The sequence below is a fragment of the Rousettus aegyptiacus genome, unplaced genomic scaffold (assembly GCF_014176215.1).
Source record: "Rousettus aegyptiacus isolate mRouAeg1 unplaced genomic scaffold, mRouAeg1.p scaffold_m13_p_6, whole genome shotgun sequence".
In the NCBI taxonomy this organism is placed as follows: Eukaryota; Metazoa; Chordata; class Mammalia; order Chiroptera; family Pteropodidae; genus Rousettus; species Rousettus aegyptiacus.
The window spans coordinates 26,584,263-26,656,351 of record NW_023416309.1 but is presented as its reverse complement, the minus strand read 5'-3'; positions in this window follow the sequence as shown (position 1 = coordinate 26,656,351).

The window sequence follows — 72,089 nt, the reverse complement described above, 5'->3', positions numbered from 1 at the left end:
AGCTATCTCTGAGAAAGGGGTTATGAATTAAAATTCATTCTTAATATGTGCATAACAGTTTGCAGTGTTGTTATGTTAAAGGTATTGCACCTTTCCCAACTTGAATATGGTGAATATGGTGCCTCTTCCCAACAAGCAGTGATGAAATAACTCTCCTGTTATTATATTCTTATAGATGGAAACATCTCCTCTAGTGCCTTCTCAAAAAAGCAATTTGAGATCAAATGACAGATGCATTTTAAATACTAATAAATTTCCCAGAGTTTTTTTTTTTTTTTTCTACTGGGCTGTTTGATTCTTTCCTATAAATTTGTAGGAGTGCTTTGCTTATTATGGTTATTTTATGTTTTGAAATTCTCAGTATAAGCAATACAAGCTGGTTCAGGCTGAGTTAAGGGGAAAAAAAAATTATTAGAGGATACTAAATAACTCAGCCAGTCATTGGGAGGGTAAGCAGTGAGGAAAAAATGCCCTAAATCATTTCACAGAATTTCAACTGGTAAGAATGCTACTGGGGGAAAAACAAAACAAAACAAAAAAAACATAGCTACCCATCCCTTGTACACTATATGACTGACTGCCTTCATAGTTAAAGCTTGAAAATTAAGTTTGAGTGTATCTGGCTGGAGACCTTAGACCATATGTTTGTGTCATAGTTGCAAGAAATGTCGAAAAACAGGTATAGAGCATTTCCAATTCCTATAACTCCTAAAATAGGAATATATCATATCGATAATTGGGAAATAACTTTGCGGGCAGAGGAAATTACCAACGCAATGACCCCAAAGAAAGAACAAGCCTGGTATATTTATCACATGACACAGCAAGCTGGGATGGGCAATGGGGAGGGTAAGCAAAGGAATGGAGTTGAGGTCAGGTCAAATAGGGCTCAGTAGGCCATAACTGGTACTTTGTATTTTCTCTGAACTACAGGTAGAGAAATGGAGGCCTCTGAGCAAAGAAGTGGCACTAACTGGCTTACATTTTAAAATGTTCATTCTGATCCTTATGATGAAAATAGACTGAAGGTGATAAGACAGAAGGTAGAAAAGGAGGAAGATGAAGCAGAATATTGGTAAAATAACTCAAATGAGAGACGTAGCTTAAACTAGAGTAGGACAAGTGGACCTGGTGAGAGTGGTGGGATTGTGGCTATAACTGGACGGTGGAGCCAGTATTACTCCCAAACGGGTTAAATATGCACATAAAGAAAGAAACACAGGTCAACAAGTTCACATTTTTGGTCTGAGCAATGGCAGGTTGACTTGTCATCAACTGGGATAGGCAAAACTATAAAAGATTTAGACGCATGTAGGTAGAGTGAAGCTGGTAATTCAGGTTTTAAAACTTTTGATTTTGAACTATATATTGAACATTCAAATGAAAATGCAAATAAGAGTCAGAATTCAAGAAAGTGGTCTGAAATAGAGATGTGAATGTGTGAGTTACTGGCCTTTAAAAGGTGCTTAAAACCACAATAATTAATGAGATTATTAAAAGAAGTAGCATAGTTACATAAGAGATGTCCAAGAAGTAAAACAAGGAGTATTCCAACATAAACAACTTGGGGGGAAGCAGATGAACTACCAAAGGATACTGAGAGGGAGTGACCAGTAAAGCAGGATTAAAATCAAAGGCATTTGATATTCAGCTCAGGAAGCACAAATGACAATTTTGTGCAAATCAAAGTGTGCCCTTTCTGTATGGCACAGTTCTGTCATTTGCTGCAAAAGATCTGTAAAAACTACATTAATATACTATGGCCCTAAGGTAAATGACCCTTAGTGTTTTGGTGTAAGCAGTAGAGGAAAATGAGTCAAGGTAGAGGAAGTATGTTAAATGTGCACAAGCGGTTAGGGCTTCTAAGTATTGAGAACTGATTCATGTGTTTAGCAACCTGAAAGATATGGTAACTTTAACAAAAATAATTTGGAGTCCTTGAAATGAAGGTCTAATTACTGTAAGCTTAAAAGATAATGAGAGGTAAGAATTAAAGATAGTGACACTTGACAATTAAGTCAAGGAATTTGGCTGGTAGGGAAGGCGTAGACATTGGTCAGTAGCTGACTGGAAAAGTTGTTTCAAGGAAGTGGGGTGAAGAATAAGTGGCCATGAAATAGAGAGAAGAAAAAAACTAAGAGAGCAATATTCTGTAGTAGATGAAAGAGAATGAGATCTAAGGCACTAATGAAGGAGCTAGCTCTAGAGAGGGGAAAATATCATTTATTTATAGGATCAGGTGAGCAGAATGTATGGAAATGGAAGAAGGAGGGTAGAGGTAGTGATTGTAGACTGTGGATATTTTATTCTTTCCATAGATGATAGGTCAGCAGAAGAAAATCAGAATGAGTAAGGAGAGCTCTCTGGCTAACATCCTTCTCAGATGCTTATTGTTTTTACTATTGCTACAAGAACTAACAGAATCTCAAAGTATTCTCATACATCTTAGAGAATACATTTTTTTTTTCCCTAGTGAATGTTTAATATTACTAGCCTAGGCAATAGAAAATGTTCATTTTTAGTGAACTATCATCACAGCGCTACCTTTTAAGGTTTTCATCCCTCTCTGAGCTTGGGTAGTGGTGCATGCTCCTACTTTGGTTCTTTCTCCCTATTAAAGGGAACCATTACGATGAATTTTCCACACTTTGTCAATCAAATGGGTATTAATATATCCTTGTGATAAAATAGTCACTGCTAATTTGGAGTATTAATGTCTCCTATCATTATTGTATTGCTGCATTTCTTCAGATGTGTTAATATTTATCACTTGTGCTTTATTGGTGTTAAACTTCAGTGCAAATATCCATCTTAGTCCATCTTTACATCATCTCTTCCCTCATTTGCTGAACAAGGTGTTTGGACTACAAAGTAACCTTTCAGTTCTATGCCTTTTATATCTTCTCCTGCCTTAATATTACCCAAGAGGGATAGTTTTCATAGTTTCAACTAATGTTAACAGTCTCATTTGCCTTTGCTTTATATTATAAGATAAATATGGTGAATCTGATGAAATAATTAATAAAATAATATATAGTAAACTACTGGATGCTCGTCAGCACAAAACTTCCCCCCATGTTGATAGTCACTGAAATATCAGTTGAGATTCTATCCATTTTGTTTTTATTCTTGAATGATGAGCTTTCCTGTCCTGAAGTATCACATTCAAGAAGCCACTCCTAAGAAATAATTAAGGGTAACAGTGGTTATTCTCTTGCCTCAAGTGGAGAGTTTTTATCTCCAAGTTTTAAAACTAATTCCCACCAACTCGTTGCCTATAACCAGGTTTCCTCTCCCCTTCAGTTACAAACTGCAACTAGTATGACTGAAATTGAAACATTATGATTGACGTTTGTCACTTTGGGGCACACGATCACCACTGAGCTCTATAAGTATATTTGCATGTAGTTATTTAAGCAAATATTTCTCCTTTCACCATCCACATTCTTGTCAACATTTGTATTACTTAATGTTAAAATTTCTGCCAATCTAGTGGATATTTATATCTTGTTATTGTTTTATTTGGATTTTTCAGACTATTAATTAGTTTTAGCCCTCATTTTATCCTTATTTTCCCCACATAATCTACTGGATTAGATCTTTTCCATAATAATATTTCAGTTCAGTGTATACTTCACTCTGTATACAGTTCTTCTAGGTTATCCAATCTGTTGGTAAATAATTGTTCATAGTTTGCTAGATCCTTATTATTTCTGTGTTATTAGTTGTAATATCTTCTCTTTTATTTCTAATTTTATTCATTTGAGTCTTCTTTTAATTTTTTAGCATAGTTAAAGTTTGTTATATTTTTCTGTTCAAAAATCCACCTCTGGACTTCATTGATCTTTTCTATTGCCTTTATAATATCTATTTCTGCTCTGATCTTTATAATTTTCTTCCTTCTACTAATTTTGGGATTAGTTCTTCTTTTTCTACTTCCTTGAGATGTATAGTTAGATTGCTTATTTGAGACCTTTCTTTTTTATTAATGCAAGCATAAATCTCTATAAACTTTCTCCTTAGAACTGCTTTATGTTGTAACTCACAAGTTTTGGTATGTTGTATTTCCCTTTTAATTTGTCTCAAAATATTTTATAATAATATTTTAATTTCTTTTTTGACTTATTGGCATTCCAGGAGCCTGTTGTTTATACATATTTATGAATTTTCCAGTTTTCCTCATATAATTAATTTCTACTTTCATGCCATGTGGTGGTCTAACATAATTAATCTGAAGAATGTTCCATGTGCACTTGAGAATAATGTGTATTATGCTGATGTTGGTTGAAATGTTCTGTGTATATTCATTTAATCTAACGCATAGTTTAAGTCCAATGTTTCCTTATTGATATTCTGTCTGGGTGATCTATTCATTGTTGGAAATGAAGTATTAATGTCTCCTACCATTATTGTATTGCTGCTATTTCTTTCTTCAGATCTGCTAATATTTGCTTTAAATATTTAGGTGTTCCAATGTTGGGGTGCATAAATATTTACAATTGTTTTGTCCTTTTGATAAATTAATCTCTTTCTTATTACACAGTTATATAAATCGAAAACATCTTCTCACAATTTTTCATTTACTTAACTTTTAGTTTTTTCAATTGGTATCCTTTATTGATAAGAAATCTTTTATTTTTATGTAGCCAAATTCACATGCTGTTTTCTTTTTGCCTTTTACCTAAAGAAACTTATTTAAGAAAATCTATATTAAATGTTATAAAATAACATGCTATCAACATCTTATAACATTTATGTAAACATTAATGTAAAAATCAATTCCACTTTTTCATTTAGGTTGTAAATCCAAAAAAGATTTAGTTTTCAATAGTGTCAAATAGATGATCTTATTTAATTTTAATTAATACATGTAATCATTTTTTCTAAAATAATTTAAATAAAATAAACATTTTCCTATGAAGTGTGATATCATCTGTATTATATATCATAATTATGGTTATGTATGGGTCTATTTTCTTAGCACACATTTTTATGTGTGTGCTAGTGCCAAAGATTTTAACCACTGAATCTTTCAAATATGTCCTAGTATCTGCTAAAGCATATCATATTCTCCATTTCCTTTTCAGAATTACTTTGCTCTATGTGAATACTCATTTTTCCATGTACATTATAAAATTATCTTTTTCCCAAAAAGTCCTACTGATAATAAATCATGATTGATTATAGATTTATTTGAGAAGAATTGATGTTTTAATAATACTAAGGCTCTCAAACCATGAATAGATCATATCTTTTTATTTAATGAGATAATTTTACACAATTTAATATTTGTAAAAGTTTTTATAAATATATTTCCATGTACAGTTAAGTTGAATTATACATAGTTTATCTTTTGTTGTCTTAAAGAATGCTAATTTTTAAAATTTTATTATTATTATTTCTTAATTATAGAAAAGAAATATGATTTTAATATATTGATTTTGTATTTAGCTACCTTGCTGAGTTTCATTATGAGTTCCAATAGCCCTTTATTTACCTTGAATTTTTATGTAAATTAAAATAATGTATGCATAAAACACCACCATTGTGTCTATTCTTTTAAACAATAAACGAGAGAAACAACAGTTTATTTTTACTGGCTGTGGTTGCAAAACTGAGACTAAGCTGCAGCCCTCAACCCCAATGCAGAGGGCTCATTCTCCCATACCTTCTGAAACTAAACACCATGGAGTCCCAGGTGAATGTGAGCAAAAGCTACCGAAACTGTTGATAACACTGACAAGGACTGAAACTGGGGGTAGCAAGCAAGATTAAATATCTATAAGAAAGTTAAAAGGCATTATTAAGGCTTTATATAAAGCAGAGACCTAAGAGTCTTAGATGCAATTTACTGGAACACACAAAAAAATTAACCTTCTTTGAAACAGGTTGAAGAGAGATCTTTATATAATAATTCTTCTTTCTGGAAAAAAAGCAGACTACATTTCCATTAAAGCCCAGGCAGAGAAACAGTCTATTAAACACCATGAACAACCAAAGCGACAAGGCATCTCAGAAAGAAAGAGAAAAATCTCCAGAAAATAAGCTTACAGACATAGAAATATGTGAATTAAATGACAGAGAATTCAGATGGTATATCTGAAAAAGCTCAGAGAATTCCAAAATGAGTCATATCAACAATTTCAGGAATTGAAACAACACCTAGATGAGCAGAGTAAGCTGATTGAAACCCTCGAAAAGAACAGAATAGATCTTCTGCAGATAAAACACACACGCGCGTGCGCACACACACACACACTACGAGAGTTGAAAAATGAAATAGCAAGCTTGGGAAATAGAGTTGGCCAAATGAAGGAAGGGATCAGTGATATCAAAGACAGAAATCAAGAAATAAATCAGAAGGAAGAAGAGAGTAACTGAAGAATAAAATATAATGAAAGAAATTCAAGAACTAGCTGATACCATCAGGGGAGGAAATATAAGATTAATGGGCATTATCAAAGGTGAGGAAAAAGAGCAGGGACTAGAAAGCATTTTTAGATAAACAGTTGATGAGAATTTTCCAAATCAAAGGAATGAGCTAGAGTTTGTTTTCAAGAAATCAATAGAACATCCAATTATCCCAACCCCAAAAGGCCTTCACCAAGACACACTGTATGATAGTTATAAAAAATCAATGACAAAGAGAATTTTCAAGGCAGCCAGGGAGAAGCAAACAGTAACTTATAAAGGAAAACTCATTAGATTATTCTCTGACTTATCAGCACAAACCTTACGAGCCAGAAAGGAATGGAATCAAATATTTAAATTATTAAGTGAAAGGAACTACCAGCCCAAAATAATGTATCCCACTAAGCTCTCCTTTATATATAAAAGAGAAATTAAGACCTTTCCAGACATACAAAAATTGTGGGAATTCTCCGCTATGAAGCCTGCACTACAGGAAATACTGAAAGGGGTCAGCTCGTCTAAAACAAAATGACCAAAAAAATACATAATTAGGAGTAAAATGATTATAAATCACATAGAAACAGAGGAGTGCAACCCTTACTAAGAACAGGGCATTATAAACTTAAATAATAAGAAGAGAATTGCTATAGCAAGATAGTAATGAACATTCAGCATACATAGGGACAAATTGAGATAATGACTGAAAAGCGGAAGATTCAAAGATCCAATTTCACAAAGAGGATTGGATATAAAGCCCGACAGAAGAGGGACGACTGTATATATATAACTATACATTACATATTTGTAATAGTAACCACACACAGAGGATTCAGAACTGAAATATATAACATAAAACAAGCAGAACCAGAGGCAAAACTCACAAAAGCCAACCAAAATAAAAAAAATAGAAACACAATGACAAGGAAGCAATGAAAACACCTAGCTACCAGAAAGCAAAAGATAAAATGGCTATAAGAAGACCTCATATTTCAATAATCACCCTAAATGTAAATGGACTGAACTCACCAATAAAAATGCACAGAGTTGCAGAATGGATTGAAAAACAAAACCCAAACATATGACACATCTCAGCTCCAAAGACAAACATAGACTCAAAGTGAAAGGGTGGAAAATGATATTTCAAGCAAATGGCATTCAGAGAAAAGTGGGAGTAGTGGTACTAATATCAGACAAATTAGACTTCAAAATAAAAAACGTAAAAAACATAAAATAAAAAGATACTGAGGGACACTTCATCATGATCAAGGAAATCATGCACCAAGAAGACATAACACTTATTAACATCTATGCTCCCAACTAAGGAGTCCTGACATATGTAAAGCAATTACTAACAGAACTAAAGGGAGAAACGGACCAAAACACTATTGTAGTAGGGGACCTAAATACCCTACTGTTGGAGATAGACAGATCATCCAAACGGAAAATAAATAAGGATATAACATTCTTAAATGACATATTAGACCAACTGGACATAATTGACATTTACAGAGCCATCCATCCCCAAACAGCTGCTTATACACTCTTTTCTAGTGCACATAGAACATTCTCAAGGATTGACGTCATACTGGGACACACAAATAGCCTCAACAAATATAAGAGGGTTGAAACCATACCAACCATATTCTCTGATCATAATGCTTTGAAACTAGAGATTAACTGCAAAAATAAATCAGGAAGAACCACAAATACATGGAGATTAAACAACATGCTACTTACTGAAGAATAACTGAGTCAGAAAAGAAATAAAAAAAGAGATCAAGAGATACACAGAAACGAATGATAATGACAGTACAACATATCAAAACTTTTGAGACATGGCAAAAGTGGTCATACAAGGAAAGTTCATATCATTACAGGCCTATCTCCAAAAACAAGAACAAGTCCAAATAAACAACATAACACTTCATCTTAAAAAACTAGAAAGAGAAGAACAAATGAAGCCTAAAGTCAGCAGAAGGAAAGAAATAATCAAATTCAGAGCAGAAATAAATGAAATTGAAAACAAAACAAAACAAAAAAACAAAAACAAAAACAATAGAAAAAATAAATACAACAAAGAGCTGGTTCTTTGAGATAACAACTGAAAAGGGGAGGATTCAAAGATTCTACCCTTTTATTACCCTTCTTTTGCTATTCTTTGAGAAGGGTAATAAAATTGACAAACCTCTGGCTAGACTAACTAAAGAAAAATTGAAAGGACACAAATGAACAAAATTAGGGATAAAAGAGGGAAAATTACAACTGACATTGAAGAAATAGAAAGGATCATACAAGAATACTATGAAAAAGTATATAACAACAAATTTGATAACCTAAAAGAAATGGACTAGTAATTAGAAAAATACAACCTTCTTAGACTGAATCAAGAAGAACTGGAAAATCTAAATAGACCCATCAGCAGTATGGAAATTGAAACAATCGTCAAAAACCAACCAAAAAAGTAAAAGTCCAGGACCAGATGGCTTCACCAGTGAATTCTACCAAACATTCAAAGATTTAATATCTATTCTCTTCAAACTCTTCCAAAAAACGGAAGAGGAGGCTATACTTCCCAACTCATTTTATGAGGCCAATATTACTCCGATACCAAAACCTGGGAAAGATAACACAAAAAAAGAAAACTGCAGACCAATATCTCTCATGAACACGGATGCCAAAATCCTAAATAAGATACTAATGAGCTGAATACAGTAACATATTAAAAATATTATGCACAATGATCAAGTGAGCTTCATCCCAAAGGCACAGGAATGGTTTAACATATGCAAATCAATCAATGTGATACACTACATGAACAAATTAAAATCTATGTCTTATATATAGTATATAAAATTAAAAGCAACAAATGAACAGGACAAACAGAGACTCATGGACATGGACTATAGATAGTGGTTACCAGAGGGTAGGGGGTAGGGGAGGACGGGAAAGGTAGACGGTGTAAAGAGGGTCAAAAATAGGGGGGTTGGGGGAGGGTGAAGTTGGTAAAGAGGATCATATATATGGTAGCTGAAGGAAACTGGACTTTGGGTGGTTAACACACAATAGAATACACAGATGTCAAGTTATAATATACCCCTGAAAATGATATAATTGTATTAACCATTGTTACCCCAATAAATTTAATTTAAAAAAAAATAGAGATTTTGACCATTCATTTGCCATTTAAATATATGGAGACTCATCCTCTTTTCTCTTTTGATGTATTTAATTCTGGGTTCATAGATACAATCATTCCTGAGGCTCAAGATCAATGTATTAAATCCACATTAGAAACTCGAAAAGAAAGAGAAAAAGTATAACTGAAAGTTTTTAGCTTGAGCTGTCTTATTAACCACTAAGCCATTTAACCATTTATTAAAATAATCTCAAAAATATTGATTTCTATACTCTTAGAATGGTTTCAAACTATATCTGATGATCTTCTAGAAAACAAAGATCTTAAAGGACTCCATACATTTACAAAATGTCAACATAATAAAAGTTTAAATGAGATGACCCAGTGGTTTTTGATCAAATTACACAATAAAGACTACAAGATGCAAACTTCTATCACACAATTATATGAATTACAGAATACGAACGTTGATAAAATAATACATTGGAGCATAAGACAAATCTCATCATTCTTTCTTTAGTAGAAACAGGCAGTATATGGTTGTTATAAAATTTAATGACTAATATTCAGCTGCCATAATCCAAGCTTCTATCTTTTCATAAAACTATTTATCATATTAAAAACCTAGATTTAAGTTGATTGACTGATGGATGGTCTCGGAGTGAGAATCAGTGTTTGTATATTAATTGAAGCTTATGGTGAGAGATTTATCTTGCGAATTGACCAATAATATAAGAAAAATCTAACTACAATTAAAATAGACTGACACTTTTGTACAGCATATTAACACATTTTTGGTATGGGCACATTTTGCAGGCAATGCTATTTTAGAACTTGAGTTCAATTATTTTAATATACATGATTGAAGTTTAAGAAATGTTTCTCACAAAGAAAAACTAATCATATCTGAAACTTGGCATAAGGAAAGATTTTAAGTTTAAAGAAGTCAGATTTCTATCTTCTCTCTCTCGACCTATTTCTTTTACTTATTAAAAATTATTGAGCATCCACTGTGTGCGATATACACTATAATAAGAATTGGTAGTACTCTTTAGTAGCCAAGGGGCTGTAAAAGTATTACAAAACATCTTAAGCCTCAAAACTCATATTTTAATTGTGCTAATAAGTCTAGTTTGGCACAATTAAACTTCTAGAGGAAGTAAAAAGTAAGGTGGATGTCAAAGAAAGATACTAAATAAAGTCACTAAAGTCTATGTTTACTATTTTGTCTTTATAATTTTTTCATTTTGCTATTTTAAATCTATATCCACATCAGATAAAATGTATGCATTAATATGAAGTAGGAATAGTATAATTGTTTTATCAGTTTAAATATTGAGTAAAAGACTATATTATGCTGATATATAAGTGAGTCTTCAAACAAACAAAAAAATGAACCTCCATGATTTTCCCTCTAGCGACTTTGTTTAATGTGCTCTCTTCATAGTCAAACTTCACTTAGTATTTACTTGGAGGATAATACATGGCTTCATTTAAAGCTGAGTGCTAAGTGTACTAGCTTCTACCCAGACATTTAATAATGGACTCATCCATTATTAAGCAATTAAAATATTAGTTATTATACAACTGTTAAATCGGTATATTCCTCCTGTTTATTACTTTTAGAATGCAACAGTAGATGTCTCTGCTATTCAATAGCTCTGGTTCCATTGGTCTCCAGCATCTTGCTGCCAAATCTCAGTAAACTGGTTATGCATGACATGTGAAAGTATGTCAATGGTGAATTTGTCTCTTTGCCACAGAATTTATTGACTATAAGGGTAAAATGTTTCAGTTCAAAGGCAAGATTATACTGATGAATATTTTAAACATGTAATGTTAATGTGTGACTATTATAAAATTGAGAAAATTGTAAAGGAGACTCTGTGATGCAAAGGTGCTTGCAAGCCATCATATAGTAGAGAAATTAGACAAAATTACACCATGTATATTTTGCAAACCATTTAGATTCTCAGCAGACATGGTTGAAAATAGTAATAACTTGGAAAAAAACAGAGCTTTTTATTATATTAATTGCTTAACTGCTTATAGGGCAAAAATAGCTACTTCTACATGTGTACATGCTCAGTGAGACATTAGGACATTAGGACTTCAACAATTCCTCAGTATTACCGAGCCATGTAAATACATGTAACTTCTACCGCTATTGTTCTGTGGGGATTTTCCAGAAATCATTCAACCAACCGACAGCAAAAATCTAACAATGGAATGGATTTTCACGTGCCACCTGCACACTCACTCCCCAGCTGCTTCATTTTAACGTCCAGAAGATACCCTCTTTACTCAGGCACTGATAAATATATTAATGAAGGTAGATTCTACATCAATGGAAAGTTCAGCGGTTGCTCCCCCCTGTAAGCCAGTTATGACTTAAAGAGGATGCTACCATTGAGATGTGTTCACAAATTTCAACAGGGGTGATGTGATCTCAGAGCATCTATCAGATGCCAAGCTGCAGTACTTAACCAGCAAAAAAAAAAAGAGGTGTATACATCTACTGTCAAGGGTAGCGAGTATGTACAGCCAATCAATATGACTTGGTTATATGTCAATTACACTTTGATTTTAAAATATATAATAAAAAAGAATGCCTTGGCTCACAAAGATCTTTGGCAGTGACTAACTGATCATGCCATCCCTAAGAATGAACTAGATTGAAAGACTGTAAGAATTTTTAATTTATGTAATAAATTAATATAAAAATAAATTATATAAATTGTATAAAAATTTTATATAACAAATTAATATAAAAATAATAAGTTAATAAATGGAGAGCCTGTAAGAATGTTTAATTTATATAATAAGGAAATTTCCAAATCTGGGAGCCAAAAATCTGATTCAAGTTACCACAGTGGAGAAACATGGCTTTTTACCCAGGTTCCAAATCTATGTTAATTCACAGACTTGGAGCTCCTTGAGTTAAGGGAGGACAGGGAGGACTCTACACCATTGTCACAACTATTCACGGTAAATCTTTCTCCAAGCTTTCGCCAAATGACACTGCCCTGTGAATAGCTTTTTTCCAGGAACCCATGAGGTGCCAAACTTATACCTGTATTCTCGAATTTCATGGGCTAGCATCACCAGCCCAACCCTTCTCAGAATGCTTTTTTTTCACTTGGAATCAATCATGGCATGTTCTCTCTTGATTCCACCTCTGTTTTTAGCTACTTTTTCTCTTTTTTTATCCTCTTCCTCTTTTCATGTAACACACTTTATTATTGGAGCAAAATAGACTGAGAAAGGGTCATGAATCATGAATAGCTCCATGAATTTCCCAAACAGAATATCCTCATATAATTAGTACACAGATCAATAAACAGCATTATCAGCACCTCAGATTTTCTCCTCCAAGTTATTGCCTCTGGATAGTGGCTACTGTGACTTCGAACACCATCAGTTAACTTTGCCTGTTTTTGAACTTATATGTATCATACAGTATTCTTTTGTATATGGCTTATTTTGCTCAGCATGATAAAATAAATGTTTTAGGAATTTCTTCAATATTGTTGCATGTAGCTATAGTCTATTCATTCGTTTACCTTCTGGGTATGAATAAATAAAAGTAATTTATCCATTCTACTACTGATGGACAGTTGGGTTGTTTCCCAGATGTTTCTTTATAGTAATAAGAAGTATTATCAACATTATTGTACTAGTTTTTGGAGAACAAAGTATACATATATGTATACATATATACCTATATATAGTTTGATTCACTCATCAAATATCATTGACACCTGTGTTCTGACTTTGGTCCTACTCTTATCTCACTCTCATTGATTTTCTATAGTTCTTAATATTACTTTTCTCATTACTTATTTCCTTAAGATTTTTATAGTTCTGTTTACTGAGAATTTCTACTCATAATGAACTTTCAAAAAGCACTGCAAATATTTAATTTTCCCCCCTTAAACTAACTTTTCTTCTTTATTTGGTTGTGAAATTCATCAATCCTACTTAATAAGAACTTTTATGCTAGTGACACTTTTTTACATTTTTTGTTACTCTCTTAGTTTCATCTTCAATAAGCCTGTTTATCTGTAAAACTGATTTTATGATAGCAATGCTAATACCCTGGTTTAGAATAGATGGGCTATTAAAAATCAGTTATTATATTTCAAAATAACAGTTCCTATTCTTGTATAAAACTTTCTGAATAATTTCTATTATACCGGTAAAACCCAACTGCAAGAATAGATGAAATAAATATTAATTAGAAAACTGGAAAAGAATCAACAGCAAAAAAGTTTGCAAAAACTACCTGAAAAAGCCAATTTTTGTGTATATGTAGTGGATGAGAAGTCCCTGAAAAATTAATTTCTTGGTAATTGTGCCCTAATATAGATCTAATTGAGCTCAAAAAGAAGAAACTGATCACACTAGATGATGGATGATAAAACACATCTTTGCCCCAGGTTCACTAATATCTTGTCCTATTAAGACACCAAATTAGAAAATAATCAAGTCAGTAGAGAGAACTGAAGGAATTTGTGGACTTTATATAAAAGTCCTAGAAATATATATATATAAAGACTAGAAATAAAATCAAACATCAAAATATTAAAAGCTCCATGATCATTATAAAGTTAAATTGTTGAATATTGTATATATCTGATGATAAAGTCTCATCATTAAAATACATTTAAAAAAACAAAATTTTATGTTCATTGGTAATTTATTCTAAGCCTCATTTCCAATGAGTATAATATATATATTCTGGTTTTGGCTTTATCTCTAAATGCCTCAGATAAGCACCTAGATTCCAGGTATATAAAATTTGTATGTCTTCTAAATACTTTAAAATATGATTTCAATATCATCAATATTTCATTAATATTAATAAACAATACAATATTAAAGGCTTTTAAATGCTATTTTAGTTTCTGAGCCTTGGCTCACATGATTTAAGGTTTCTATAATAGACTTTCATTGCTTGACCACCAGGACAACTCCTATTCATTTTTGAGACTTAGCTCCAGAATCTTCATATTTTTAAAACTTCTGTAACATTCTCAAACAATCTTGTGTTTTTTGTTGCTTTTTTCATATCATAAAGCCTTGGTTCTTTAACGTTAGTGTTTTTTTAAAAAAATATATTGTTTTCATTTTTAAAATATGAACATTCTCTAGCCCTGGTGCCAAACTTGTTCAGAACAATATTCATTTTCTTCCTCGCCTATGTTGAGATATAGTTGCAATATAAGATTGTAGAAGTTGATAATACACAACTTGATGATTTGATACACATATATATTAAGAAATGATTACCACAGTAAGATTAGTTAGTACATCCCTCACCTCACATAATTATAATTTTTTTGTGTGGTGAGGAAATTTAAGATCTACTGCCTTAGCAACTTTCGTGTATTTAATACAGTATTTTTAACTATAGTCGCCATGCTGTACATTAGACCCCCAGAACTTATTTACTTTATAACTGGAAGTTTGTACCCTTTGATGCGCAAAACCCATTTCCCCACTCTCCATCCCTGGCAATAATCATTATACTTTCTTCTGCAAAGCAAACGAAATACTCAACAAATTAAAAGTAAACCTAAAGAATGGGAAAAAAATATTTTCAAAACAACATATCTGAGAAGGGGTGAATATTCAAAATACATAAGGACTCATACAAATCAGTCACACACAAAAATGAACAATCTGATTTAAAAATGGGCAGAAGAGCTCAAAAGACATTTTTTCAAAGAAGAAATTCAGATGGCCAACTGGTACATGAAAAGATGCCCAACATCCATAATCACCAAGGAAATGCAAATCAAAACTATGAGATATCACCTTACACCTGTAGAATGATTATTATCAAAAATACAAGAGATAATAATTGTTGGCAAGGAGATGGAGAAAAGGGAACCCTTGTGTACTGTTGGTGAAAATGTAAATTGGTGCAGTCACTGTGGAAAACGGTATGGAGATTCCTCAAAAAATTAAAAATAGAACTACCACATGATGTAGCAATTCCTCTTCTGGGTATATATCTAAAATAAATGAAATCACCATGTCTAAGATATTTCTGCACTCTTACATTCACTGAAACATTATGCACAATAGCTAAGATATGGAAACAATATAAATGTCTGTCTACAGATTAATGGATAAAAAAAGATGTGGTATACATGCATATAATGGAATATTATTCAGCCAGGAGAAGGAAGGAAATTCTGCCATTTGTGACAACAGGGATGAAACTTTAGGGTATTATACTAAGTGAAATAGGTCAGACAGAAGAGAAATAATGCATGATGTCACATACATGCAGCATTTAAAAAACTAGAACTTATAGAAAATGTATTCATTTTCAACAAATATACTCAGAACATTCTGATACAGGTAGTTTAGGAACATGTTATTAGTTTTCATCTTTTTCCTACTTGAGTTTTCCTTAAGATCAAGGAATGAACTTTTTTTACCTTTATTGTTCCAGCACCTGTCTCAGGAATTAATAAGTAGTAGTATGCATTTAATAATTGATGATTATTTGTTAAACTAATATGTAGAAATGAATGTAGGCCTTGTACCATTGTAAGCCTCTTATAAATGTTAAACTGATTATTGTCTCATTATATACCTAGGAAGGTGATAACATTATTATTTCCTTTATTCAGAGGAGTACCACTCAAGAACAGAGAAGTAGGTGACTTTCCTAATTTTGGACAGCCACAAAATGGCACAAATATAACTCAAATACAAGAAGCATGGTTGCAGAAGAAAGAATTTTAACCACTTTATAACCATTCTTGAATGTAAATTTTCCTAAACATATATTTTAGTATAATGTAACACAGATGTTTGTGCTAATGTCTGATATATAGTGTGATATATTATCCAAAAGTGTGCAAGATAAGGTTTAATATTCATTTTTCAATATGGATCTGATAAAAAGTAGTACAATTTATTGAAAAGATAATCTTTCTCTCATTGCACTGAAGCATTACTTTTAATAAAACAAGCAAATATATACAATTGTAGGTCTGTTTATGGACTCTGTTCTGTTTCATACTTGGGGCCTGTCTATACTTATTCTTTTACTGCAATGTCATAATTATGTAGGTTTACAAAAATCTTGATGTCAGACAGAATATAACTTTATCTTGCATTTTATTTCTTCAAATTTTTCTATATAATTTGCATTTATATAAAATTTGTATTCACCTTTTTAATTACCACCAAAAATTAAACAAATTAAACATGAAACCAATATTGTTTCTTACAATATATGCTGCTATAGATAATGTAGGTGAAAGCTGTATTTCTTTCTTCTAGTTCATGAGCATGACATGAATATGACATATCTTTCAACTTCTATTGAATGTCTAATTTCTCTCAATAATGTGTTGTAATCTTCAGAAAAAAATGATTGCATTATATTGGTTAGATTTTATCTTAGTATTTAGATGTTTCTTAATGCTACTAATAAAAATATTTATAAGTTTTTATATTTTATTTGATTTGGGCTCACTTCATTAAGTAGGTTTATAATCATATAATTATCTTCTTTAATTTACATAAGACTATTCATATTTACTATTTTTTCTGTGTCAGTTTTAATATTTTCTTTTCTGGAGATATTTTCATTAAAATAGTCAAAGTTTTTGATATAAAGTTGTTCATAACTTCCTCTCTCACTCTCTCTCTCTCTCATATCTGCAGGATCTTGACCATTTCCCTTTTACAATCCATGATATTTAGAATTTGTGGTTTTCTTGTTTTTCTTTTTTTTTAATTCATGAAAAGTCTTGATGTAGTTTTGTTACTTTTATTACTGTTTTCAAAGTAACTTTACCTTTTGTTGATTGTCTCTATCTTAGTTTCTTTCCTGCTTTTCCTGAATCATTTCCTTCTTTATAACAATTTGGATTTAAAATTCCATTCTTTTAAAAATTTCTTTAACTTTTTAAGGTAAATACTTAGATCATTACCTTTCAGAGTTTGATCTTTCTTAATAAGTGTTTAAGCCTATAAATTTCCCTCCGAAAACAGATTTGAAAGAGACTCAGTTTTTGTCTTTTTCTTTTCTTTTTTTATTAAATTAATTTATTTTTTATTTGAAGAAATGATTAATTTTTCTGCCCATCAACAACCCCCTCCCCACTACCCTCTGGTAACCACTAGTCCATTGTCCATGTCCATGAGTCTCTGTTTGTTTGTCCTGTCCATTTATTGCTTTTAGGTTTATATCCCACATATAAGTGATATCATGTGATTTTCAACTTTTTCTGTCTGGCTTATTTCACTTAGTATGATTATATCAAGGTCCTTCCATGCTGTCACAAATGGTAGTATTTCATCTCTTATTATGGCTGAGTAATATTCCATTGTATATTTATTCCACAGCTTCTTTAGACAATCATCTATTGTAACACACTTTGCTTGCTTCCATGTCCTGGCCACTGTGAATAATGCTGCTATGAACACTGGTGTGCAAATATCTTGTTGGACATGAGTTTTCAAGTCTTTGGGGCAAATATCCAGTAGAGGGATTATTGGATCATATGTCAGATCAAGTGTTAGTTTTTTGAAGAACCTCCATACTATTTCCCATAACGGCTGTACCAATTCTGTCTTTGTCATTGATTTTTGATAATGTTAATACAATGTGTCTTGGTGAAGGCCTTTTTTGGGTTGAGGATATTGGGTGTTCTGTTGACTTCTTAAATTTCAAGCTCCAGCCCATTCCTTAGATTTGGGAAATTCTCATATACTATTTGTCTGAAAATGCTTTCTAGTCCCTGCTCCTTTTCCTCGTCTTCAATGATGCCCATTATCCTTATGTTTCTTCTCCTGATGGTATCAGGTAGTTCTTGCACTTCTCTTTATTTTTCATTCTTCGGTTTCTCTCTTCCTTCTGATTTATTTCTTGATTTCTGTCTTCGATATCATTGATCCTTTCCTCCATTCGGTTGACTCTATTTTCCAAGTTTGTTATTTCATTTTTCAACTCTCGCTGTGTGTTCTTTATCCAGTAGGTCTATTCCATTCTTTTTGAGGCTTTCAATCTCCTTGCTAAAGAAGTCATTCTGCTCATCTAGTTTTTTTTTTCAGTTCCTGAAATTGTTGATATGATTCATTTCACGTCTCACTGAGTTTTTTCAGAAGTACCATCTTGAATTCTCTGTTATTTAAGTAGCATATATCTATGTCTGCAAGTTTATTTTCTGGAGATTTTTCTCTTTCTTTCTGAGATGCCTTGTCACCTTGGTTGTTTATGGTGATTAATGGACTATTTCTCCGCCTGGGCATTAACGGAAATGTATTGATTTTTTTTTCCAGAAAAATAATTTATTATATAATGGTTTCTAGCCTGTTGCAAAGAAGATGTTTTTCTTTTGGTTTCCAGTAGATGATGTCTAAGCCTCTTGGATCTCTGCTTTATATAAGTCTTAATAACGTCTTTTTTCTTTTCTTATAGATGTTTAATCATACTCACTGCCCTCAGTTTCAGTTCCTGTCCATGTTAATGATAGTTTTGGTAGTGTTTCCTCAGATTTTCCTGGGGCTCCACAGTGTTCACACTCAGAAGACATGTGAGGAAGGGCTCTTTGGTTGGGGGATGGGGGCCGCAGCTCAGCCTTGGTTTTGCAGCCGCAACTGGTAAAAATTAACTGTCGTTTCTCTGCCATCCCTGCTTTTCTATGGCCCAGGTTTCTCTGCCTTCTGCCCTGTTGACTTGGCCCTGTGGCCGGCCACGTTGAGCTCACAGCACTCTCAGGCAGGGCTATTCAGGGAAGCCACTGCACCTCCCCCTCTTCCTACAGGGAGCTCCAGGTGCTGCAAGAGGCAGCTTTTTTGCTTCTCCCAGTCCACTGCTGACACCCAGGATTCTCACCTATGGTAGTTCTCACGTGCAGACCCCACACTCAGACATGCTGGTGTGTAGTTTGGGTGTTTTTTGTTGACTTTTAGATGTTCGGCTTATTGTTGTTTCAAGGGAAGAGATCTGGGGATGTCTCTTACTCCACCATGTTTCTGACATCTGTATTTTTATTTTCATTTTCACTGAATTCAAAATATATTCTAATTGTAATTTTTCTTCGATCCATGAGTCATTAAAAGTGTGATGCTTATTTTCCAAACATTCGATCATCTTTAATCATTTTAAAAGTCGTTTGCTACTAATTTCTAGCTTAATACCAATGCTATACAAAAATTTATAACAAAAGATTTCAATCCTTTGATATTTGTTGATGCTAATTTTTAACCATGTGCACTATCTTATGTATTTTGCCATTGTGCAGTATACTTCATTTACATCAAGTTAATTAACGCTCTGAATTCCCATATTATTACTGATATTTTATATCTTTGTTATCAGTTATCAAGTATATTCTGATCTTACAATTTGATTTTTATTTCTCCCACATATTCTATTTCCTTTCTCAAATAAAATTTTATAGATAATCGGACTTATAGAAAGTAAATATATAACTCAATCTTCAAATAAATGTGCTCAAAATCATCTGTAGTGAGCATGTTATCCTTCTCTCTAAACGTCTTAAAATATGAACATTTCATGTGAAAATCTGGTGTTAGACAACCATGATCCCCAAGGCATGGAAGGAATGTCTCCCTGGTTATGGAATCTTTCCACACTCACCCTTTCTCCACTCAATCCATTCTCTAAAAAATATGAGAGTTTAAAGAGAGAAGTAAGTTCATATTCTGTGATATTTCTACTATGATAAATGCTGTCTTTGAGGTGATACAAGCTATAACAGACAGATTGCCATGTCACACAAAATTCTATCAACACATTTACTTCAAAAGTAAGCATAGTAAATAGCATTTTTTTTCCCATTAGTAGAAACTGATAAACAGAATACTGGCTTAATAACAAGATCTTATTGTCATATAGCTTGAAATAAAATTACTAAATTTAACTTAATTATATTATTCAGAAGCTCAAATATATACTGTATCATGAGCATCAATTTATAAAATATACTAAGTGGTTCCTTTAGTATCCTCCATTTTGTCCTACAAACATGATAAGTCAGTATTTTAATAAAATTCTTTCCATGTCATGCAAGTATTTTAAGGAAAATGCACCTTGTCTTTGATCTCAGATTTTTCGTGATTTTTGGTCTAATTTATTTTGTGTTAATTACATTTTGAAAAGGAGTGATAAGATTTAATACATACTACTATAAGATAATTAAATCAAAGGAGTAAAGTATCTGGTGCAAAAAATAATAATAATAATTTTAAAAGTGGCCCTAACAATAAATGAAGAATAACACTGCATAAAGTAAATTCCTACAGTTTTTATAATAGCCCATTTCACTTAAATTAAATGAGTATAATGTGCAAACAGATGGTTCAAAACATTTGGCATGTAATAAGGCAACTGAGTCCAATTAAATACACTGTTTGAATTTTATTTCCATTATCTACTAGTCATGTATTGCAAACCAAAACACCCAAAACCATAGCTGCATAATGCATTTTTTCTGATCTGTAATGTTTTAATATTAAGAGTTAAGAGATGTTCTTATTTCAAACAAGTCCATTTTTCATGTGAATTTAGTATTAGAGTATATCTACTCTAAATGTTTCATGAGCAATAGATTTTTAAAAAACATTAGGAATTACATAATTATTTGGTGATTTTTTTCTTCATCAAGCATCTAATTATTGTACACATATAGTAGACACTTAGAAAATATTTTTCTGAATATGAAGAAATTTTTTCTCTTATAAACTTTGGGAAAAAATGGTAAGAACAAGCCAATACTCAAACACACTGAGGTATTTTTTATTGATCTTAGTATTGTAACAATGAGTTGATATAAAGGCATTAAGAGTGGTAATTCAACAAATATTTTGCTATGGCATAACAAATGTCAATAACCTCAATCAGCTACACTACTGCAAAGTAATGCCACATACATTAGAATACTGTTTTACATAAAATAAACCACTTCTGGTATGAACTATTAGTTCTAAGGAATTTTAAGCATCATGTAATACAAAGAAATTTTAAATGACATAAAAGCTTTATTTTTATCTACCACAAAAATTAGATAATCTAAGTCTGGGAGGGAGTCCCCTTTGTCAACAGGGGACTGTTGACAAACTCAGATAAAAGAAGAACATGTCAATATTCTGTGTAATAAAGTAAATAGAGAGGGAGAGGTGGTAATATCCATTCTTTTAATGACACTAACAAGAATATGAATGTATCACTTTTACTCACATCCCAGTATTCATCATGTAGTCACATACCCAAATGTAGCTAGGGGTTGGGGGAATGCAATGTTTGTTCTCAGAAACCAAATTCCTAAATACAAATTGTAAGAAGAAAATGAATATGGGGGATTTTCTAGTCTTCATTATTATATATGAATTCTAGGATTTGACTACTTAAGACAATTAAGAACTTGTTAATACCAATTTTCCTTCAATCTATTAGATCATGGAGAACAATTTAATCAAATTATATCAGAATCCTAAATGTAAAACTTAAACTATAAACCTTTCAGAATTAAATAAAATATAAATTATTTGTGGCTTTTCGCTGGATAAATATTTCTTAGATATGCCTCAAAAGCACGATCCATAAGAAGTGATAAATTAGATGTCATAAAAGATATTCTAAACTTCTACTCTACAGACTACACTGGGAGAAAACATTTCAAATTCTATATCTGATAAAACATGTTTCCATAATATACAAATTCCATAATAAGGAAAAATGAGACCTAATAAAAAACAAAAAGAAAAAAAAAAAGAGGTCTGAACAAATGCTTTGCCAGAGAAGATACAGAGATGGCAAACAAACACATCCAAACATATTCAATACTATTTCACATGTATTAGAATAAATGCAATTAAAAAGATTGGTTATACTGTGTGGTGGCAATAAGGTGGGTAAAAAATGAAACACTCATATACTGGTGGTGGAAAGGTAAAATGGTATAATCACTTTGAAAAAAAATTAGCAGTATCCAAATTTAAGTAAGCACTCACCATTGAACTCACCTATTCTACACCTAGGTATTTCCCAGAAGAAATTATAGCATATATCCTTACAAAAATGTGTATCTAAATGGTCATGGCGACCTTATTTGTAATCCCCTCAAACTGGAAACGACTAAAAAATGTATCAACAGGTAAATGAAAAAAACAAATATGGTATAGCTAAAAAGCAAAATATAACTCAGCAATAAAAAAGGAATGTCTTTTCAACAAATGGTAGTGGAACAACTGGACGCCCACATGCAAAAGTAAATATAGACACTGACCTTATACCATTCACAAAAACAAATCATTGACCTAAACATAAAATGCAAAACTATAAAAATCTTAGCAGAAAATATAGAAAAAATCTAAGTGATCTTAGGATTGGGGATAACTTTATAAATATAACACCAAAAGCATGACACATTAAAAATTTGGTAAGTTGGATTTCACTAAAATGAAAAACTTCTGTTCTAAGAAAAATACTGTTAAAAGACTTAAAAGATAAGTTAACTCAGAGAAAGTATTTGAAAAATATATATCTAATAAGGGATTTGTATGCGCAGTATATTAAGAATACTTAAAACTCTAAAACAAGAAAACAAACAACCTAATTAAAAAGTGGGGAAAAAATCTAAATGAATACCTTACTAAGGAAGATATACAAGTGGTAAATAAATGAAAAGATGTTCAGCATCATATGGTATTAGAGAATTGCAAATTGGAACAAGATAACACTTCGTACTTATTAATGGCTAAAATTCAAAACACTGACACCACCAAATGTCTGCAAGGACATGGAGCAATAGGAACTCCCATTTATTACTTTTGGGAATGCACAATGGTACAGTCACATTAGAAGACAGTGTGGTAATTTCTTGTAAGGCTAAAGATCTATCACAGGAATCAGCAACCATACTCCCAGATATTAAGTGAAATGAGTTGACAATATATCTGCATGAAAACCTGCACATGAATGTTTATAGAAGCTTTATTCATTATTTCCAATACTTAGAAGCTACCAAGACACCCTTCCATAGGTGAATGGGTAAACAAAGGGTGGTACATTTATAAAATGTGATATTTTTCAGCAATAAAAGGAATAGTACTATCAAGCCATGAAAAAAACATGAAAGAACCTGAAATGCATGTTCCTAAGAGAAAGAAGCCAGTCTGAAAAAGCTAAATACTGTATGATTTAAGCAATACAACATTCTGGGGGAACATAGAACTATAAAGACAGTAACAAAATGAGTAGTTACAAGGGGTAGTGTGATTGCGGGAGAATGAATAAGTGAAATACTTTAGAGAAGTGAAGCTATTCTGTATGATACACTAATGGAAAATATACAACCTTGTGCATTTATCCAAACCCATAGATTGTATAACACCAAGAGAAAACCTTAATGTGAACTATGAACTTCAGTTAATAAATGTATCAGTATTATTTATATTATTAATATCATTATTAACAATGTACATTAATAATATTATCAACAATGTATTTAGCATTATGTACAATGATCCACCAATTGTAACAAATGTAACAAATTAAAGCAAGATGTTAATAATGGAGAAAAACGTTGGTAGGGGGAGAAAGAGGTGTATAGGAACTCTTTGTACTTGTTCAATTGTAGTGTAAACCTAAAACTATTACAGATGGCCAACAAAACACTGTCACAACAAAACACAACTAAAACTGTTCTAAAAATAAATCTATTAATTTATATATATAATATAATATATAATATATATTATATAATATATAATATATATTATATATATATGAATTATAGCTACATGTACCTTCATGGATTAATCTCAAAGTAATTATATTGAATGAAAAAGTGGCAAGAATGAGCACATACTATGTGGTCATTTACATAACAGTCTACCAAATGTAAACTATTCTACAGTGTCAGAACTAAACGGTAGTTGCACATAGACTGAGTGCTGGAGGAGGGGAGACAGGGATTACCAAGGGCACAAAGTAACTTTTAGAGAAGATGGAGATTTTTGTTACCTTGATTGTGGTAGTATTTTCTCAGGTGCCAATATGTCAAAACTTTCCAAACTATTTACATTAGAGATTCAGTTTATGTTAATTATACTTCAAGGAAAAACAGTTTTTAAATAATTACTTTTGCTTTTATTTTTACAGAGAAAGATATCTGCCATAAATGCTTTTTGGTATAGTATAGATATAAACATGGCAACTATAATATTCAAATTCATATGCAAAGTATAGTTTATACTGAATTTTCAATCTTGTTTTTACTCTGTGTCCTCTAGGCATTAATATTGTAAACTACATTAAAAAATTAAGTATTTAAAATTGGATTATTTCCAGTATATAGAATTTCAATGTATAATCACACAAAATATAACTGAACTTGCTTTACATTGATTTATTTTTCTTATTAAAACATCTTCATTGCCTGAAGCATATATTCAAAAGTATTTAAATATATTTAAGTGTACTATGTAAAGCAAAATCATAAGATGAGAATCACTAATTCTCACTAAATTGTAAGTAAAAATATACTAAAAAATTATACTATTTAGATTTTTTAAAAGCAATCCAAACATGTTCCATGTTAATTAGTAGTTTATGTTTATTTTTCAACATTTCCTTTTTGGTGACTTTCATATATATAGCTTTATGCTGGGTGTTAAAGGAAATAGAATAAGTATATCATACTATGTCTAGAATACACATATTGTATTTGTCCAAAAGTTTTTTCTGTAATGTTTAAATGTTTCAACATCTTTTATAACTCTGAGAAATTGGGGGTGGTGTATAAAAATGTTCTCTAGGTTAACTTTATATCTTTATCTATTTTATTCTTTCTTGTCTTAATTCTTCCTAAGGATATCTAAAATTTGCCTTCATATTATATTTTATAAAAATTCTATGGGACCTTATTACCTTTAAAAAAGTCCTATTTCATTTTAAGTATGTTTTATATTTTCTGTTATATGTGAGAGAAATAAATCTATGGCCTAAAGAAATAACACATTTTTAAAAAATTTTCTCTAATTGTAGGTAGTAAAGTATATACATTGTTCTATTTATCTAAAAACATATTAGAATGTGTTTATTTACAATGAAAATTAAATAAGGCAGTGTTTTGTTGGCCATCTGTAATAGGAAATGTATGTGTCTCCCTGGGCAAACTAAAGTGACAGGCATATTGAACAACCCTAAGTAATTAATGCTTACTTATAACCTTCATATTAGAGAAGTATACTTAATAAGTTAAACCATTGTTCAAGTGTTTGTTAATCTATCAAAAGGATTTATACATTTCACAGAAGGGATTCAAGCTAAGCTACACGGTTTATAAGAAGTACCAATTCCTTAGGGAATTTTAAACTTGTTTTTCCAAACCTAACTCTTTCATGTAATAAGTAAAGCTTGATATGCAAACAAATGGAAGTGGAGGGTAAGTAGCCAATATAAAATTAAATGGCCCATAGCTCCACAATATCTGATAATTCATGTCACCCCCTCATTTAGTTCCACAATGCCCTGAAAGATCCACGGAGCTATTTGAACACCACTATTTTAGAGTATTATGCTTTTTAGCCTGCCCGCTCAAAGATGTCTTCTCTGAGATCTAATCCATACACTGTATTTGGAAGTTTGCTTTTATGTGTCATTCAAGCCCATGTTGCCTCATGAATTGTACTATGGATGGAACAACTGACTCAATTGGAAGTTTTCAATTCACTTAGTAGAAATCAATAAGCCTCTTTCACTTGTGAATCCCAGTAGGAATGGAGAATATAGTTGCGACACACACTGAACCAGCAAAGTCATACAGCTTCAGGGAGGATAATACCACTGTCACTAAATTGGGGCCACATGTGAGCAGTGGTTGCTGAATGAAAAACTATACATACAAAGAATCAAAAAGGAGAGAGAAAACTGCTGCTGTGGAGAGAAACAAATTGATAGAAAGCCCCTGGCTTGATCCTGGGCAGCTTCTCAGGTCTTTGCCCAGTTTTTTTTTTTACCTGTCCTCAGAGTCTATATCATTCATTTACAAGCAACACACAATATATTTACATAATTACCTTCAGTAAAGTTTATTAACCAAAGAACTTTTACTACAGTAAAAGCAAAAGTGCTAGTGGCATGTCATTTATGAAATATTCTGAGAAAAATAAAGACTGTTAAGAGCTTTTCAGAGTAGGCTCCGAGATACATAATATGAGATAAAAACATTTACTAATAGCTCTGCAGCTTTAAAAATTAAGCAGTCAAATTTCTAAACTGATTGAGAATTTCTAACAGTCTATTCCATTAGAGTTCACCATGCTGCACAGTTAAATGACTGGTATTCAATTTAAAAGTTTGTTTTGAAAGTTTCTTTTTGATGGGGAAACATGCTTAGAATTTTACTGTAAAATCATTCAAGCTTACCTCTCTTTTCTATATTCAAGTTCGATATTCTTCAATGAATTAGTTAAAGCATCTTAAGGCTTCCTTCTAGACAATTTAATTATCTGCCTCAGGAGTTCAACTTGCTCTAATCTCAGAGGTCACTTCATTAGAAAAGGTATGTAAAGGCAAAGTGGAATGGAAATTGTCATTTTGTAGTTTGTGATAAATTTAGTGATAGTGGAATTACACAAATTGGAATTAATTATGAATTTCCTATACATACACATAAAAGTAAAATGAAATTACTGTATAAACCCTGTTATGACCATGAAAATAAATTATATGGTGATAAAAATAATTTACTATTGAAACATTTGTAGAGTTATAATCAGATATTTTGTTCAACAAAATGTGATTTTTTATTATAACAACTGTAAATTAATGCTTAGAGGTAACAATTTTTTAATAATAAATAATTAGTTAGCAAAGCAACACTTAGTTAAAAATGAAATTGTTAAAATGAAAAATCTATACATTAAAATTTAAAATAAATAAATCATGTTTGGAAACTACTTTTGAAAAATCTTAAGAATCTCACAAAATTGCTATCTATAATTAATCTATCATTTACCTATCATAATGAGAAGTAGTTAATACAATGCCTATTATTAGACTAACAGAAAATGTAACCATATACCAGGTTTAGTAATTATCTCATAAATAACAAAACTCAGATAAGTGGAATGGATATTTTAGAATATCTTGAAAATGATATTTAAAGGAAACCACAATATGATATTCCTTGAGAATGTCCAAGAAAAGCGTACCTGTCAAAATCAAAATGCAACTTAAAGCATTAATGAATTCTTTAGCAAGATAAGTCATTCTTCATATTTTTCTAGGGATATTTCTAAAATAATCAAGTTTCCTGATTGAATGCTCTCAGAACCACTGAGATGCCATGCTTAATGGTTTCAATCTCTTCCTTTTACCATGAAGGTCACTGTAGAAAATCACCTTAAATATAGTGCACGCAAAATATACTGCTTGTCAAATTTTGCAGCATTTTCCTAGATTTTTCATTCTCATCACATTACTCAACAAAAAGTAGCCCAATTGACATGACAAAGTTTATAAACATATGTCCTTCCTTTTTCCATATATTGATCAGATACTACTTGAAAAATTATATAGAACACTGAACTTGTGAACTCTCTCTGACCTTTTGGTGCAGTTTAATCTAACTATATCCTTTCTGATTTTCTGCTTGCTAGAGCTGTCCATTACTAATAGAGGGGTGTTTAAGCCTTCAACTATAATGGTAGACTCATTTATTTATTCTCGAGCTTCTATCATTTTCACCTCATGTATTTTGACAAACTGTTGATAGGTTCATAAACATTGATTGTTACATCTTCTGAGAGAATTGAACCCTTTATTATTATGTAATACTTTTTATCCCTTATAATTTTTCTTGCTCTGAAGTTGGCCTTGTCTGAAATTAATACACTTACTCTAATTTTCCTTTGACTAGCATGACCATGATATATCTTTCTATAAGCTAAATCTCAAGCTTATCCACAATGAGCATCTGGCAACTCATCAATTGAAGTTTAAAATTTTCAGCCCTGGTACTGACTGCCATGACAATTTGTTTGTGGGCTTCTTTCTGCTCTACTAACCTCTGATTCTTTGTATTTTCCCATCTCTTTAATTTGGGAAGCAGCAGTTTGCTCTGTAACCTCGATTCTATGATGGATCTAAGAAAAGTTGTTGATAGTTTGTACAGCTTTTTTCTTGTTGTGAGGTGGGGGTGATGACTTCCATCCTTCTTACATGTTGGATCAAATGGCTGGCATATTTTGGATTATGCACCTACCCTTGAATTGCAGAAAAATGTTATGGTTTGTGGTCCCATCAGAACTGCAAGTATTAGGGGAAGGTAATATCCCACGAGAGAGAGGGATAAAGGATGATGGCCAGTTTCAAAATAAGAGAGAAACTGAAGGTTTTAAACATAAGATAGGACATAAATAAAAAAAAGAAGGCTAATAGAACCACATAGGATTGGATATTTGTTTAAATATTTCTTTGAATATGAATATTTTGAATTGAGATGTAATCATCAGAACTTATTTGGCATTCAGAAAAAAATAACAAATTTCTTATTCAAATATTCATTTTATCATATTTTATCCATTGGATATATTTTAGAACTTTTGCATCTGCTTGTCTAAATTAAAAATTTTAAAGAGCATTGTTCAGTGCAAAATAAATATCCCTCGGTGTGTATTTTATTGTTTAAATTATTATTGGATGGAAAAAAGCTGAGAATATAAACTACTATAGTGTAATCCTAAATTAATTGATGAGTACTAACTGGCTACTTCCTTAACAATAAAGTTATGCAAAAAAAAAAAAGACATAAATAAAGGTGTTATAGAGTCAAAAATAATTTCACAAGTTGTAGCACTATTTTTTGACCATTTTAAAGTAAGAAATGTAGCTATCAGTATCTTGCCATTATGTCCTTGTTGGGAAAAAATAATTTTCCTTTCTTATGATTTTACTTAAATTATAAAGTAGAAATACATTTTTGCTATGTATGAAACATGGATTGCAAACTGAGATGAAAACTGAGGCCTGAAAATTAACATAAATTACAGCAATTTGCTGGATGAAAGAAAATTATGAGAAGTAGAACCTAGAGAGTATACTCCTGTTCTAAAAGCCACACAAGGCTGGCCGAGACTTAAATGAAGTTAGTGAGGTATTCACTTTGGGCACAGATTTTAAGAGGGTCTAAAAATCACTAATCAGGTTAAAAAAAAGTGTTATTTTCAAAATTAAAATTAATGCAATAGTTCATTTGAACAAAATATTAACATTTTATTTGAAGACAGGATCAGTATTAATCTAATGCAAACTACTATTATCTCACCTGAATCACTTCAGAAACCTCCTAACTAGTTTCTCCACATTTTCTTTTGCCCCCTCCAATAAGACTAATTGCTGCAGAAATCAAGACCATTTCAAAATATAAATCTTTTATCAGTTTCCTTCATAAATCCTTTCAATGATTTTTTATTTCTTTCTCATTTTCTTAGGGAATATGCCTAATTCCTGGATGAAAATGAAGCCTCTCAGGCCAATCTCTTCTAATTCTCTTCAGTCTGACTACTCATGTCTTCCTTTTGTTTGTGAGAAAACACCATTATTCTTTCCCAACTCCTAAAACCTTAAATAATGTGCATGTGTCCTCCCTGCCTAAAAGATACCTTATCTCCTCAATTACCTAGTTAACCCCTACTGTACTTCTGATTGAAGTCCAAGTATCACCTCCAGAAGACATTTTCATAAGGACAGCCTACACAGAATTGAACCTTTTTCTTAAGATCCTTCTAATACTCTAATGCTCCATTACCTTTCCTTGAGAGCCCTTAGCCAGGCTATAAACTTCAAGAAAACAGGGAGAACCTGACTGCTCACCATTATGTATCATCATTACCTAGCTCAGTGCCTAGTACATGGTAGATTCTCAATATATATTTGCTGAATTAATAAATCAAATAAAATAGTAAATGCTTTGAATATTATCTATGACTGTTAAGTCAGTTAAATATAGTTAAAATGCAGTAAAAAAACTGTAAACCAAAATCAATTTAATATACATGTTGATGCTACTGTTTTTAAAGTAACCTAAGAGAATACAAGATCCTTTCAATAATTCAATTGAGGTTTATAAGATTTGAATGAAGAAAAATCGATCACAGTGATACATGAATCCTTTGTTGGAAATAAAAACTAATCTTAGAAATTAGCAGAAATAAAATAACATTGACAATGTCAACTTACAGAAAGATTAAAAAGCAATTTTTTTCTAGATAAAAGGGTGATCTTTAATAGCTGGCATAAGAGATCAAAAAGTAGTTCAATTTTCTTTCTGATGGGAATGTCAAATATTACTGACACTAATATTAGCAAGAAAACAAAGGTTTCTGCAAATGAGTTCCCACCGTTGACTTAAGTCTTTTAAGCCATTCCATATTCCAAAGCTATTCATAAATCAAAGCAAGAAAGATCAAATCCATCATTTTGTTCTAACTACTCCCTGCCCCTCCTGTAGCTGCTTAACAGAGTGTGATTTATGATATATAAGTTGTGCTATGGAGCTTGATATGGTGAATGTGATTTCATTTAATATTTTCTTACAATCAGCTTAGATCTACTCTTCGATAAGTATTCTCAGAACATAAATGTAACTTAATGAAAGCAAGCATTATGTTCTAAAATATATTTGCATTCTCTTTGCATTTGCAATTATGTATTTTTTTAACTATTCAAATATACACATTTGCAACAAAATCTAACTATTTTCTGCTTTGATTCCTTTCGACACCAGAAATATTTAGTCCTAATAGATAATGTCTCCCTTTCTTGTCATAGCACAAACATAAAAATCAAATTCCATCAGAGTTTAGAGTGGTTTCAATTGACATTAGCTATAATATTTTAATTTTTGTTTTAACATTTTGTTCAGCCAATCAGCAAGTTAATCAGATAGACTCAAAAAACAAACCTCTCCGACTGGCTGTGATTTGTATGCATGTTATTGGTTCTCTCTAGTTCAAAGCAATATAATCAATAAAGAGGTAGAATTTCTTATGTATTAGAGATTCAATCGTTAGTCTTCATTTCTTAACACTGTGAGTTCTTCCTTCTGTTATTCAATGTGAGAGTCATTTACTCAGTACATTAAGATGACCAAGGCTTTATTTAATCTTTGTGTAGGTCAAAGAAATGACTTGAAGAAAAGGTCCCTAACAATGAACAAAACCTTTAAACATCGGCAGTTTCATAAAATACAATGTTGGTCACGAGAAAGCATAATATCAGGAAATTAATAAAAATATAGAATAAATAGTAAAACCAATTTAATTCTTATTCCATGATTATGTCAGTAGAATTATTGTTATATGCATAAAGCTATAGTATATTTTAACATTTATCCCTTAATAAATTTAACATATTTATTAAGAGCTGTCTTGCAGGCACTGGGACATAGTGTTGAAAAGATTGAAGTTTTTTAAAGACATTTTAATTTTACCTCACCTTATTCTATAAGAATTTAGAATGACTTATTAATCCTAGACAAAACAGTATATTACAAATTAAGTATGATAATTAAGAAAGAGGAGCAAGGGTAGAGGTAGAAAATAAAGTACAAAATATGCAAATCCCAGCATTGTGATTTATGTTAATTTCCAAGAGTTAATTCTGAGCTGCTGCCATACACTTGTGAGGATAGCCTTTACTTGCCAGAGAAAAGAGAGATGAGGCCAAGGAATTGGTTTGACCAATGTAGCTTGAGTATACAGGATGTGTTTTCCTTAGAAGTGGAAGAATTTAACAATTGGTTCATGATTCTCCATCTTCTTTCTTACCTTGCCAAAATGATCAGAGTTGTTAATTAAAAGTAACACAAAATCAAAGCCATCTGGAATACTGGGCTTGACACATGAGTTACATTTCCCCTGTAGGGTTTTTTGAACCTCTATTGATTGTATGAATAACAATAAACATTTTTTTTTCTGTGTTAAACCACTGAATTTTGGATTTCTTTATTACTGCTAAATAAACTAGTCTGTCTTGAATAATACAAATATTTATGAAAAGGTCCTAAACTTGACACTAAGACTTTTAGCTGCCGGTAGAGCTGATCATTTATCCAATCTACAATCTGTAAGATAAAAGACACATAGCTCTCTGGAGATCAATATCTATATATGATTCTAAGATCAGTAGAAATTCTCCTGAAGATCATAAGAAAAAATCCATTATGTGATATAGTAAATGAAAATAATAATAGTTACTAATATTTACTGCTAATTATATTCCAGAAACCATGCTGAGCATTTTCTTTTGAGGATTACTTTATTTAATCCACACACCAGCCTCATGGAGAAAATACTATAATTATCATCCTGAATTCATAGTTATTGAAAATAAGACACAGATAGGTTAAGGATTTTGCCCAAGGTCAGGAGCTAGCAAGGGTTATGAAATTAAGAAAAAAATATGCCTTTCTTATCTTTAGGGAAATTTGGAAAAGCAAATATTTAAGCTCTGTTTTTATTCAAGAAAAATATAAAATCCAAAATGAGTTTCTCTTAAAGCTAGGAATTAACTTTAAATTGAAACAATACAGGACACTGTCATTCAAACTCTGTATTATTAATTTCTTCTCTCTGATGATAACAAAAACTAAAAATAGAGAATAGTTATAACCTAGGTAGATAAATAATGAATCTAATTTCTGAGTAATCAGAATAGACAAAGAAGTGAAACTAAAACATAATTCTTTTTAATCACACACGTATGGAATTATTTTAGGTTTTAGTCACCAATTTCAATGTGTGTATGGGTTACCCCCACATAAACATTTCTGACACTAGTGGAGTGTCCTACAATTTCATTCAATTCCAACACTATTGATCCTGAGATCACATCAGATTCCACAGGTTAAGGGTTCAGTCCTACAAGACTGCAGCCCCATTCCCACTCCAGATGATTATCTGTGCTTCTGACCTACCAGCTGCAAACTGGAGGTTCCAACTGTTAATAGTCAGGCATGAGTGACACGAGCAAAGGCCCAGCTCTGTAAGGACAGAAATTTCCCTTGAAGATCTCCTTTAAGGGCCTCCCAGAAATACTTCCCTTTTAGGGTTATAAATTACCCTAAATCCTAGAGCACAAAGGCCGTAAAAGTTGCTGGCTAACCCAGCTACAAAGACATGCACAGAAAGCACTACTCTAATCTGCCCACAATCTAATGCTCATTATACTGTCATTATAATACTATGTTTATGCCTGGAAGTTCATGACTCTAATAATAGACTGAATTCTGGGTAAGCACATGCACAGTATGCAAAGGGTTACATAGCAGTCAAGTGTCAATCAGAATGACCTCATAGTCAATCACCTAGTAATGCCTTTGGAACCACCCATCATTTCCCAAATATAAACAAATCTCATTTCTGCTTTGTTACAGTTCCCCCTGTTAAAACCTGCTCCACCTTTTGGGGCCTACTGTCTTATCTATTTACCTCCTAAATTCCACAGGGCTGCAGCCTTTCTTAGCATGGCGGTCTCCTTCTAAAATGTATTTTCAATAAATCTTACTTTTTCTAAATCTCACCAAACTGTAATTCTTTGCTGCATCGGTGGGGAAAAAACTGAAGGACAGCACACAACACCACCGTTCTCCTCCCCCACACTGCTGGGGTGACACTGGAGTTCAAATCACCCTCACCCTCAGCGGTAACACAATGGCCCCCCTACACCTCAAGATGCCATTAGCAAGTTCAGGTTACCTGTACTTCTAATAGATTGGCTATAATTAGAAATTTCCAGGACTTCCTCCTTGTGTTTGATTAATTTACTATAGAAGTTTAAGAACTCAAAGAAACCTTTTTATTTATTAGATTACCAGTTTATTATAAAAACAATAATAATAACTCAGGCACAGCCAGATGGAAGAGACATCTTGGCCAAGGTATGGGGAAAAGGCATGGGGTTTCCAGTGTTTATCAACTAGCAATGTCTCTAAAGTCATTCATTTTAGGTTTTCATGAAGGCTAATTACATTGGAATGAATGATTAAGACAACTGATTCATTCTCCAGTCCCTCTCCCCTTCTTGAAGTTGAAGGGTAGAACTGAAAGCTCTAATCCTGTAATTATAAGGCTGGCTCCCCTGACAACCTGAGGGTTTTCTAAATGTCACTTTCTTAACATAACAAAAGACACCTTTATCACTCTTTTCACTTAGAAAATCTCAAGGGTTTGGGGAACTCTGTATCAGAAAAGGAGATAAAAACTAAATATATCTTTTTTGTTTATTAATCACAATATCAACAAATACAGAAGAATTTTTATTGTTATAATTTTACTGAGATCGATAGGTACAACTCCAACATAACATCTTAAATTACAGTTTAAGGCAAACAATCCAATTAAAAATGGGCATAGGACCTGAACAAACACTTCTCCCAAGAATACATACAAATGGCCAACAGACATGTAAAAAGATGCTCAACTTCACTAGCTTTTAGGGAAATGCACATCAAAACCATAATGAGATACCACCTGTTAGAAAGGCTATTATCAAAACGGTAAGAAAGAACAAGTATTGGGGAAGTTGTGGGGGAAAAGGAACCCTCATACATTGCTGGTGAGAATGCAAATTGGTACCAACCCTGTGGAAAACAGTATGGAGTATCCTCAAAAAATTAACAATAGAATTACCATATGACCCAGCAATTCCTTTTCTGGGTATCTACTCCCAAAATTTGCAAATATTTATCTGTGATGATACATGCACCCCAATGATCATTGCAATATTCACGATGGCCAAGACATGGAAACAACCAAAGTGCCTTTTGATAGATGATTTGATAAAGAAAATGTGGTACATATACAGTGGAATATTACCCTTAAGAAAAGATGAAATACTGCCATTTGCAACCATATAGATGGGTCTTGAGATTATCATGCTAAGTAACATAAGCTATTCAGAAAACGTTGAGAACCATATGATTTCACTTATACATGGAGGTATAAAACTGAAAGCAACAAATAAACAAGAAAAACAAAAAAATCATAGACAGACAACAGCTTAGTAGTTATGAGAGAGAAATAAGGGGGAAGTAAATAAGGGTAAAGGGGGTCAAATATATGGTGATGAAAGAAAATTTAACTTTGGATGGTGAACACACAATGCAATATATATGATGTAATATTGAGCTGTACACTTGAAATCTATATAACTTTATTATATAGATTAACCAATATCACTCTAATAAATTTAATAAATAAATAAATAAATTAACGCTTAAGATAAGTACCTGGCATGAGATTTGCATAGGAAATAGTACAAGTCATATTGTTTTAGTGTAAATGATAGCATATGAATCATTTCTTCAATTTTCCTTTAAAAAGTTACAACATTTTAACTTTTCTTCTATTGCTTGCTCTTACTTCATGGACAGCCATTATTTCTTTGGGTAAGGTTTTTTGAGGATTAATTTAAAAATGTATAAAGAAACTAAAATATTTGCGAAAGTTTCTAAAATAAAGATAATGAAATAATTGCTTATATATTACAAAGTTAATTGGAATGTGAACACAACCCTTTGATTCTCAGAGCACATATTCTTAATAAGTATTATCTGTAGGAAATAAATAAAATAATCTCATTTAAAACAGAATCGGGAAGCCATGAAGAGGTAGCTCTCATGCACTACCACTTTGTTGCCATTCACAGACCTCAACAGGAAGAAGCTTGCATTTTTTCAACTCCAGCAGGAGGAAGGAGTTTTTCTCCTTGCTCAGCAGCAACCTAGTCTTGACAACCTGAACTCCTACTCTCCTCCAGTGATTTTTGTTCAAGACCACTCCTCCCAACTCCCTTCTTTCCTCTGTAAAAGAATGTCCCCCCTCTCCCTTGTTCTCTGGACTTGACTATGGTTGGCCATAGCTTGCGTGTCCTGAATTGTAATTCTGTGCTATCCCCAAATAGACTCATTTTGCTGGTAAACAACTGGCAGTTTCACTTTTAAGGATGACAGCTATATGTTGATACATTACTTAGAATTCCCTGAGGGGCATCATATAAGAATATAAACATTAATAACAATGTTAAGTTATACACTGTTTGTCCTGGGAATCAGGGCAATCCTCAGTAGATTCAAATAGAACATATCCGAAACTTTGATAAAGATTTCTGCAATTCTGACTCATGGTATAGGCTTACTGATTCACATTTTTTTGGCTTCATTGTGGCGTGTGAGAGGAATTTATGAAAGAGCTACTGTAGTCTAGGAACTGAGTCTAACTCCCTATGGACTTGTTTCTCTAGGAAAATTAATTTCACATTAGCAGAGAGATTTAATAGGTTTTCTTGGCCGTAATAACAAAATATCAATATCACATGAGTGTTTGACCTACCTTAACATTTCTGTATTTAGTGCTTGATGTCTAGTGACACAAAAGCACATATTTTGTTTTTAACTGATCAAATTAAGACACTTTTTAGATAGCAAAATCTTTTTCTAAACACTCACAAATCACATGAAATTGCCTCAGCAGTAGGTAATCATATTGATCTGCCTTTTCGCCACCCCCATAAGAATACTTGCTGCAAATGTTCTTTTATAGGAGAATTTGATTCTAGGGCATGGAAAAGGACAGTGAAAGGTCAGATGTAAATGCTTTGTCAAAAACCTAAATTCAATATCAGCACAAGAGCCTAAAGTACCAATTTTGAGAAGGCCATTTGCCAGGAAACTGTTATCATCTATTTTAAGTTGCTTTTATATATTACTTATTTTTTAGCTTCTATTCTGCAGTTTTTGAACTGTAAATGCTATTTGCTATATTGTACACTCCAACATCTTGAACAGAAACCCTTAATTATAATTTAAATACATTAATTATTCATTAAAGAAAAAGCATTTTTTAGGTGGCTTTCTCCTTGAATAAAAATATTGCTAGGCAAACAATAAATGACAAAAGAAAAAAGTACATTAAAAATACAAGCTGCACATTAAAATTTTAGAATAAACTATAAAATAAAGAGGTAAACAAATTTTTAAGTATGTGCATTGAACTTCATAACTAAAATAAATGGCCACTTTAGTTACAGGTGATTTGATTCAATGTTTTGTTCCTTGAAAGTATTGGAATATCTATTCTGGATATTACATGTATTTCCATTATTGATAAATAAGCTTTAGATAGTTGACTCAAAGGTAGACATGTTCCATTCTAATTTTTTTCTTTAGCTGACTTTATTTTTTAGAATGTAATGGTGGGGAAAATTACTAGAAGCATGGCTAAGGCCCTTAAAAAGTACATAACCTTGTTTGGTACCATCATTTTCAACTAACTCTCATATTAGACTCTGTTTTTTGTTGTTGTTGTTATTGTTGTTTATTCCGTATGCCTGTTTTTTTTTTCTTTTAAAGTGTGACAGGATCTGGTACTCCACACCTATATGTCTCAAATCCTATTACCCGCATCAAGGTAAACTGAGTTATGAACAAATTCTTCTTACAGGAAAACATGAATATATTTCAAATTGGAATTAATTAGCCTATGGTAATTATTTTATGTACTGTAATGGTTGAATAGTATCCCTCAAAAGGTTTACCCATTTCCCCATCACCCCTCTCAACACACACACACACACACACACACGCACGCGCACACACACACACACACACACACACACACACACTCTACCTATTCATGTGATATTATTTGGAAAGAAGATCTTTACAGATATAATTAAGGTAGGGACCGCAGGACGAGATCATCCTGGATTTAGGATAGTTCCTAAATCCAATGACTGGTGTCCTTGTAAGAGAAAGGAAAAATTGGAGACACACAGAGACACATGAAGGAAGTCACATGGACACAGAGGCAGAGATTGGAGTTACACTGACGCAAGCCAAGAAATGCCAGGAGATTCCAGAAGCTGAAAGAGGCAAGACAGTATTCTTCCCTAAGGACTTCTGAGGGACTGTGGACCTACAGACACATTGATTTTAGTCTTCTGGCTTCTACAACAGTGAGAGAGAAAAAAATATGTTGTTTTAAGCCAATAATTTTGTGGTTAAATTTGATTTAAAAAGACTGCTATTATAAACTTCAAAACAACAGTTATCAATGTTGATTATGGCAAGCATATTATTATATTTATTTAGCCATATTTCACTCTATAAAAGTCTTGCCTGGATGTGCCACTATTGAATATCATCCCCTTTGATCCTAGGCCTTTTAGAATTTATGGGACTTTGGTATGAATTGAAGGTTTGTGACTCCCTAATACTCATACATTGAAGTCTTAACCTGCAAAGTATCTTGTTTTTGGAGGTGGTGTCTTTGTGAGGTTATTAGTTTTGGAAGAGGTCATGAAGGTAGGGCCCCTGTGATATGATTAGTGTCCTTATTTAAAAAAAAAAAAAGAGAGAGAGAGAGACCAGAGTTAGCACTCTCTTTGCTACGTGAGGACATAGCAAGCGGGCGTCTACCTGTAAGCGAGAAAGAGGGCTCTCACCAGGATGAAAATCTGCAGGTATCTTAATCTTCAACTTCCCAGGCTCTAGAGCTGCGAGAAATAAATATATGTCATTAAGGCCACTCAATATATGGCATTTTGTATAACAGCTTCAGCTGAATAAAGTGGAGAGATTGGTGTGATATTAAGTTCTGGAAAATCATTTTAAGTTATAAGAATTTGATGTAAAAAATCATTTAAATATTACCACCTTTTACACTACCAAAATAAGAAAATTTGTGTTTTAATCAAACCCTTTAAAATGAGCATACTCTTCTTACAGAAGTAATTAATAACCCATGAATGTTAATTATAAATGCCAGATTAATTTTCATCCTGTATTACATTGCAGGAAAGGTTTGAAATTGATGAATCATCTTCCATATGAAGTGTCACTTACAGAACTAAGGGCAAACCATATGAATCTCAGAGATATAACTTTGTCAAGGCTGGGATTCAATCTTGTAAAGCATCTCAGTCATGAGAATGGAATTAATCATTAGTCAAACATGCAGTAAAACTTTTTGGAGTGAGTTCTATCCTGCTCAGCTTTATCCAGTGCACTTACACAAACCAAGACCGTATAGCTGACTACACACCTAGGCTTTAGAGCCTATTTCCTCCTGGCTACATGTCTATATAGCATTTATTATACTCAAACTCTAGGCAGTTGTAACACAGTGGTATATGTGTATCTAAAGATAAAAAAGGTATAGTAAAAATATGATATAAAAGATAAAAAGTGGTACTCTGTAAAGGGCACTTGCCATGAATGGAGCCGGTAGGACTGGAAGTTGCTCTGGGTGAGTCAGTGAGTGAGTAGCAGGTGAGTGAATATGAAGGCCTAGGACATTACTGTGCACTACTGTTGTCTTTATGAACTCTTCACATTCAAGCTATACTAATTTTTTTATTATATCTTCAATAACAAATTAACATTAGCTTGCTATAATTTGTTTTCTTTAAAAACTTTAAAAATTTTTTAAACTTTTAGACTCTTTTGTAATGATACTTAGCTTAAAACACAAACACATTATATAGCTGTATAAAAATATTTTCTTTGTATCCTTATTCTATAAGCTTTTTTTATCTAAAAAATTAATTTTTAAAAAACTTTAAACTTTTTTGTTGAACATTAAGACAAATACACACATTAGCCTAGGCCTACACAGGGTCAGGATCATCAGTATCACTGTCTTCACCTACATCTCTTGTCCCACTGGAAAATCTTCAAGGACAATAACATGCATGGGGCTGTCATCTCCTGTAATAACAATGCCTTCTTCCAGAATACCTCCTAAAAGACTTGCCTGCGGTTCTTCTTGAGAAGGTATCACTCTTTTCAGAAATATATCCATGGTGTTTTGCTTGATTTTTTTTTTTTTCATCATAGATTTGCTTGTATGCAGATAAGGTACCATGAACATTCCTCCCTATCAATAAAAATCTTCCAGGGTTGGTATCCCAGTTTTCCAGCTTTTTAGGTCTAAAAAAGTTTGTTTAGGTTTAAAAAAGCTTCTGTTAAACCCTTCACTGTGAATTTTCTTTTCTTTTTCTTTCTCTTCTCCTGCAGCTTCCTTTTCTCTTGCTTCTTCTTTAGCTAAGCATTCCTGTTCTAGTTTTAACAAGTGCTCATTAGTCATTTTCTCAGGAACAACTTCTAGGACCTCCTCAATCTCATTTCATCCACACTCAGGCTAAAGTTATTTGCCATCTTGACCATAGCCTAGTTGATTATTGCAACCTCCTTACCTTTGACAAATCCTTTGAAAAGCATCTGGAAGAAGTAACGTATGACTTCTTCTTGAGTGTCTTCTTCCAGATGCCATTTATATGCGCCTTGTTGACATTGCCCCAAGCCCAAGCAAGGTTCTTGATGTTGAGATTACAACTCATAGGTGTTGTATTCCTTCCAGAACTTTTATTAGTGTCTTCCTCAGTTGCAGCAATAGCCTGGTCAAAGGTCCTCCTCAGTAGCAGGCCTTAAAAGCTGCTATTATATCTTGAGTCATTGGTTGAATCAACAGATGGCATTAGGGAGAGAAACACCACTCTTAAATTGGGATGAAAATCACCAATAAAAGGAGAATGTCCTGGAGTATTATCAACAATAAACAAAATCTTCAAAGGTATATTATTCTCCAAATAGTACTTCTCCATTTTGCTGGCACAGGAATTCAGGGGAGCACCTTGGAAGAGCTGGGTCCATGACTTCTTATTGCTCCAGTACACTGGCCCTACGTGCTTCCTGCCATGCTTGCAGGCCCCTGTGTTCTCATTGTGCTAGATCACAAAGAGTTTGAATTGTAGCTGCAGCATTGTATCCAAGCAAGACTGTTATCTTGTCCTTAAAAACCTTGAAACCTGGCATTGACTTGGCCTTTTTATAGATAAAAAGTCCTTTCAAGCATTTATTTCCAGAATAGGGAGGTTTCATGCATACTGGTATTATTTGCTATGGCAAGTAATATTCCTCCACAATCAGGTTATCTAGTTTCCAAAAAGTCTTCGGCTGCCTTCACATTAACACTAGAATATTCACCACTCACTTCCACATTATATGATGAATAATGTTCTTGAATCATTGCACCACCCAGAGGTAGCAGTAAATTCAGCACTGGACATGGGTCCAGGCTTTCCTTTCAATATAGTAAATAAGCTTTTGCTTTGTTTGTGACCATTATCGTGATGAGAGGCATATGCTTCTGTGTCTGGTCTTCAATCTGTGTCATTAGAAGTTTTTCCATGTCTGATATAGGCCCTTCTGGACTTTTTGTTAGTCTGGTTGCCTTCAATGAGGCAGATCATTTAATAGCTTCCATCACTTTGTTCTTGTCCTTTAATATCATAGCTATGGTGGAATGGGACATGCCTGACAGGCTAGCAATAACCATCACTGATTCTTCACCTTGGAAGTCTTAATCACTTTTAATTTTGTTTCCAGGTCAGTCCCTTGACTTGTCCTTTTACTCTCAACATTAACAATGGTTTTTGTGTGCTTAGGGGTCATGATGAATAAAACAATATGATATTAAATCAAGTACAATGGAAATTAAGAGAAACATTAAACAGGAGATATATGAGGTTGCTGCTAATGTGACACAGCATACGGTTTTACAGTTTTTTATAAGTGGAAAGAGTATACTCTAAAATACAATAAAAACAGTATAATAAATACTTAAACCAGTAACATAGATATGATTATCAAGTATTATGCAATGTTTATAATTGTATATGCTATACTTGCATGTGACTGGCAGAACAGTAGGCTTATTTACACCAGCATTACCATGAACACTTGAGTAACACATTGCATTATGAAATTAAAGAGACTATGACAGCTCTAGGCAATAGGAAATTTCAGCTCCATTATAATCTTATTGGACCAGTTCTTTGTTAACTGAAATGTCACTACATGGCACATGACAATCCACTTTCTTTACTGTGATAAAATTAACATAATATGAAAATTACCATTTAATCATTTTTAACTGTACAATTCAGTGACATTGAATATATTCATGAAGTTGTATAACTATCATCACTATTTCCAAAAGTTTATCATAATTCCAAACAGAAACTCCATACTCTTTAAGCAATAACTCTCTACCCTACTTTCTCCATTTCCCAGCCTCTGGTAAACTGAAGTCTACTTAATATGATAAGTAGTGATAAGTGCTATGGAGGAAAGTAAATCGAGAGAAGCAAAAGGGAATATCAGGAGGGATATTTAATTTTAACTAGGGAAATCAAAAAAGGTATGATAGAGAAGGTGGCATTTAAATGAAAGATTTGAAAGGGATAAGAAAATAATGCAGGTAGGAATCTAGGTGTAGATATTTCTAGTCAGAGGAAACACATACAAAGAATCTGATGTAAGAAAAATCCCTTCCATGTGTAAAGAGTGTTGGGAGGCCAGGCCAGCACTGAGGGTGGACCAGACTAAAGGGGAGAACAATAGAAAATGTTGTCAGAAAGGTACATCTGGCAGGGAGCATGGGCAGGGCCTTGTAAACAATAATGACTCTGCCTTTTATTCCATGGGATGAGAGTTATTGAAGGTGACTGGGCAAATGAGTCATATTATCTCAATTATGTTCTATTATGTTCTTGCTTGAGTATGGAGGATAGCCTGCAGGTGAAGGCAAATGTGGGAGGGGGAGGGAAATATTTAAAAATTCATATGAGATATAATGTTGGCTTGGACTGAGTGGATAATAATAATAATGAGAATTATTTAGATATTTTGAAAGTAGAGTTGCCAAGAAACAAGGGGAAAATTGGATTGAGAACTGTAAATTGTATGATACTGCAGATCCAGAATGGATCAAGAGAATTTTGGAATTGTAGTAGTAAAAGGCATTTAATGTCCATAGAGTAAAGGGCTTGAAAGTTAGACTGTAAATTTTTTAATTATGAGTAATGACATGGTTTGAGCTGAGCTTATTAGATTGAGTGGTTAAGGTATTGAAAATGGCAAGAGTACCGAAAATGAGGTCAGATACCTAAGGAGATGAGGAATTTTATGGAACACCAATTTTTGACAGTGGCAGATTTGCAAATAATGAGAGTAACCAGGAGACAAACTTCAAAGAATGAGGGAACATGCTTATAAAAATGGAAGAGAGCTGTTATTAGAATCTAATAGAGTGAGATTTCAAAGTGGAGAGGTTTGAGGGAAGGAAGTGAAAAAGTTCTGGAAGTAGCAAAGTGCTAGAGAGGACATTTATCCACTTCTTGATGCAGCAGGTAGGGAGCTGATGGTGAGATATAATCTACCACTTAGACGGCTATATGGGAAGCAGCATCATGAGGAGAGACAGGCAACAATAAGAATGAGAAGGCAAAGGAAAAATTCAGAGACTTGCAAATTGAGAATCTTCTGTGTTTTCTGGGCTCTGAAAGAATCTTTTAGCATAGTTAATTTCATTCAAACCATACAATAGCCTTGAGAATGGGAAGTGTTATCTATCATTCCCTTTTGTCAAGAAGAAGCTGAGTAGTCAAGTTGAGATGAATATTAAAAGACAGAAATACAACTTCAACTTATCTAGTGTTACATGATCCAAACCATTTTAATATATTAAGAGAGCATATTAACCAATTAATTAAATCACAATTTCAAATGTTTTAAAGTTATCGAGTTGAAGAAAAATGAACATATTACTTAGGGGCAAATTTGGATTACAGTCCCAATTATACCACTTAATAATTGTGTGGCTTTAGGCAAGTTATGTAAAATCACTGTACTATTTTAATTTTAAAGGAAGTCAATACCATTTAAATTATAGATTGTGATAAAGACTTACACATAATGTTATTATTCAATTATAAATCAGTTACTCAATTATAAATGTATGATAAATATTAAATGGAACACTTAATATTAAATCACAAGGTCATCTCAGAAAATATGCAAATATAAGGTAATATAGCACTATTATTTTAATACATATAAATATAAAATAATTTATAGCCTTAATAAAAGATTTTAGTAGTGCATTACTAAGACTAAATTTACATTCAGTAAAATGAACAAATCTTAAGGTGATTTCTGCCTTGATAGTATAATCGTTTTACCTAATTAGTACTTCTGATGTGGCATTGACTAATCGGAGGTAAGTATAAGACATTATATGTAAAAGTGTGTTAACAATAGAACCAGTCATTTTAATAATTTTTTCCCCATAATGACAATGAATTTTCCATTTTTCTCTAATTCTATCATCTTTTACTGTTACCTGAATACACAATATGCATCTAAAATTATTTATAAAAGAGACAGGAATACAGGAATGATAGTAAACCTTTGGGGAATCTTTACTATGGCTTCCAACAGGGATTTTGTATACTTCTATTTCCCTGCAAGGTGATCACTTAGGGTGGATTGTACCTTGTATATCTTCTATTTCATCCCACTTAAAAAATTTCCATATTTGTATATTTTGAAGTACAAAATATATCAGTATAGTTATATATGTATACATTTAAGAATAAATTAATATACTTATATATTCTTTGATCAAAATTGTATTACCTATACAAATGGAAAATACTGTTTAGAAAAAAAATTCCTAACTCTTCAAACCATTTCACACTAATGTCAATGATAATCATTTAAATTCCTTTTCATTATCTAGCTATTATGTTAATAGTAGGAATTATATTTAATTCTAACTGAGTACTCCCTAAGGTCCAAATAATGTACAATAAACTCTATTAGGCACTCAGTTAATCATTACAACAAAAATATAAAGTACATAGTATTACTAGGTCAGTATTAGAAATAAAAAAACAAACAAATAGGAAGGATTGGAAACTTGCTCATAAGTAGCTGGGAAAAGATTGAAATCAAAACCTTTTAATTACTTGAGTTCAAGGTCTTAAATACTTGGCTACATGATCCCTCATTCAAAAGTTCTAAGTTAGTTATAATTCATATAACAGGATTTATGCAATTGTTACTTTTTACTTTTCCCTTAGAGGGGCCTTTAACAATTCCAAGGGGGGAAAAAAGTGAAATCTTTTCTACTTGAGATATTGGAATTATGGAATGTGAAAGAAAGTATTCTACCAACATATAAATATTTAACTAGAAAAATTGAGAAGGGTGATTATATAAATAAGGCTGTCAGGCTGTCAACCTTTAGGGAAAATATAGGGCTTCAAATGTATTCCTAATAAACACAGGAAAAAAAAAAGAGAAGATTTTTATTTAAAAAACTTCATCCATCATCAGAATGCATTCAGATTCCATTTTAATATCAAGCTTCTATGTGGTTATAATTAACCCCATGTAGTTTTAGAATTCTGAAGCATCAACAAACATAAACAGTCATTTTAAGAATGAATAACCGAACAAAATTCTATTCTTGTCTTTTCCAACACTGTACAATCATGCTTAATTCTTTTACTCTGTTGCCTCATTCTCTAAACACATAACCAATAATTCATTAAACAAACAAACAAGCAAACAAAAAACACTAAACAAAACCCCAGCTTACTACAGTTCTTAATAGCTTTAATCCTAAAATAACTAACCTAGGCTATTATATGTCATTTGTTGTCATCTGTTCTTATTCTTTACCGTGTTTATCCTCATAAATGATCTTCCTGATTTTAGGCTAACCTAATCCCTTAAGGATTTGCTTATGTTCCAGCTCTGAATCATATCTTCTTTTCTGAGCCATGTATTGAAACCTTCCATGGACTATGCTGCCTTCAAGATCTTTTACTTGTTTTGTATAAACTTCTGGCCATGTTACTTGTCAGAAGTCCTTCCAGCCAAAACTCCATCCAAAAAAATTTGAAATGGTCCACTTAGGATGGGCGAAACAGAAAATAAAGAAAATCCAAAGGACAGGCAGTCATCTCACTTTTTTATACATTTGTTCACTCTTTCTTGGATCCACTTATAGTCACTTTCCCATTCTTCCCTGTAAATTGACATTTACAGGTAGAAGGCAAATTGAAAATGATGCATGTGTTTACACTCAGAAAAGAAAAGAAAAAGAAAAGAGAAAAGATTGAAAAAAAAAAAAAAAGGCCTATATGAGCTAGCGAGCTGGTAGTCAGAATCCTTCTTATTGGGTGTGATGTCTTTTTTATTTTTTTTAAATTATAATGAGAATAGAATAGAAGAAGCATAAAAGATGCCTTTAAATAATATTATTGAATGCGAAAGTTGGTATTCTTGATTATGTATAAATCCTTTACTACAGGTAGATACCCTGTAACTTGTATGCTGCAGTCATTTTTGCACCTTCCTCAGAGTTCTCCTCAAAATGTTTACCAATTGCTCCTTGATTTTATTAAATGCAGATAGTATCATTAACACTTCTACTAACTGCTTGTTCCAATTGATCATTTCTTAACTAGTGACAAGAACCAAGAAAAAACACTACTAGATGATGCTGAATGACTCCTGATTTACTGAGGGCAGGGCTCAGCCTCACCTCACATACTTCTGTTGCCATGGTGCCAAATTAAATATTTTCCTAATCAAAGTATAAACAACAACCTTTTATTCATTGTGATTTCACTACAAATGTCATTGTGCACTTCTCTGCTCTCTCCCTCATAATAGAAGAAAAACTAAACACAAATGATTAGAGAACACCACCTGCTCAGTACTTAATGCAGAGGAAAAACACAACTGAATTGTTTGAAATTTTAAAAATCTATTAGCTTGAGCTCAGCACATCTCTTAAATTACCAACGATGAAAGAAGTAAGTTACTGAGAATGTAAAATAAATATTGCATGAAAGATACCTATATTCTTTTTGATAATTTTGTCTAAAGACTGTCAAGTACTGAGGGTGACTAATGAGGCTATTGAAGGTCTATCTCTAGATTCAACACTTGCTGTTTGGAACATGGTAATAACAGTTGTTACAAGTAAAAATAATAAGTCATCAATACGGTACATCAGATAGCCCAAAAGGTGGCCTGTTGAGCACTCAGTTGTGGCTGACAGCTGCTCTGATGTAAAGAATGAGAAAAAAGATGGTTTTCAGCAGGTTTTATTGATGACTTTTATTTCTTTCTAAAAATAGAAGGGAAGACCACAGATCGTGTGGTTTCATACCTATATTACTGAGCAAAACAATCAAGAGCGACAAAGAGTCAGTGAACTAACTGCAAAAGGTAACAAGAATCTCTAGTGAAGTAATATTTTGTTCTCTCCATTCTCTATCCTTTAGTATAATGCCAGGATCATAAATTTTTCTTGCTTGATATTTCTCAGTTTTGGGCTATTTGTAACCCATTTCCTAGGTTATTATTTTTTAGTTATAGAAGTAATATTTAATAAAATATATTTCTACTAATAATAGTTTCTAGTGTAATTAGAACATGGAATGAAAATTTTAAATTTAACTGAGTAATATAAATTTTGAGAGAATGCATGTTGATATTTTAAGGAATACAATTCCAGATTCTATCAAGCTCTAAACCACAAAGTCAAAGAATGGCAATTTTATTCCAGATCTGAACAATACTGCAAATTTTCCTTTTATGTATTTGTGGAATCTAGGGCATAGAAAATATATAAGAGTAAACATATTAGATGCTCATTTTGGCAGAAAGGTGGCATTCCACAGGGGCTGAGCCAGTTTCCAAAGGTAATGTAGAAAGCTGATGATGAAAATAACAATGATAACAAGGGCCAAAATGTAGGCAATATTTATTACATGTCAAATACTGTACTGAGCATCCTGGGTACAACATTTCTTAAAAAAACTTCTTAGCAACTTTGAATGTAGATGGTCTTATCATTGTCACTTTATAAAGTAGGAAAGCTAACTTACGAAGGTTAAATAACTTGTTTAAATTAACATGGACTATGAACCCAATTACCTATGCCCCTAGAAGAGAAGCTGTAGCACTGTTCTGAAATATACTGGGCTTGACAGTCTTGAGATGGAAATATCCTAAGAGAAATGTTATCTATCAAACAAAATTCCATCTCACAACTTCAGTAATTTACATCATCCATCTGTTAAATGCAAAAACAGACAGTCTAATAGAAAATATGTATCTAAATAGCCTGGGTAAAGAAATAGAAGTCAAATAAAAGGCGACAAGATCAAATCTGAGGTTATAGGTTTCAGCAACTGCATTTAGAATGGACAAGAGGAAAGAAGACTAGAATGTAACCTCAGAAAAATGATAACAAAGCACCAACATTCTTGCAAGAGTGTAATGAGCTGTTATAAAGGGTATCTAGTTTGATCAGATAATTGTGGAAAAAAATTGCTTATTTTGGATGAAGTGGCAGACATAAGAAATAATTATCATCACTTTAAAATATGTTTATTCTATTCAGGAGAGAAGAGTGTAACTGTGGAGAAATAAGGAGAAAAATAAATGATGCTTTAAAAATGCTAATGGTATATTTACAATGACTGGTGTGTTTTATTTACTTTTTAATAAAGTTTTCAGTAAACTTAAGAAAAATTTTAACATAACAGATACAAGATTTAATCTGAATAATCAGATATTTTTTGGGAAACATAAAGGTTTATTTACATACCACAGTGGTTGTAGCATGTAATAAATTAATACCCATTGTGGCAAATTAATAGCCATTCTGCACTATGCTCTGGCTCTATAATTCTAAGAGCAGAGAAAAATTCTATCACATTAGAGGAGATCTATCAATATGGTGAAGAAAATCAAATAATACATATTAAATAAATAAATAAGAGTCGGGTATTTGAGGAAGACAGAAATGTAACACTTCAATACAGAGAAGCAGAAAAATTATTGTTTCTTCAATGTTTCTCTAAGAGATGGAACTAATAAATATGCATAATAATGGTAGGAACTGTCATTATCTAAAAACACATAAAATAAATTTTGAAGATGAAAATTTTATAACTGTGGAAGAATTTGCCAAAGAAGTTAATAATAATTCCATGTATACATTTTGCAAGCATAAGCAATTACTTCTCTGTTGTGTCATCAAGAAAATTTAAGTATCAAATGGAAAGTTGAATTTTGACAGATTGTTGGGAGTGCAAAAATTAATTTTCCTCCCACCTTCTAAGTTCTAAGCTGGGCTAATAATCAAATTAATATGAGACAGATTAATGGGAGAAAATGTTCAAAATTTACTATTGGTGTACATTTGAGGGTGCCATAAGGTATGAGACCCAAAGACTCATTGGACAATTGAGGTTTACATGTCATTTTGGACAAAAGAGAAGGGGTCAGGGGTCGGGGATTTCTAAGGAGAAGTAGGCAATTTATAGTAGATGGAAAAGAGCAAACATGTGGTAAACAAATTCTTGCTGTGCCACCCAGAAACAGTGGGATACAAAAGGAAGTCCAATAAACAGGCTTTGCTAGTTTTCTCCCTCTCTGCCACATTTAGTTTATATTATACTGCTAAGTTGAGTTTTCCTTCCTTTGAGTAGGTTTTTCTACCTGAATTTCTTCAGGCAGGTAAGAGAGGGAAGTCAAAGTTTCTTTCTGAATCTTTTGTTTCTTTATAGCCAGTTTAAAATAAATATCCAAAAAAGACACATTTTGGGGTTGCAAAACTTTGATGACCTTCATGACAAACCGGTCTTTAGACTGACAATATATTTATTTGACTAAAAAACATCACTACATTTTAAAATAATAAAATTAATTATCAAAATGTAAAAATTAATACTTCATATGAACATCTTAATTTCTGGCATTTTGAAAAACCAGAACATCTCATATTCTTCATAGACAGTCATGAGACTTGATACCTGCTGCCACGATTAGGCAGGGTGTTTTCTCTGATTACCTACAATGCCCACCATCCAATAGTGTCCTTAATTATGACAATGGTGACATGTGTCATTTGTTGTCATGCTCAGATATTGTTTTTCATGCATGGTTGCTTCCCTCATTTTAATTTCTTATATCCAACGCATATCTCAGTTTTCTACTATTGCCCTATTGAGATGGCAATAGATCCCTTTTGACCCAGAGCTTTCTTTTCTCTTTAAAATTCTTCCCTCTGATTTGAGAATAAAACCCTTTAAGAATAGAAGCTCCAAATAGTACACTTAAGTTAGATCACATCAAGGAAAGAAATGCTGAATTACCTAGGAAGAAAGAAGAGAATAAAGGAATTCTCCCAAAACCCAGAATGAATGAGTGACAGATCTGAAAATAAAATGCTTGATTCTTTACTTATAGTCTAAGGCTGATAGAAAGTGTAATTCGTGAATCTAATTAATACATTTTAATAATTAGAACAAATTTCTAAATAGTTAAATATTATATCCTTAAAAGTCCAAAACTAGCTTTTTGTATGTAATCAACTAATTCCATTTTTCAATTTCAAATAGCGGATTGTTTTGATGCAGAGTATTTCATCTTCTATAGACGAAAGTTGCCCTATAAATCTAAGTAAAACTTTGATTTTCTTATTATATAGCTATTATTGTACCATGCTTTTTAGATTTGTACTATTAACCTTCATGGACATCCTATGAGTAGAGTATTGTAATGTTACTGCCTAAGTTTACCAATTTAAGATTACTTACTTTTACTTATCACTAGAAATTAAAGGCCATATAATTTTCTAACTTTCAGTAGCTTTCAAGGTCTTACAGATAGCCAGAAATGTAATGCAGCCATTACTACCTCAGACTGAGGCGACTGAAGAGAAAAAAAGGGCAATTTTAAAACACGAGTGGCTGGACTTACAAGCTGCACCCTACTTCCAACATTCCTCAATCTCTCTAAAACCATCAAGAGCAAGTGAATTACTTCTGTACTTAGTATTTGACTGCCATTAGCCTGAGTAAGGAAATTTTGTATATGGTTGAGCCGAAACTCAAATATCAAAAATAAACTAATATAAAATTAGAGTATGTGCATGACCTCTGATTTACATGTGTTGATGTCATGTGTTATATGGTGGTTAAGAATTCTAATTATGGTGGAAAGGAAAATATATGTTTTTGGTCTTTCTTGGGACCTTTACTCTCTCTCTCTCTCTTTATTGTCTCTGTCCCTTAGAGTCTCTTTTAGACTCTTTCGTACCTTTGAATTCTTTCTTATACTTTACCAAGAACCTCCTTTTCTCGGTAAAGGGCTTGAGTTTTTCCACTACACTGGGAATTTTCACTGTCTAACATCACTATTACCTTACAGACACTCTGCTCCCTCCCTAATTAGTCTCATCATCTACCATTTCCATGCCCTCTTCTTCACCAGTCCATACTATAGACCCTATCAGACCAGGCGATAGAGGCTAGGCTCACAAAAGGGGAAGGGCAGAAGCTAGGATTGCCGGAAGGGAAAGGACAGAAACTAGCAGCCTCTAAAGGCAAATCACAGCCCAGATTCATGGATATCCAGCTCCCAATGGCAAGAACTCATTGAAGTACATCATCTGCAACCAACCCGACCACTGAGCCAAAATAGCGTCCCAAGGACAAATCTTCTAAATCTGCTTGCTACAAATATCAGCAGTTGAGTCACAGGGCTGCCCTCTGCCCCTGGGTCAGAGCCCGCCACAGGCTTCCAAATAGTTGCATGAGACTGTAGAGGCCTCCTCCAGTTGCCAGAATATCTATATCTGTCTACAGCACTGGACTGGAGCCAAGGGTACCAACGGGCATGGCAGTTAGGACAATTACTTTCCTTTTTTGGATACCGGGGCCACCTACTTGTTCTTCCTTCTTTGGACCCTTCTCTTCTTGAAACTACACCATTTGGGGAATCAATTTCACATTCTTTTTCATCCCTCTTAGTCCACAGTCACAATTTCTTTTTGCATTTACATGGGACTCCCCTAATGGAATCTATCAATAACTGACTTGGACAGTATTTCCTCAGGGATTCCAGGACAGTCCTCGCCTTCTTGCTCAATCATTAGCTCATGAATTACAAAATTTACAACTTGAGAGGGGACCTATTTTATAGTAAATACATAATGTCCTTCTCTGTTCTCCCACCATGCTGACTCTATGACCTAAGACTCTTAGGTCACTCGAACAATTATTAATCAAGGTGTACACAGATAAGTCTCAAGTCTCTCAGTTACAGCCAATTTGGAAAGAATCGTACCCTGTTCTTTTATCTTCCCCAACTACAGTAATAGTCCCCAGAATTTCCAGTCAGATACATCACTGTTTAAGGCAAATCTTATCTTGAAATTCCAGAGGTCCCTACAGAAGACTCTATTTACACCTGTGAACCAAGAGAAGACTTGAAGTTTCTCTTCAAGAAGGACAAACCAGGATGAGTTTTATAATTCCTCTGACTTTCTCATCTTTGTTAATTTTTACTATAGCTATTCCTATTCCATCTACTCCTTATTAATTAGCCAACTGAACTGACTCACTACTTAAGTTTTCTTAGCCCTGTTGGCCCCTGACTATTTGTAGACTACCACTTCTAAACTGCCTTGTTTAATTTGATTCTTTCAGAGTCCAGGCAATTCATCTGCAGATAGTCCTTCAAGGAAACTATCATCTACTCCAGTCAATGGATCCTATAGCATACTGCAGTCTCCTAGATGAGCATTGACAGCTGTTGCCTCCTGTCAACAGAGAGCAAGTATAAGGGACCCAGTTCTCCACCTTCATCCCTTTTCAGCCTTAAGTAGCCAGAGTGGTCACTGCCCCCAAACTCCAAAGATTTGGGCCCCTAGTACTTGAGGAGGGAATGTTAGGTAGTTAGTCAGGCATGAGTGACAGGAGCCAAGGCCCAGCTCTGTAACCATAGAAACTTCCTTGAAGGCCTTCCTTAAAGACCTCCCAGAAACACCTCCCTTTTAGGGTTATAAATTACCCCAAATCCTAGAGCACAAAGGCTATAAAAGCTGCTGGCTAAACCAGCTACAAATCCATGTGCAGAAAGTACTGCCCCTAATTTCAGCCTCATTATACCATCATTATAATAGCATGACTATGCCTGGAAGTTCATAAATCTAATTATAACAGACTAAATTCTGGGTAAGCACATGCTCAGTACACAAAGTTATTGCCTAGTGTCAATCAGGTGTCAAACAAGATGACCTCATTAGCCGATCCCCTAGGAACACCTTTGGAACCACCCATCGTGGCCCAAATATAAGGTGTATATTCCTGCTTCTGGGTCTTTTTTGCTCTTCGGGGCTCTCTCTCCCTTTTACCCTCCAGGATTCCCCTCCCTTTTTGCCCTCTGGGTTCTCTCTTTTTTTGGTAGCCTTTTGTGGCCTTTTTGCCCTTTTGTAGCCATTTTGGCCCTTTTGTGTTGGTAATAGCACTGGGACCATGTGCCTTCTTGAGGCATACTTTGTCTTCCTCAAATATATTTTTAATAAAACTATTAAATCTCGATGACCTGTGACTCTTCGGAGTCATTTGAGGAAGAACCGAGGGAAAACGTTAACAACACGTCTGCGCCGTTGGTATCCCTCTCCTCCCCAACACAGTTGGGGTGACTCTGAACTCTAATCAGCCCCAATGGTGGGTGACATTATCAAACCCATTTTTGGTGGATTAATTTCCTAAAATCAAAGATTAATTAGATGGAAGCAGACCATTTCTAAATTCACAAGTTAACTGCCAATAAAATTATTCCAACACAACCATTTTTCTCACTCATTATTTTCATTCAATTATTTAATGAGTGGAAGCAGTGGGATTACCTTTGATAAACTCATTAGAATATATTTTTGAGTTTGTGTGTGTGTGGTGGAGGAGGTGAGGTGGGAGCAGTGAATTGATAATTTAAATAATAACAATATATACTGTTGATCTTGGTGATTTTAAAGTAAGAGGGGAGCTGGTTATTCACTATCTCCATCAGTGGGTCTTTTAGTATGAGTCTTACTTAGTGATTTGAATTTTCACATGATAACCTGAGGTTAATACAGACCTACTAAAAGAATTCTAACTTACATAAACTCACTCAGAAACATTTCTACATTTCTAATGATGTTTATAAATGTATCTCTGCAATAAAGTATATAGTGTTACTTTTTCCTAGAAATTTGTAGGCTAGACAAACTCATCCAACAATTATAAAAATAAGAATTGAAATAGCTAGTGCATATTTTGAATGAGAAAAATCATCCAAAGTAATACAAACCTTGTATCCATGGTCTAAATTACCTACTTTCTTTTTCTTCTTAAAATAAAAGTGTTAGAGCTAGAAAGCAATAGCCATAAGATAAGAGTCAAGTAGAGATAAAGGAAATACAAAAGAGAAATAGGGTTTTACAAAAGCCATTAATTTATGTGTGTATATATGTGTACAGTTGAGGAAATTTAAGTGAACAAATGAATTAATTGAATAAAAAGTCAATTACGTGTTTGTATGTGTGCATGCACATTTGCCTGTACATTGAAAATATTTAGCTTTTACAGAATACTCAAAAATAGAAAATAAAAGTGTTGTCATACACAACACAGAAAAAACCAGAGGAAAGTCATGTAAATAATCTTGATAGAAATGTTGAAAATAAATTCAGAGAAGTCTATTTAAAATGAGAATGCCCAAGTATCTTACAATTCTGAAAAAGTAATTAAACAAAATAAATTACTTTTAGATTTTATAAGGATTTAAAGTGTCACCACTAAAGTTTGAGTTGGATATTGCTCCATTAACGTAATATATCCTCGAACACTGCTATCTTGTGCATCAGACTGTATTAAATTTTGTATACTATAAAAAATAAGTAAACAAAAATCTTATTTAAAATGAAGTGGGGAAGTCCAGGAAGGGGATCACTCTGCCCTACATAAGTACGACAGGGAGAACTGTTTGTATTAGCTCCCCCAATTTCCTCTTCCCATCTATAAAAGAGTTTCCTTTCCTAATTTAGTGGACTTGCATGTGGCCCATCATGATTGCATGTTCCTATCTACGATTATTTGTTGTTCCAGAATAAATCCATTTTTCTGGAGAAATATATGGCTGACTTTTTGTTTAAGGTCAACAATACAAAGACATAAAGGTTTTCATACCGGACTATTGCTGGTTAGAAATGTCCCCATTGATAATATTTCTTATCTTTTCTAGACCTAGATCCAATTTAGATCTGTAAGCAGCCTAAAGCAGAAATATATCTTAAGAAATAAACTGAGTCTTTTTCTTTTAGATAACTATGTTTACATGACAGAATTCTTACTTAAATTTTTTTTAATTTAAAAATTAAGAGCTTTTTCTTCCACATGTCAAATAATACTTTTGCTATGTTGATTGATTTTATTTTTATCTCTGTATCTCTGTATTTATCTACCCGTCCATCCATCTATTCATTATTTTTAAATTTCTAATTATTATTATTTACTGTATTGCATAGGTGATTTGATTTTTACTAAAGTAGACTGGTAGAAAAATAAAACCACAGATAATTTTTTTGTTTTCATGCAACCTTCTGAGGTCGCTTCAGATTAAAACTATGCAAAAATCATTATTTGAAGAGCACAGTTCTTGGCCCAGACAGAATTATTAAGCTTAAACTCTACCATTGACTGAATTTGGTTATGTAAATAACCTAGGTTTTAGTTTTTTCATTTATAAAGTACAATAATAAAGGACCTAACTCTATTATATGTTGATTTATGTAAATTGCTTCAAGCACTCAAAGAAAAGAATTGATTGCCATTGGATTAGGTGACTAAAATGATACTTTATTTCTCAGAAATGATACAAATTTAGCAATACTTACTTGATTATGGGAGACCTGGGCTACTTAGCAGGCATGCATATGCCCTGCTGACCACCTCCTAGACACTTCCTGCCAGTCAGCAGTAGACAGAATGCCAGTCTGCTTAATGCATTATTTACATGTGATAGTTCACACAAGGTGACATAAGCTAAGTAAAAAGACACTTCACACAAATCTGTTCTCCAGTTCCCCTAACAACAGGATGCTTCCAAATGTGAAATGAAACCCATCAATAATATGAGCTCAGGAATGAGTCCTAACCACTCACATTTTAGAATTACATATGCTACACTTGTCAGGCCCGTCAGCTGTGGCTTAGTCAAGGAAGCCCTCAGGCATCCACGGTGCCCATCTTTTATACATACACATCTGAAAAGTACATCCATTTGTTTGTTTGATTTTAAACAAATATTTTGTTTTATAAAATATTATTTCAATGAGTACTCTGCCATTCAGTTGTTCTAGTTAACTATTTTCTTCCCTATCATAAAAAAGAAAAAGAATATATAGATTTCTCTTGGCCTGCCAGTTATTTAGTTATTTGTGGCATTTATTCCTAGAAGTCACAAGAGGACCCTTCTTTTACAGAAATGATTATGAAACACATTTGATTTATAAAATTTTACATTTTTCTTTTCTATAAATCACACGTCTTGTGCAAAGGAGGAATGGTATGTACATTTGATACTAATATTTCCTGAGAATTGTCAGGATTTGACCATTAATTTTTGCAGGAATTGGGCTTTGAAAATGAAATTCTGTAATAATTTTGATATTAACACTTTTCTGAAAAACTCACTGACTGAATGAGCTGGTGATCTACGCTCACTAATTAAAATTAAAAGCAAAATAAAATCACCTTATTCCATAGTGTACTACTTTTGGTTTGTCTACTTAAAATATTTGTTTACAAGTACTATTTCTGAGGAACAAATGCACTTCTCTTGCATCCACCCTGTACATGCAATTGTAGAAAATAACATTTAAAATAACTATTCACTACCTGAAGGAATTGTATAGATAAAGGAGTGTATTGTGATAGAAGAGCTGAGTTGTAAAATCTGCTCTGTAAAGTATCTGATTGTCTGTCTGTCTATCATCTGTTATTTATCAAATTATGTGTGTATTTTCATACAGACAATGTACTCTTACTGTTGTTCAACAGACTATGCTATGATACATGATGGAACTGATATGAATTAGGTGTTAACTCATTACATGCGGTACCTCACAAATGTTACAAGCTAAAGGATTTAGAGGCTAGAACTCTAGATGTCAAGGCAATACACTACTTTTTTTTTTATTGTTACTTAAAACTGCCTAAACACTTCAATTTATAGTTGCTTGTTATTTTTTAAAGAAGAAAGTAGGCCTTAGAAGAAGTACTGCAGCAATCATACTTTGTATTTCAGAAGACAATAAATACCAGTAGTACATGCCTAGAAAAAATGTGGGAACTTTATTACCTTTTCCTTGGAAGGAAAATCTGTGCTACCTCCTAAATGTATAAAACTAGGTAGAAAGAAGCAACACATCTTAGCCTTAGAGGGAAAAGAGAAAATTATCATGAAGCATTCATATACAAATAGGAATACCTGAACAGTCTGAGCAAAAAGAAAATGCTACAGTAAGGATGTGATACATTCCACCACAGGGAAGGAGACATAGCCTGGCAGCTTTGCTTTATCACATCCAGAGGCACCCACCTGAACAAAGGTGAAAACTAAAACAAGTTCAAACCAGAAAAATGATAGAATACTACACCGATTATAAAAATCTACCTGTTTAGAATATGTGAACTGAAACCCTATTTTAGGAGATAATCTAGGAATATGATTATCTTTGACAGCCAGATTCTCTTTGCCTCATTAGGTCCACTTGGCTGTACACTAAGATTTGAACATAAGGTTTGTGAAATAAAGCTATCTTTAAATAAGTTCAATGACATTTGAAGTTATTGTCTGGGGAAAACCATCTCATACAAATTCAAAATAGAGTTGCTTTGAGGAAATTACTTTTGATTTTGGTGAGTAAATAGATCCATAAAGCTCACCGAGGTGGGAAGTAGTGGCGGGAGCAATCATAAATCACACAAACAATGAATTAACATATGTCAGGGATAATGATAGCAGATATATAGATACTAGTATCTGTGAGATTGATCATTCCGGTTGCTTTAAAAAAAAATCAACAACAATAAACATTTTGATTCTGTTTTAAAACCTGTAACCATTAACCTTTGTTACTTTCTATCATCTATCATCTATCTATCTATCTATCTATCTATCTATCTATCTATCTATCATCTATCATAATCTATTTATGTGTGTGAATGTATGTTTCAGAATAAAATGAGTGATAGAGATTATATTATTTCCTGAACAAGTATTTATAGGTGGACTGCTATGTGCCTGATATTAAACAAAGGCAATTGAGAAAAATAGTATCCAAAAACTACTCACCATGTTCAAGAAGGGAACTCAGACAAGTACGTGGGCAGTTATGCTGTAAATTTGCAAATCTAATAATGAGTTAAATTACAGAATGGACCCACAGCAGGACACAGAGAAGTTGGGAAACCTCATCTAATGTAAAAGATCTTCTTTTCCTTTCTTTCTCAAGATTGCCATGCCTGTTCAAGGTCTTTTATGGTTCCATATGAATTTTAGGATTATTTGTCCAGTTCTATGAAAAAAATGTCATTGGTATTTTGATAGGGATTTTACTGAATCTATAGATTGCATTGGGTAGTATAGATATTTTAACGATGTTAATTCTTACTATCTACGAGCATGGTATATGCTTCTATTTATTTGTACTTTAATTTCTTTTTTCAGTGACTCATAATTTTCTGAGAATAGACTTTTTACTCCTTGGTTAATTTTATTTCTAGATATTTTATTGTTTTTGATGCAATTGTCAATGGGATTGATTTCTTATTAAAGAAGAAAATAAAGGTCTCTGGTAGGAAAAAGAAAAGGAAGATAAATTGGGCAGAACTGCAGGAATAGAGACTTCAGTAATACAGGTATTGGAAATATACAGGAATGAGTAAAGTCGTCTGGGGGCTCTGAGAAACAGATATGTACATCCAACCAGAGATTTCTGTTTGATCATTAGATATGAGTGACAAAAACAAACAAACAAACAAACAAAAAACCTCATACAATAAGAGTTCCTTAACAATTCACCCATCACATCTCAGATTCATGAATATAACTTCTATTTATTTGTCAACCCAGAACCAGTACTCCTGCCATTTTGCATAAATTGCTCTAAAGGAAGTTGCTAAGTGGATAAATATAGTAGATAAATAAAAGACCTCCTCAGACTTTATCTTTACTCTTCTTACTTCTAACTTAGAAAAATATTTGCTCTGATTTTCCTTTTACTTTTAGACTGTATCCCCCAGTCTGCATTTTAGATTACATTTTTGTGGTCCTTTTCTTAAATATGTTTAGAATTCATATATCAGCAGAGACTTGACAATTATATAAAATTATCAATAGTTATTTCTCCACAGGTCATATGGGAAATCAAATAATATATTTAATATGTCTGCAAAATCTTGGGGCTTTACTCTTTGTCCCAAATAATCAAAAATGTTGCTGAAATTCAATTTCATTTACACCTCATTTAATGAGATTTTATTTTTTCTTCTGCTCTTATTTAACCTACATGTGTTAAGTCCTCTCATAATTAAAAAAAGAAAAAAGTCTCTTAAACTGTAGCTGAGATTGCTGAACTGAGGAGAAGTGACAATGGGAATTAGAACTATAGCAATGGGATAACACAAAACTGATTAGATATTCCTATTATAAAAGCTCTCATTATAAACTGTTTTATAACTGTACAATTGTAAGAATTTCTCTTTGAAAAAAAATTCCCTACTTTAGATTACTGGCATTGTTTGATTCTTCACCCTTGGCTCTCCCATTTTCTCACATTCAGACTTCTTTTTTTTTTTAAATTTTCTGTAAAGTATTATATTTAAAAAACTTAAAATTAACAGTAAACATACCAGACTAATTACATATGTGTATATATACATACACTATATGTGTGCATATATGTGAGTGTGTACACACACATATAGACATACCAACATGTGTATATTTACACATAAATATTTATATATTAAATTATATGTCATATACATTATATTTATATGTACAACTATATGCTATATATTATATGTATACATAAATATTTTTCTTAATCATTTGAGAGTAAATTGGAAATCACATCTTTTTACCCTAAATACTTCTGAATGTATTTCCTAAGAACAAATTATGTAACCATAAACTATAGAAATTATACACTAATATAGTACTATTATCTAATGTTCAGTTGTGATTCAAATTTTATCACTTGTCCCAATACGTAAATTATTGCTATTTTCTTTTGGTCCTGGATACCATTCTTAAGCATGTGCCAAAGTTATTTGTCATACATTGTAATCTCCTTTAATCTAGAATACCTTCTAAGGATTTCTTTAGTTTCCTCAATCTTGACATTTTGAAGAGTATAGGTCAATTATTTTGTAAAAGGTTTCTCAACTTGAATTTGTTTGATATTTCCTCATAAAATGTGGATTTGTTACTGGTCATCTAGCTTCAGCTTCACCTTGGTGAAGAAGCCAAAACACTACAACAAAGCAAAATAGAAGGAAATCGGATGTCTGGTGACCACATGGAAAGGAGTTCCCCCAGAAGCTCTGGACAAATTAACTATAGATTGTACTGTGAGGGAAAGGTAACCTTATATTATTAATGGCTCGAGTTTGAGGGTCTTTATTAGAGTTTCATTCTGCTGCCCGAGTGATCACTCTGATATGCAAACGTATTTATGTGATTATCAACTGTCTACACTTTACAAAAGTTGACAAGAAGCAGGGCTTACTCATTTCTCCAAAATTCCTAGCTGAGTGTATCCTTAAGGGAGCTAAACAAATATCTGTTGAATGTGTGAATCAATATGACTTTCAATAGCAATAGTTTATAGTTTGTGATATCTTGACCTGATTTTGAGGCCTTAGCAACAGGCCTGCCATTTCCCTCTCTTGAGCGGCCAGTTATGTTCACACACCTAATTACTTCTCTTACCATGTTCTCATACACCAAGTCCACTAGGCATCTACTCTAGCTACCCTGAGCTCTAGCACCAGATAACTAGAAAAAGCCCCTATGCTCACACCCACCGACATTATTCGAATCAGCCGATCCACAGGGAGCACATGAAACTAACCCCATTCTATGTGCCATATAGAATTATTCTCTATAATTCCAGATAAATGTTCTTTTGCATCTTCTAAGATATATTTATCATTCCTTCCAACATTAAAAAAATATTTTCTTTAAGCATGCCTGTTTCCAAATCTAGATTTCACACAAATTTTACATATTTGCTCTCCAATTTTTTTAAGTAATCATAAGGCTAGTGATATTTATCTGGCTAATAAATGCATAATAGTCTTAGAGATAACATCAGGATTTGTAAAATCCACCTGGGCTCATCTTTCATACTGGACATCGAAAACACCAAATCAAGAGTCTAGTCTTGTCTATTAAATAAAATTAAGCAAGACAGTGGTTAAATGTCTGGGCTCTAGGACAACCAGCTTAATTGGTCTGTTGGCTCCATTATTTGCTTATGACCAATGTAATCTTGAGTAATTTTATTAATGTTACCATGTCACAGTTTTCTCATCTGTAAATGGAAATGTTAATGGTTCCTACTTTAAAGATATATTACGAGGATTAGATTAATATAATTAAAGTGCTTGTAACAAACCTGACTGGCATTCATTCACAAGTAATCAATAAATGTGAGCTATTATTGAAAACTGCCAATATGAGGAAAACATATGCAAAGGACATGTAAAAGCAGCTGTTCAAGATATTTCTGAGTCAGAGGTAAAAAAAATACATAAGTCAAAAAACTGTAAGATATAGGTTATAAATCAGATAAAATATTTTAACCGTTACCCAAAGTGGTAAAATGTTTGCTCATATATAGCACTGTTGAAATTGAAGAGCAATGGCCACTTTCATGCAGTATTGGTGAAAGTCTCAACTGCCTAGACTTCATGGAGTGCAAGTTGGCAATATTTGTCAACATTTTAAGTCACATATTTTTCTACTTAGCAATCTCTCCATTACAAATCAACCCTACAAATACAAAAACAAAAAAAAGTACTAACCAAAAACACAGGCACATAGACACACACACACACACACACACACACACACACACACACAAACACACACACATTTCTTCCTCTATCATACAAAGATGTTTATTGTAGATTAAGAAATTGAGAACAAACACCCAAATTTTTATTTCATACACAATATGAATATATGCACATATACGCAATTGTGTATGTGTGTTATTATTAATATTATTATTATTTAACTCAGCAAAAATTATCAGGTAGACAATTTTTTATTCTCAGTTCACTTTATTCTAAAAAAGAGAATCAATATTCTATTTTTCAAATACTGAAAGGATGAAATTATTAATTATAGAGGAATCTGCTTGAAGTAGTTAAAAGTAGAAAAGAAATGTTGACACATTATGAAACAACGAAGAGGGATATACTCATGTTGCAGAAAAAGTACCCACACAGAGCTACACATACAATCTAACCAAAAATGAAGCTGGGATGAATAATGGACATATATTAATATCATGTGCTATCTGCTTATTAGTTTTTTTTGGTTGTTGCTGCTATCAAAATACAGAATGAAATATATTGTTTCAGTAGGAGATGTATGGGACAGAGAACTGGATGTGTTTGCAGAAAATAAACTTCATTTCAATACAAAGAAAATTTCAAAAATGAGGTGGCCTTTAAAATATTTTTGAATTAAAGCCTGAGATAAGATTATGCCAAATAGAAGACTTTGTGAATAACAATTTTCTTGTCTCGGTAAAGACAATGAGTATGCTTGCGGGATCTTCGAGAAAAAAATGCTGTGATCTGCATTCTAACATGACTAGATGTTGAAAACTTTAAGAAAATAGAGAAGTATGAAGTCCACAGAGTCAGCTGTCATTTTAAAACTATGTCCTCCTTGTTATATATATTTGGAGCCAACATTAACATGTATATGTATATATAATATACATGCATACTTACGTATGATGTGTGTATATGTGTGTGTGTGTGTGTGTGTGTGTGTGTGTGTGTGTGTGTATATTTGGAGCCAACATAAAAAAAATCTGAAGCAGAAATTCAAAGTGGATGTTTCCCAAGAGAATGAAGTGCAGAGAAAATCTTATTCAGAAATTATTATTTTAGGAAGAAATGAACCATATGAATAGCAGGTGTGTATGCTAATAGAATGACTCTATATTTTAATTAAGTAGCATTTCCCTACAGAGTAATTACATATGGTGTTTACACAACTATGTTTTAAAGGCCATTAACACTTCTGCAATGTACTTTCTTCTCAGGGTACAAGTTTAAAGCTTTAAGAACATTTGCTTTCATTACAAAAAAAAATACATGATAAATACTCCTGTTATAAATATTTATTCACTGTAAAATAGTGCATCTAAGTATTCAAACATATCAATAGCTTACTTTCATAGCTTATTTTGTTTATAAAATTTGTCATAGCTTTATTGTAAAGAATTATTCCTTGGATTCTATAAAACTGCAAATTTTATGAGAAATTCTCAAGTAAATATTACTATACCAATGGAAAATTTTGCAGCTGTGATAAAGCTCCAAAAAGTTCTCATAAAGTACATAAGAGTGAGGGGGAGTGTCACAGAATATACTGCCAGAAAATCATGTGTTATCTTTGGAACTAAATAATTTTTAACTATATTGAAACCTTCCACATGAAACACTCAGAATGGAAGGAATTGTGTATTCTTTTTGGAAGAATCTTAGGAAATTACTACAGAATTGTTTCAGGAACACAAGAAATCTACGCATTTTAAAGACAGGGACTTGACAATGGAAGAGTATATTTGATTTTCTTACTTGGACTATCATAAATCTACAAAATTTGGGGGCAAAAAAAGTTTTATTAGACTTATATTGTTCATCAGAGTATTAAATAATTGGATTCTTTGAAAAACATATTCATCAGTAGCTCCATGAAAGAAGCCTATAATATTACCTTTCAAAATGTTGAATTTGGCTTCTAAAGACTGTATTTTAAGGCCGATGATTTTGATTCTCTAGGATATTCTCTAGGAAATCACTGAAGCATTATCAATATACTCATTGTTAGCAGAAGAATCTTTAGAATAGAAAGTGCTTGATTAGACTTAATTAGGGATTGAAAAGAGAATTCTACTTTTTGAATGATTACTATCAATTTTATAAATTACTAGTAAAAAACATAACTTACAGATATGCCTAGAAGATGATGCTTCGCAATATTTTTGAGAAAAACAATTCTGGACAAATCCCACCTTTTTGTCTGGAAAGGCATTAAATTTGAACGTCTGTGGATTGGAAATGTCACATCTGGCTAAATCCCAGTTTCTTTCTCGAAAAAAGTTGTCCTCTGAGGCCATTAAAGCTGGATATCCAAAGAACTGAGCTTTACTCATAAAAAGAGATATTAATTCAAAACATTTTAAATGTATTTGTCAACTGTAACAATAAACTTTAAAGGCACTTTTTTCTTTTACACCAATCATGTTCTGAACAAGTGAATTAAAAACATAGTTAAGAGAAAGATTTATAGCACAGACAACCCAACAGGGTAGATTTTCCAACAAAAAGAGTATGAGTGTTTTTCTCTAGTAACTAACTGTCTGATATTGTAGAACCATATTTTCCTTGATAATAAAATCTGAAGTTTGTTCTTAGAATTTAAATACAGTTTTCATTTAATGAAGCAGTCATCACTGAATTCTTTGGTAGCATTTAACAGTTCTTATAATTTCTTGAAAGAAATTATAGGAAATTAGTTTAACTTTTTTTTAGTTAGTAAACAATTTTTAAAAAGCCTTTGCCACTAGTTTGTTTATTAGTAAAGAGGTGTTACAACATCCCTGTTGCCATGTTTCTAATGATAATCTCTTTCAACAGGGCTTTTAAAGGTGGACAAAATAGAGTCAACATAAAATCCCATGTAAGTTTTTGATTAAAGAGACTTTAATCATTAATCATGGAAACATACTTTGTTTTCCTCAATTTTTCAAAAGGATTAAATAATAGTAATAATAATAATAATAATAATAATAATAATAATAATAATAGCACATCAATGTAACATATACTAGATTCAATTTCTCTAGGATATTTTGAAACAGAGGACACACTTGATTAAAATATTCAATAATAGGGATGCTACCTTTTGGACAGAGCTCTCAATGTGGCAGTGGAGACTTGAGTCTAGTTCAAGTTAGTAGTTACCATATTTTGATGGTTAGAAAAATAAAAAAGAAACAGCAGTTGTCTGTTTCCTGACCTCCCACATTTAGAAAGGTCTTTCTAAATCTTATCATTTTAAAATTTTCAAGACGTATTAATTAATCCTACAAGAGCAACTATAAAGAGAACATATAAATTAATTCCTATATTTTAGATATGCATGTATTTGTACTTATGGTCCTTATTTAATTTTTGTGAACTTCATACTAAAATAATAAAGGCCAGTTACCCTAGATATTAACACCTATATTGTGAAAATATCTTTCCCTAAGGAGTGTGAGTGTAATTTTTGGCTACTTGATAGAATCTGATTTTTTATTCAGTAACTCATGAGATGTAAGGTAGGAAACATGAATTACTGTCTTTTGCCTGTTCTATATCTTACATACTTAGTGGTCACTAAAGAGTGATCAAATTAATATAAAGACCATAACAATGAAGTGAATTTTTTTTTAATTGGAGACTAGTATTTCTAGAGACAGTTTATTGTTCATTTCACTACCTGTATAACAAAGAACCACAAACAGAGTTGCTTAAAAGAACAGAAATTTATTGTCTCACAGTTCTAGAAGCTGGGAATTAGAAGTCGAAGTGTTGGTCCGAAGCCTGTAGGGAAGGATGCTGGCTTGCCTCTTCAGTGTCTAGTGATGGTAAGTTTTACTTGTTTTATGGCTGTATAATTCGAATCTCTGCTTTTGTCTTCACATGGCTGCCTTTCTTCCTTGTCTCTTCAGTTTCTCTTCTTACAAGGACACCAGTCATACTGAATTAAGGACGAATCTCACTTCTGTATGAACTCATTTTAACTGATTACATCTGCAATGACCCTAATCCCAAATTAGTTCACATTCTGAGGTACTGGGGGTTAGGACTTCAACATATATTTTTGAGAAAAATAGAATTCAACCCCTCATATCATAAGATAAAAATAGATAAATATATGGTTAAAATATTGTGATCAATGGTATTAATGAAAGAAAGAATATCAGAGTGTGTTATTACAGCAAAGGTAAACTAAGAATGGAACAATTACCTAGAAACACTGTGGAGAGTCAGTCTTGATAATGAAGTAGATTTTGATGCTTAGTATTTGCCTTGAACTTCATATTTCCTTTATACTTATACCTTGTAGTATGTCAACAAATAGTGTATTGTTTTGCCTATAATGAAATGCTAGATTTGCAGTGTTTCCTTTTTATACTAGACAGTTAATATAATTTTGATAAAAAGAAAGAAACTAAAGTCTTAGCATTAAAACAAGTTTAGGTAATTCTTCCAGTAATGCATCTATAACATAACAGGTAATATTCCTATTTAGTCTAATCATACATATTTCTGCTGTTCTGGATTCTCATTAAAAATCATTAGAAAAATTACATAGTTTAGGTATGATCGTATATCCTTTTCTGCTTCGTTTTTTCATAATATTATTTTGGTTGCAGTTTTAGCTTTAGGAACTAAGCTGAATTTCCTTAATTAGGGCAGTTAGTTAATTGGTTTGAGATTTCCTGATTAGGATATAGATTTTAGCTTCAAAACTTTATCTAAACATTATCATAACAAAATTAAAAAAAATCTGACTATCAAAACAAGTCTCACATAAAATATATGATGAGGAAAATATGTAAGAGGAAAAATAACATAGATATTAAATTTGTAACCATATGTTATTGCTTTGTTTTATGCAAAATAATGTTTTTTTAATCGAGGCCAATGGGATATTTCAAGTAATTTCTTGAAAAAGTTTACAGCTAGTGGATATCCTTATGTATCTTTTTTGGCTTTATGAGTTCAACACTGCCCCAATTTTCACAGAAACACTGTCAAATATGGTTGCCACATATGGTATATATGGCTATTAAGCACTTGATATGTGACTAGCTGAACTAAGGAGTTAAATTTTTAATTTGAATTATTTTAGTGAAATTAAATTTAAACTAAAAACTAAAGCAGATTAAACATTTTTGTTGTCATTAAACACATTTTTTACTGTTTTGGTGGGACTGTTTTTTATTATCACCTTTGAAAATATAATATTCAAATTGAAACTACACACCAGAGTTTGAAAACTGATAACAATTAATGTAAAGTATCTCATTAATAACTTTTAATTTGATTATATGTTGAAATAATATTTTGCATATTTTTTATTTTTTATGTGAATTTTATTCATTTTAAACTGAGGTATGACTCACTTTATATTTCTATTAGTGCTGTTGTAGAGTAATCTAAAAAATAGAGCTGTTTATGTCTAATCATGTACCATATACTTGAAACTAATAATAAAATAAAATAAAACACTAAAAAATACATTACTAAGAGCAAATCTCAAAAAAAAAATAGAGCTATTTTACAATTTCAGATTATTTACAAACGATTCAGTTTTAGGGTGAAGCAGGGTATTATATTTGCTAGAATAACTAGGAAGAAAAGGTCATTTCCAACTCAGGTCTGCTGGTAAGAAGTATGTGCTGAATATGTAACATTTCACAGCAAATTACATTTCTTTGAGTGCCCTATAACTTTCTAGTCAAACTTGGATTTACACACAAATAACACCCTGCCATAGGGACACAGACACAGACACATAGACACACACACACACACACACACACACACACACACACACACACACAGACCAGCTCAGATGCATTTTAAACCATATTACAAATGGTTTTATACCTTCATTTTGAAACTTGTATTACTACTCTAAAGTTCACAAAGTGAGAAGATTTAGTTTAAAAAAATATAAATCCAAAAGTGATGGATTCTCCCTCATCTTTTTGGAGAAGAAATTTAAATATTGTTATTTATTCATTTTACTTAACCTTTCATTTGGTAATTGTTTTGCCCTAATACAAGAAGAGAAAGAAGTAAATTATATTAAGAAAAAAATATATTAAGAAAAAGAAATAAATTATATTATGAATTATATTAAGAAAATAGAGTAAAAAGAACACTATGTAATATGTGTATATCTATATATTACATATATACTAATTTTACTAATAAGAAAACAAGTGCTCTTGTGTTTTGCTTAAAATTACCCTGTATCTGCTTATAGATAAATATCAAATTGTTTGCAGTTCATCCTTCACCCCAATACGTAAAAGAGATAAAGAGAGTTTGAAGAAAAAATGCAGTTTTTGTTTAAAGCAGGTGATGGGATAATGTTTAAATACTTATTTGCAATTTTTCAGTTTTTCTTAATAGTAGGTACTAAATAAAGAAAAGATCATATATATAGTCTCCATTATAAGATTTAATTTCAAATGCCATCTCTTGGGGAAACCCACACACAATGAATTATACTTTAAAGTTTGACATTTCATTATATTCAGTCTATTTCTATATAAGAATTGCACTCAACACCATGAGGAGTTAGATCAAGGGTGGTTTCCTAAGATACGTAGGAAAATATATCTGTTTCCAAGGAGCTACCATTTATTAGAACAAATGCTAATCAAAAGCATACTATGTGTAAGATCCAAATTAGAATATCATGCTTTTTCTTTTAGTCTATTTTCCTTAAAGAAATATTGGCTCTGTCCTTTGACTGAATGGCTGCTGTTATTTTTCATGGGTGTAAAAATAACATTACTGAGTCCCTACTGCTGTCTTCTGCTTTCTAAGGTATTATTATATATGAGAGTTACATAAAGCTAAGCAAGGCACCAATAATTTAAACAAGTATCATCAGCAGTCCTAGAGCTCAGAACAATCATTGTTATTATTTTGGTAACTTTATTTCTGTTTTTTTCCTATATATATGCAATGCATATAAATGCATATTCTTTATATACATTTTGTATCTTTACTTTCAGTTAATAGAATGCCATAAACAATTTCTATGTTATTACATATTTTAATATTTCTCAAAGATTATTCTTAACTATTGTATACTATTCTTTTGATTAAATGTAAAATGTTCTCTTTAACTGTACATAGATTGCTTTCAATATTTATCTATTATAAATAATTCTTTGGTGTTAATTATTACAAAATAAATTGTTTGTGTACCTCTGATTAGAATAATTTCAAAAAACTTAGGGTAAAGGAGGCAACTATTTAAAAGTTAATGAAATATTACCAAAAGAAAAAGTGCAGTTTTAGAAGAGCATACAAATTTATATTTATACCAGTAATTTATAAATATTTTTACCAGTAATTCATAAAAACATTATTTCACAATGTTTTACCAGTACTGAACATTTCCTATTTTTTTGTTTTAATATTTCATAGCGTGATTTCTCTGTTCATATCATTTTCAACTTTGTATTGAGAATTATATTCAATTTTACACCTATATATAATATTTTATGTTTGTTTAATCATTTTCACTCATATTAATTAAAAAACAGTAATCTTAGAATACTATTCTTTTCATGACATAGCAAACAAACAAAATAGGAAATAAAAGAGCAAGATGAAATTAATTCTTTGCACAACTTATTTCTTATTTGGGAAAAGAAAAATATAGTTGTCATCCTCATCAAAAATTATTGCGCCCCTTAATGTCCAAAATAGAAAAACACTGTTGAGTAGACACGCTTAATTTGAGAGTATTAAGCTTTCCATGAAGTATCATATTTTGAATTGATAGAAATATTTAATATTCATACTTTCAATAGACAAAAAAAATATGATGAAATTAAAACAAAAGTACAACTGAATACAATCCCGATAAAAATAAACCGGTTTTAACATTGTCAGAAAATATTGTAGTTACTCTCCTCTGTGATGTGTATTTTTCTATGCCCTGAAATGGATTAAATGCTTTAACAAATGTTTTTTTTTTTTCATATTTCTACTACATTGAGATTCTTTTCAGACTACCGTTTTCTAGGTAGGAAGGCATGATATGAATTAATCTACTTTTCTGAGAATCAGATTACTGAATAGAGGGAGTAGATGAGAGGTCTGCAGTGTGCTTAGCGTAGGTGTTGGCTTAGATCTGTAATTTAGTTCAAGTAGCTTTAAAACTCAGCGCACAGCAGGAAACCAATCCCCTATGAAAATTCTAGGCATAAATGTAACTGAATTTAATTGGAAAAGCCTTGAATTTTAGAGTCAATCTTCCAGAAAATGCCAAATTAAATGGAAAATTACTCTGGTTTACCTTGGAGAAAGCTTCACACTTTAGGAAACTGCTGAAGAACCAGCTTTTTTTCTATAGTGTGTCTTTGATTCTATATGAGTACTATTATGACCCCAAATAACAATATCAAAATATGAGTTGTATGGCATAGCTAAATAAAAAATGTAAGAGAAATAAACAGAAGACTGACTTGAGTAAACTCAACTGTATATCTCCTAAAATATTAAAGTATGAAATTATGAGTTCTTTCATTTTGGAGTGATGAGAAATAACCCCACAGTTTTTCTTTTATCTGTTACTTTTCTATTTTATTTAAAATTCCTTTGAAGCTCCAAGCATGTATCCATGCATAAATGGGAGAGAGAACCATGACTATATATCTCAGTATTGAGCACACAGAAGTTGGGAAAAAAGTATACGGATTTTCTGACTTGTAAGAGAAAATCATGCTTTCTTCCTGAGAAGGAGAAACCTGAGCATTTGTAATCACTTATTTGCTATTCACAAAGCCTTGAAATATCAGCCCTTCTCTGAAGTCCCCTTCGGCCCTATCAACAGAATCTCTTATTTCTTTTCTACTCTATTTCATTACTGGTTCATATTATTAACATGACATATGGAATGTGATATTATAAGCAGATTTATATATTCTATCCAATGGTATAACAAGATGGGGTGGGAACTATTCACCACAGATGCAAATGATAAGGAAGTATATTGTCTGTAGAAAATTTAAAAATACTATAAACCTGACTAAAATTCAGTCTGTTTTTTATTGTCAACATGCATTAGCAATTCAATATTATGAAAGCAATAACATACTACTCTTCCACATGGAAGATTACTCCCACCCACAGGTACCCTCCACTTCCTACCCCACCAAATCCTACCCCTCTTTGGAACACCATTCATTATATCTCTCCTTCAACTGTCATCTATTTAAGGATTGAATTATTTTTAATATAATTTATCTTTCTCTCTCTCTTTCTGGCAATATAGAAGACACTCAGGAAATGTTGGTAGAAAATGTCTTAATAAAACAATGAATAGGACAGGAAGATCTCAAATAAAGGGAAAATTTTAAAGTTGAACTTTTTACTAAATGGATATCAGAAAATATTTTCTATATTAAATCAAAGAAAAACAGTACATGAAACCCAATAAATTATGGAAATATTCTATAAATTTATTTTCCAAGGTGTTGTGAAAAAAGATTATTGGAATATACAGCAAAGAATAAAATGAGCAGCAACTTAACAAGAAAACCTGTATCTCACATCTGCTTACATGTCTACCTGTAACCACCTAAGATGAATACAGAAATGATGATTTCTCCTTCACATTAGTTTTCCAAATCTCAAAAAGTGGCAATC